Source organism: Anabrus simplex, chromosome 2, assembly GCF_040414725.1.
Source record: "Anabrus simplex isolate iqAnaSimp1 chromosome 2, ASM4041472v1, whole genome shotgun sequence".
NCBI lineage: Eukaryota > Metazoa > Arthropoda > Insecta > Orthoptera > Tettigoniidae > Anabrus > Anabrus simplex.
Window position 1 is genome coordinate 776,573,399 of NC_090266.1, and position 72,089 is coordinate 776,645,487.

The following is a 72,089-nucleotide window of genomic DNA, read 5'->3' on the forward strand; positions in this document are numbered from 1 at the left end:
GAAGTAAAGGGTCATGGAGGTTGAATATCCCAGATCTTTCCTCGAATTGAAATTGAAACTCACAGAGTCCACACAGGCTAACTTTCTCTCACGACGGATTAAAGGAGCCAAACACTGTGACGCGTACAGCTTATTTAGGACCTAGACCTGCCAAGATTATCGATGTAGGCCTACATCGGAACGGCCGGAAGATATTGGAATTTCGTGTGGCTAGCGTTACAACTTCCTCAGCCGTATAGCTTGACATTCTTCACTAGATGCAGATCCACTGCCTCTTTAATCAACAGTTCCCCATTTGATTTCACAGGGCTCATAAGGCTCGTTTATAAGGCCATGGGCGAGGCGGGAATCTGATATGAGCCTCCAGTTAATAGGTAGACAGTACTCAGTAACTGCTTAAGCCATTTATTTAATTTTACGTGCTTTGTAGTTTAGGCACTCAGCACCTATCTACGAAGTTCCAGGATCGAATCCTGGCACGGTCAGCTGGCATGTCATAGTATTCAAAAGTGAAAGAATTTTCAAAGTAATTTTATTGGCACGTAAAAGAGAGCCCGTAAGACATATAGCAGATGACGGGACTTTCAGCACAAAACATTATTTCCGTACATCATCTCGTTGGAAAATATATGTTTGAGTTTGAGAGCCCACACCTCATAGACCAAGACACTCGGTCAGAAGTTGAAAGGATAATTACCTTCATCTGAGCATGCCGAAGAAACAAGGCATAATTTTGGAAAAGTACGCTTAATTGCTAAACAAAGAACAGAGACATAAGGAATTTTAAATCAGATGAGAAACCTTCATCCATTAATGTCTTCTGACACACGAGGCCTTTGCAACTTACTTTTGACCGGGCGAGTTGGCCGTGCGGTTAGGGGCGAGTAGTTGTGAGCTTGTATCCGGGAGATATTGACGGTCAGGAAAAGTAGTGCAAGTTCGATTATGAGGCCCTTGATAATATTGCTAAAAGTGAAAACAGAGTCCATATATTTAACGATTTATGTGTGTATAATAGTGACTGATTTCCTCTTACGTAAAAACTTCGAATTCGTAGAGAAAACGGATGTTCGCAACATACCCGAAGCAAGAGGAATACAGAAGTTCTGTATAGTTTAAAAAAAAAAAAACAGGAACAAGTATAACTCGAAAATGTTCGTAGATTCAGACTTGTGGTCTTCTGTGAGCAAATAATTTACACATTTTTTACAATTTGTTTTACGTCGCACCGACACAGATGGGTTTTATGGCAACGATGTGATAGGAAAGGTCTAGGAGTGGGAAGGAAGCGGGCGTGGCCTTAATTATGGTACAGCCCCAGCATTTGCCTGGTGTGAAAATGTGAAACGACGGAAAACCATCTTCAGGGATGCCGATAGTGGGGTTCGAATCCACTATCTCCCGGATGCAAGCTCACAGCCGCGTGCATCTATCCGCACGGCCAACTTGCCCGGTACACATTTTCTATTAGCGTCAAACAAATACTAATGGGACACATTAAACGCATACAGTGCTAGTTTGGTATGATGACACGATGCCATAACAGCCCAGAATTAAACATGCAAGGTGGTTTTATGCTTCTGCAGGTAAATATATTCCTCTAAGAAACACCTGGATTCGCGTCATGCTTTATATTTGGGGAAGGCAGATAGCTAACTGATGCTCGCCAAAGTGCAATTCAGTACAGTAAAAAGGAAGTAGAAAAAATAATTGTGTCTTACACCACGTCACATTAAGAGCTAGGGACACAACAAAGCAATTGGTTTTAGGTGGTCATTCCCAGTGAGTGAAACGAAGGAAGACACATGCCGATAAAACTGGATCTTGTTTACAACTTGTTTACAACTTCGAGTCAAGGGTGGTGTGTTTTCTCTATTGAGAAGGAAAATGGAGCACTTTAGCTAGAGACAACTACTGTGACGTTACTTCATTGTTTGGCTGCCATTAGATCTCGATGTGTTTACTGTCCCATGGGCCTGGCACTCCCACGTGTAGGAGCTAGTGTTTCTAGTTGATGTTCAAATAACAGGTTAACACAACAATACTCGGCATAAAGGGATGGGTTCGAAATGTTAGACGGTAAATTACTTATCTAGAAATATCTTAGCTATGTCATTAGCTTATGCACAACTTACGATTGAAACTGTATATGCTCGTTTATTGGTGAACTGAAAATCAATTACTAACTGACTTATACAGATTTATACAGTGGAGGGAATATCGTCTGCTTTTTTGTAATATGTTTTCAAGTTGATGCTTGATTGACTTACGGACCATAGATGGTCAATGAAGGGAAACAATAGTTAACGTAATTAATGTTGGGAGTATTAGAAGGAGCAAGGGCTCCAACTTGGAAAACTCTATAACAATTAAAAATATCACACATCATATCAAAAAAGTGTACCTAGCGTATTTCTGCTTCTTACATAGTAAATAGCGATCTTCATGAAGAAAGGAAGCAACTTCATTTGCACATAGAAAGAGCAAATAATGGGCTGATTATACTGAAGGACGATCGTTAAGGAAATTATATACACTGACTGACAGAGCAAATGCAACACCAAGAAGGAGTGGTTCGAAAGGGATAAAAGTTGGGGAAAAAACAGAGACGGCACCGACGAATAATTGATGTTTATTTCAAACCGATATGCAGGTTACACAATGCGCACGGCATCGACTCAGTAGGATGTAGGACCACCGCGAGCGGCGATGCACGCAGAAACACGTCGAGGTACAGAGTCAATAAGAGTGCGGATGGTGTCCTGAGGGATGGTTCTCCATTCTCTGTCAACCATTTGCCACAGTTGGTCGTCCGTACGAGGCTGGGGCAGAGTTTGCAAACGGCGTCCAATGAGATCCCACACGTGTTCGATTGGTGAGAGATCCGGAGAGTACGCTGGCCACGGAAGCATCTGTACACCTCGTAGAGCCTGTTGGGAGATGCGAGCAGTGTGTGGGCGGGCATTATCCTGCTGAAACAGAGCATTGGGCAGCCCCTGAAGGTACGGGAGTGCCACCGGCCGCAGCACATGCTGCACGTAGCGGTGGGCATTTAACGTGCCTTGAATACGCACTAGAGGTGACGTGGAATCATACGCAATAGCGCCCCAAACCATGATGCCGCGTTGTCTAGCGGTAGGGCGCTCCACAGTTACTGCCGGATTTGACCTTTCTCCACGCCGACGCCACCCTCGTCTGCGGTGACTATCACTGACAGAACAGAAGCGTGACTCATCGGAGAACACGACGTTCCGCCATTCCTTCATCCAAGTCGCTCTAGCCCGGCACCATGCCAGGCGTGCACGTCTATGCTGTGGAGTCAATGGTAGTCTTCTGAGCGGACGCCGGGAGTGCAGGCCTCCTTCAACCAATCGACGGGAAATTGTTCTGGTCGATATTGGAACAGCCAGGGTGTCTTGCACATGCTGAAGAATGGCGGTTGACGTGGAGTGCGGGGCTGCCACCGCTTGGCGGCGGATGCGCCGATCCTCGCGTGCTGACGTCACTCGAGCTGCGCCTGGACCCCTCGCACGTGCCACATGTCCCTGCGCCAACCATCTTCGCCACAGGCTGCGATTTGACGAAGCGACCAACCTGCCCTTCTCAGCCCGATCACCATACCCCACGTAAAGCCGTCTGTCTGCTGGAAATGCCTCCGTTGACGGCGGCCTGGCATTCTTAGCTATACACGTGTTCTGTGGCACACGAAAACACGTTCTACAATGACTGTCGGCTGAGAAATCACGGTACGAAGTGGGCCATTCGCCAACGCCGTGTCCCATTTATAGTTCGCTACGTGCGCAGCACAGCGGCGCATTTCACATCATGAGCATACCTCAGTGACGTCAGTCTACCCTGCAATTGGCATAAAGTTCTGACCACTCCTTCTTGGTGTTGCATTTGCTCTGTCAGTCAGTGTATTAAATAAATAAATAAATAAATAAATAAATAAATAAATGAATGAATAAATAAATAAGTAAATAAATAAATAAATAAAATAAAAATACTCGTATGAACGCAGCTATCGTGTGCCTGCACTTTGATATTACGCTATTTAGGCTGTCCAAGTGTCAGTTTTGGCGTTCCATTTTACTCCAACAGATGGCAGAGAAACGGACCTCATTTGGGTGATGTAGGGTTAATGTTGTTTGGTAAACATCCAGTGTGTTACCAGAGATCCTTTACATGCAGATAGGCTATGTATGAAGCCTTAACAGTGATCGTCCGTAAACGGAAGCAACCTACCCTTACTAGGTCTAAACGAAATAGTTTTTCAATTTACACAAGCCCTTTATATCTAATATACAATAATTTATTTATTAGCGTTAGATTCTCTCAGCCACAATAAAGTTTTACTATTAAAGTAATACAATGTAAAGAATCGAATCACCATACCGTGCGGATAAATTCGTACAGTACGTTGCCTGATGTAATTTTCCGATATTCGTAAATATAATTCTAAACTGATTTCTCTTTCCCTACTTACTTTGCTTCATATCGCACTAACACAGACAGTTCTTATTCCGACGATGAGATATTAAAGGGCTAGGAGTGGAAAGAAGTGACCGTGGCCTTAATTAAGGTACAGCCCTGGCATTTGCCTGGTGTGAAAATAGGACACTTCCAGATGAATTGTGGGATAATAACTAATTATACTAATTAATTACAGACTGGGACAAACAAAATAGCCACACATGATTTCGAAGTCTTCATAGACTGATAATTCAATTTTCCCAGCCCCTAAACCGAAGCCACAGCTGAAACAACTGTATGTTCCAGTTAATACGAATAAGGTTTTCAAATTCGTTATTGAAGCTGTACGCATAAACCGGCTTCAGTGGCGGGGTCATGTAAGACGAATGGAGGAGGATAGGTTACTTAGGAGAATAATGGAATAATAAGATTAATAATTTTTTCCCGCTATTTGTTTAACGCCGAACCGACACAGAAAGGTCTTATGGCGACGATGGGACAGAAAAGGCCTAGGAATGGGAAGGAAGCGGCCAAGGCCTTAATTAAGGTAGAGCCCCAGCATTTGCCTGGTGTGAAAATGGGAAACCACGGAAAACCATTTTCAGGGCTGCCGACAGTGGAGTTCGAACCCAGTATCTCCCGCATGCGAGCTCACAACTGCCCGCTCCTAAGAGCACGGCCAACTCGCCCGGTAAAGAATAATAAGAGAAGTAGAGGGAGACCAAGACAACGATGGTTAGACTCAGTTTCTAACGATTTAACGATTTAAAGATTTAAAGATAAGAGGTATAGAACTAAATGAGGCCACAGCGCTAGTTGAAAATAGAGAATTGTGGAGACATTTAGTAAATTCACAGATGCTTGCAGACTGAACGCTGAAAGCATAACGGTCTATAATGATAACGTATGCTTGTATTGTTTTCCTAGCAATTTTAGTAGCGTACTGAAACCGATATGCCTTAGGTGAAGCTTGCATAAAGAAACGGATAGGACTGGTGAGAAAATGGGAAACCACAGTCTCTCGACGGTGAGTTTCAAAGCCTTTCAAAGCCGTCATCTCTCGAATATAATCATGCAAGTACCCGGTTCATGCCGTTTTCCCAACCAGCTCGGTTTTCATATTACTGAGATCCTCTATAATTATCCCAGAGCGAGTGAATCGAACTACATGTCCATTATTCTCTCTTGAGCTTATTTACTGTTGCCCAGTGTACTTAGCCAGTGTGGTGGTATGGTGTTTCCATATCGGCATCCTCGAGTTCCATTAATTTACACAGGTTCTCCACACTATATAGCCATAGTTTACGTAAGGTAGTGCGGAAAGTTGTTTTCCCCTCCTCCTACAATAATCCCTGGCGTAATCTGGAATCAAGTCTGTAACCGATAGCGTTAAATGCTAATAACACATCACAAATTCAAAGACAGTGACCGTCTCCCATAATTAAGAAATTTATTTTGGAAGTGAACTGGTTACTGATTAGGAAGTGGACTTCTAAGCACTTATAGGCCAGTTCCCAACTTTATTGTTCGATCTCTTCAATCAACACATTGCACCCCCCATCAAACGGAACCCATTTTAAGAGGAGGTATCACCGGGCGAGTTGGCCGTGCGCGTAGAGGCGCGCGGCTGTGAGCTTGCATCCGGGAGATAGTAGGTTCGAATCCCACTTTCGGCAGCCCTGAAAATGGTTTTCCGTGGTTTCCCATTTTCACACCAGGCAAATGCTGGGGCTGTACCTTCATTAAGGCCACGGCCGCTTCCTTCCAACTCCTAGGCCTTTCCCATCCCATCGTCGCCATAAGACCTATCTGTGTCGGTGCGACGTAAAGCCCCTAGCAAAAAAAAAAAAAAAAAAAAAAGAGGAGGTATCGACATTTTATTCTGCGGAAATTATTTAACGTACCAGAAGATGACGACACGGAATTGTCGCATTTAAACACTATCATATACCACCGACAAGGCTTCGCCGGTATGCGCAGAAAAGGACTTGCACTTAACCCTCATGACGGAGACAAGGAGAAAAGCCGAAAACGCGCTGGATATTTTGTACGTGAAGATATGGAGCAAGTGGACATACGACCTGCTGATGCCATCGACCAGATGAAATGGACGGCCCGATGTAGAGTTATGGCGGACCCGGCATTGTGACGGAGAAACGCCAAGAAAGAAGAAGAAGGCATACCGCCGAGTTAGTCCGGAATCGAACCCACGATTTTGGGAACAAAAGGAAAGCGCCTATCCGAATGTTCCACTGAAGTGGTTGGGAACTGATTAAGAACAGTAGGAGATGGAGAATATGTGTTCTATTTACTACCTCCCCACCCCCACCCCTTTCTGAAACTAAGGCATTTAAGGTATTTTCCTGTCAATTAATTTTCAATTGCTGTAATCTGTGTTGTAAGTGAAATATCAAACAGGCAAAATTTATTGACCCCTCGTACAGTGGTCGCAGAGTCCCATATTTTGGTGGTAGAGAGCTTGTGTGAAATGTGACTCGATGAGGCTGTTATACGAGGGCCCATCCGATAGGTCGCGAAATTAAAACCACACTGAGAATCCGACGAAGCGTTGTGCAGATGTGTTGCGCAGTATCTCCGGTATGCCTGTCGACTAGGGACATTCGATTCATTTTACTGAATCGATTCATTTGATTCCGTTCACGTTACTGAATCGATACAGTGATACGATTCACGGCACATTAGTCGCCGCTCCCACTGCACCTGTGTAGTACGTACTCATAAGACAGCTGCAACAGCATTCAGTGTTCGCTGCTGCCATGTGGTCTTCATACTATGAACTCCTTTCTTAGAAGAAATGCTAGTCACTCTAATACATCGAAGGTTTCCGGCGACGCAGGATGGGAAAGGTCTGGGATTAGGAAGGTAGCAGCCATGGCCTTAATTAAGGTACAGTCCCAGGATTTCCTGGTGTAAAAATGGAGAAACTACGGAAAACCATCTTAACGGCTGCCGACGGTGGGATTCGAACCCATCATCCCCCGAATGCAAGCGCATAGCTACGCGATACTAACCGCACGTCCAACTCGCTCAGTCATGTTTGAAAATATGTAATTTTCTATCAGCAGAGGATGTTTTTAAATCGTCATATTTTGTATAGGCTACCCGAGATGTACAGTAGCCCACTGTTTTTCTGATTCAACATACTATTGGTTAAGTTATTGCGTCAGTCGGCTCACTTACTGTCCACATACAAATTATTGAAGTCTTGTGCAACGATGTGGCATACGAACTGAGAGAATACTGAGTCGTTCTTCCCAATATAAAACCGGTACTTCAGAGTGGTCATGAGCATGACGCATAGTCATACGGCAGGCTAGAGTCGAGTTTAATTAATTGTCAAACGTCGACTAAGTTATTATACTAAGATTCATTAAACTAATAAAGAGTACAACCTAATAGCCTACCTACTTACTAGCTACTTTAGAATTATGTTTTGACTACCTTTTTAACACTGCAGATAATGTCCGACTCGTTGGCTGAATGGTCAGCGTACTGGCCTTCGGTTCAGAGGATCCCGTGTTCGATTCCCGGCCGAGTCTGGAATTTTAACCTTCATTGGTTAATTCCAATGGCCCGGGGCTGGGTGTTTGTGTTGTCCCCAACATCCCTGCAACTCACACACCACATATAACACTACTCTCCACCACAATAACACGCAGTTACCTACACATGGCAGATGCCGCCCACCCTCATTGGAGGGTCTGCCTTACAAGGGCTGCACTCGGCTAGAAATAGCCACACGAAATTATTATTATATACTGCAGATAAACCCATCTATTATTTAAACCGCCCTGTAAGAAGAGGACAGTGAATGCAATGAACCGTGTGGTGTTGTGTCTCACTGATCCGTGATAGCATACGATTCTTTCGGTGTGCCATGATTCACTGTCTCGCTGCAGCGGAAGCTCGGCTCCCCGCCAACGTCCGGTGTTCCGCTAGTGAGCCGTGGGTGCGCCACTCAGCATTGTCCGCTGGGAGTAAGCTGAATCGTGTGCCGTGAGCTCGCCGTTCCTGTGAATCGATTCTCTCGGACACTTGAATGAATCGATACACTGCTTCGAATCATGCATTCAGTAGCCAACACTACTGTCGACCGCATCACGACACACTTAGTCAGTTCTGAGCGCATTGTGACCACGTAAACATGCCTGGGATAATAGAGTCTCCCTCCAAGTGCGAAGTGCGTGCTGACATTCGTTTTCTTCAAGCTGAGGGATGCAATGCGATGTTCTCGAATCGTCTGATCCACTCGCTGAACGAGATCATCGTCTGACAGTCGCTTCCCTCCCTGACCGCCTGCATCATTAACGTCTGTACAACCTGCTTCAAAGTTCCTGCACCATTGCCGCACTTTGCTGTCACTCATGAAAGTTTCACCGTACACACTGCACATTCGTAGATAAATTACGGCTGCACTGTACCCAAGGTACGTATTGCACCCCTCAGCATGAAGAAATCGAATGTCAGCATGCACTTCACACTTGGAGGGAGACTCCATTATCCCAGGCATGTTTACGTGGTCACAACGGGCTCAGAACTGGCAAGTGTGTCGTGATGCGGTCGACAGGCATACTAGAGGCACTGCGTAACACATCTGCACAACGCTTCGTCGGATTCTCCGTGTGGTTTTAATTTCGCGACCGATCAGAGGTTGAAAAAAATAGCCCTCGTATTTTAATATTCTGATAAATTGCGTACTAATACTCACCTATTTCCAGTCATCATCTGAAACAGTTTGGATGGTGCGTCATACAATGATGAAATCAGTCTAATGCTTTAAATTCATTGTACTTTTCATAATTGATTAGAAAAAATAGTAGAGAGTAAAGAATTACTATTATTTGAAAGAATGGAATCCATCGCGTTTGGTGGGGGAGTACCTGCCCGAAAATTATTAATATTGCAACATTTTAAAAAGTCGAATTAAAATTAATTAAATGTATTTTCTTTCTGTCCTCTTAGGTTAATCAGTAGGCTCAATCTTTGTGCTTTCCCTGGTATTAAGCAGGCATCCTAAGGGGATTTTCTCTCCCTCGTCAACTGTGCAAATCATTTTTCACTTTATTACATTAGAACCATCTCTGAGAATAGATTGTTATTTCGCGTTTATGTACCGCAAGCTGTAGTACTGACCGGTTATGGAATAATTCCACGTCGACTCGTCATTAATGGACTTGACAGTAACGATATAAGTTCTTTAATATCTCCAATATCATAGCTAATAGAGTAAAATATGTGGGACATAGGATATTGGAAATAACATTTCCTACAACTTTTGTTATGTACAAGTATTATATAGAACTGATGTTTACGGATACAAGCGGCGGTTAATGTTTAATAAATGTCATAACCGGAATTATTGCCGTTATTACTCCTCATACGGTAAAAAGCATAGGAAACAAAAGGTATCAAATACTATAATTGTCCAACTCGTATTATGTACAGTACTTGGAGACAGGTACTATTAATAGAGAAACTTAACCTTTCCTATTTTGTCCCCTGAATATTGCTACGCCACAGTATACTAGCTAAATATTATACAGGCCTACCGCAGTTCAGGCGTGTCAAACATACGGGCTGCTATAACATTCCAAATGGTCCGCGGCAAAGTATACATTTCCTATAAAATTTGGACCTGATCTATTAAGTTTATGGTAAATAGTTTAAAAGAACTATAAAAACGGTTACAAACAGAATAGACCTATCTCTTCTTTTGCACATATGTAATTAATTAGTTTAATAGGCAATCAAATTGCCACGCAGGTCATTTATCATACTCGAGCCTTCCAAACGAAGCTTCGAGCTGTGGGAAAATCATATCTCTAATAATAACGTTTTAGTTTGTTTTACAATTAACTTCGCACCGATACAGACAGGTCTTAAGGCAACGATCAGATAGGAAATGGATAGGATAGGGAAGGAAGCAGCCGTGACCTTAATTAAGATACATCTCCAGCATTTGCCTGGCATGAAAATGGGAAACCACGGTGAACCATCTTTAGGGCTACTGACAGTGGGGTTCGAACACACTATCTCCCATGTGCAAGATGACAGCTGCGTGAACCTAACCGCACGGCCAGTTCGCTCGTTAATAATAACTTTGTTCACTTCCCAGCATTAAATACCATTGAAAGCTATGAGAATATGTTCAGTGCCAGTTTTTATATAACACTGACATCACGTCTCCGAAGTGAATTTTATGACTGAATAGCTGTGTTACTCGGCGCTGCCCGGGCATTTTAATGGTTGTTTAATTTTAGATGTGTGAAGAGAATTTTTGTAGATTTCGTCATTGTGACGTTGACTGATTAAGAACTATTTTGTAGTTTAGAAGTTACTGTTATGTGATTAATTTCAAGTCTTTTAGATTGTTTTGTTTCTCGTTATTTAAACTAATCTCGGTAAGTGTGGACATTTTCCTCATCACCACTTTTCGCCATGCCTATACAGCTGAACTGGTACTTAAACGGCATCCAGAGTGCCACAGTACAACTCAGCGACCGCGGAAACTATGGATTCGACGCTAATATTGGTCGTTTTAGATTATTCTTGTACGTCATTCTCTCCCTACGTTTGCTAGAAGGTGTTTTACTCCTCCGGTATCTTTTCGAGGTAGTAATTCGTATTTGACGAAGTTTGGTTGAGAGTTATTCTAGAAGATACTTTATGCACGTACATCTACAATGTTGGTAGTTTTCTCTTTCACACCTTTTCTTGTAGGATTTTTATTAGGACTACCTGTTTCAAGTGGGGTTTCTTTTAGTTTTTTTTAACTGTAACGTTGACGGATTGTTTTGTAAATTTATAAATTTAGAAATATTGTTGTATGTATAATTTCACGTTTTAGCTTGCGGTTATTTTGTTTCGCCTTAAAGTATTTCCTTGTGGCAGCCCAGATTGTCTGGGAAGTAGTTGATCCTTTGAAACAAGTAATAAACATAAGTTGTAGGGTAATGTATTTACGCGTCGCATTGTAGATATGAGGTTCACGATTCCAGCTGCCACCAATCATCCAAGCGACACCGAAAACTGTGTAAACAACATTAATCTCGGTGAATATGGACATTTTATTTATCACCCTTTCTGTATCACCATGCCGATGGGTGCTGGACTTTGACTTAAACGACATCCGGAGTGTCAGTATTCATCTAAGCAACCATGAAAACTATGGATTCGACAGTAATATTCGACGTTTTCGGTTAGTATTTAGTATCATCCCCACTGCCAGGGGTATCTTACCTCATGTAAATTTTTCTGGATAGTATAGTAAGTCATGTGTGCACCAATTTTAGTTGAGAGCTATGCCGGAATATAATCTCGGTCATTTTGGACATCCTTTTTTCACTCTCTTCTGAACCTCCATTCCGACTGGGCCTGAACTATGACTTAAACGGCAGCCAAAGTGTCACGGTGTTAAGAGAGTCCTGCCCCCACAGTCATTTTTTGTTTGTTTGTTTGTTTGTTTGTTTGTAAGCTATGCCGGAACATTCATCCATTATCTCGGTTATTTGGGATATTTTCTTTTTCAGCCCTTCTCACCCCCGTGCCGATTCGGGTGAACTTGACTTAAACGACATCTGGAGTGTCATTAGTCATCTCAGCGACGCCGAACACTATGGATTCTACTTTAATATTGGTAGTTTTCTATGACTTTTATACTCCATCCCCTTACCACTCCACTCCACTCCACTCCACTCCACTCCACCTATAGTTTCGACACTGTTTACGATTACTTTGATATTTGCCACCCCATCCCAACCACAGCCTCTAGGGGTGGCTTACCCCCACAGTGCTTTTTTCGAGACAGTCATATGTATAGCAGAATCTCTCCTTGGCCTAACTTACATTTTACGCACGTGCCCACTTCGCACACCAGGCCTGTATTCTACTGCAGAATCCTTGAGCTAACTTTGCCATGGTTACTGTTGGCCATTTCTTCATCCAATTCTTAGAGCGGGGTAGTGTGATGCCAATATCACCAAAACGGTTGGTTTTAGGCCCTGAAAATATGGCTTTTGGGCCCATAGGGCCTCAGCGAGTTTTGTTCTACGCGTTGTGGGGTCTTAAAATGAGCTTTGTCTCGTCCTTCTACGGCAAATTGAATATTTGGCCTATATTAGCCTATGTTAATGTTCCAGAGGGCCTAAATCTAGAGAATGGAGAGGGTTGATCAAATTTTTTGTAGATGAAGTTACCCGCATGGTCCTTAAAGGTAAGTATACAAAATTTGATTGATATTGGTGGAATGGTATGGATCTGTGTATGGGAGAGACGGACATACAGACATATACATATAGATTTAAGGATTTTCAATATCTGGCATCTTCGTTTACTTTCTACTCTGTTCCTTATTCAGTTAATGTTGAAAGAGCCAAAGAAGACAACCAACTTGAAGTTATTGATTTCCAGTGTGATTCAGTCTACAGGAAGCATTTTAAAACGTGGTTTTGACATAATTTTATTCTTAAAAAACATAGGTTCCAATATAAAAATGAATGCTGCTAGAATACTTTCAATGTTCAGTAGCACACTTGCGAACAGTTTACCTCTCTCTTAATGCTCCAAAATTAACAAGTCAGCTTACAGATTAACATTTGAAAAGCATGATGAGATTTGTATGCAGCCAAAATATTTCACTAGATTCTCAACACTTGGTAGGCGAGAAGCGACGCCAGTCTTCTGGTCGAAGATAATTCTTTTATCCTATATGCCAATGTAAACTTCTTAAACCGTATTCTCATATAGTGTATGTCTGTTCTTCCAGTTTATTCATTTAATGTATAATGTTTTACCACAATCAGTTATACCAGGCAGCCCGCGAGTGCCGTACTTTCTACTTACAGTATAAATGTCCCACTTGCAATAATGATGAATGAGATGTCTGCTAACTGGTTTTGCGTTAGCAAGCGCTGGTGTATGGTACAGCAGCACTGCATTTGCTGTCTGCATATCGCCAATGGCTGGTGTGTTCAGCGACGATGAATAAACGGACATTATTTTAATTTATGGAGAATCTGGTCGGAATGCTACCGAAGCTCGCAGAAGGTATGCACAGGAGTTTCCAAACAGACGTTTGCCTTCTATACACGTATTTCGCCGAACAGAGCTGCAATTAAGAGCTAATGGAACGTTCAAGGCTCATATGAGCAGGAAGAGACCCGTCTGCAAAAATACTGACGTTGTGCAGAATGTACTGTAATATATTGGAAACAATCCTTCACGCAGTAAGTTGAACTTCATCTTATTGTGATGATAAAATAATAATAATAATAATAATAATAATACCATCATTGTTACAACGTGCACATGTTTAATGTTACATAGGGCAAAGACGAGCTGCGGATGAGTTAGGAGTATCCCGAACGTCAACACTGAGGGTCTTGAAGGAGAAAATACGTCCCCCATATATGGCGCACGTACATCAGCAACTATATGGAGATAATCTTTTGAATTCAGGGTAGCGAGGCTGAGTGGCTCAGACGGTTGAGGCGCTAGTCTTCTGACACCAACATGGCAGGTTCAGTCTTGGCTCAGTCCGGTGGTATTTGAAGGTGCTCAAATACGCAGCCTCGTGTCGGTACATTTATTGCCAAGTAAACGAACTACTGCAGGACTAAATTCCGGCACCTCAGCGTCTCCGAAAACCGTAAAAGTAGTTAGCCCAAAAATGTTTTATTATTAACATCGCAGGATAACATATTGTCGAAGAATGGCCGCGGCATTGCAGAAAGATCCACATTTTATCCGGAATATCCTGTGGAATGATTCCACCGTCAACACTCACAATCTCCATTATTGGGCTCCAGCAAACCCCCACTGGGTTCGAGCACAGCATACGCCACTCCAATGTGTAGTGCGGTATTCTGGGAGACTACAACATTGGGTCTATTCTTATAGCACCTAAGCTCAGAGGTAGGCGTTATCTGGAATTTTTTGAGACCGACTAGTCTCCAGAAAACGTTCTAGATGATATTCCACTGCAGCTAGTAGAGCAACATTGGTTCCAGCATGATGGTGCACCACCCGACTACTTCCAAGCCGTTAGGGAACATCTTGATGTACAATAGCCTGAACGGTGGATAGGTCTAGGTGGACCCTGATAGTGGTCACCGCAATCGCCTAATCTCAACCGTATGTACTGTTTTCTGTGGGGATATATCAAATCGGAAGTGTACGAAACAGAGCCAGAAATTTCTTAACAATTACAACGACTTCGTGAGGCCTGTGCTGCAGTGACACCTGAAATGTTGAGAAGTGTCCATGCAGATACTGCGAGGCGTGTTCAGCACTGCCTGCACCATCAGGGACGTATTTTACAGCATAAATATCATGAGTATTTGTCGAAGGAAACGTTCTGGTAGATCCAAGTGTGACATTATAATCTTCTGAGCTTTGAAACTATAATAAGATGTATTGATGATGATGATGATATTTGTTTTACGTCCCACTAACTACTCTTTTACGGTTTCGGAGACGCCGAGGTGCCGGAATTTAGTCCCGCAGGAGTTCTTTTACGTGCCAGTAAATCTACCGACACGAGGCTGACGTACTTAAGCACCTTCAAATACCACCGGACTGAGCCAGGATCGAACCTGCCAAGTTGGGGTCAGAAGGCCAGCGCCTCAACCGTCTGAGCCACTCAGCCCGGCAGAAGATGTATTAGAATTTGTTTCATACGAATAATTCTGCTATACATTGGAATGTAAGCACACGTATAAATCAATAAGTTATTCAATTTTATTTTCCGTATGTACAAATGCGCCCTGTTACAGAAAGAGCGCAGTAAAATGACTGCTATTTGTTTCACAACATGCGAAGTATAGCACGTTTTAGCGCTCCTTCGAAAACAAGTGATTAGGCATCCCATGCATCACTATTGCACGCGGGACATTTGTAAGTAGAAAGTACGGCGCTCGCGGGGCGTCTGGTATAAGATTGTAATACGGTAAAATATACGTTATATCAGTTGCAATACAATGTACTGTACTTGTCCGGATCGTCAGTCCACTGTGTTCTTTCAATTACGTTATATAGCCCGCACCCTAGTTTATGGTTGACACCCTTAGCCTACTACATGACTTTGATACTCCTGAACTGTATTACTGAGTTTCCAAGAAAATCTGTTGAGCCGTTTTCATTTGATGTCGCAACAAATGAACAAACGATCTGACAAACATTGAACAGAACATTCCCTCGACTTTTGCATACATATTCCGAGATAAATACAAAAGATGAGGAACAAATTAAGAGTACAGACAAAATTATAATTTTATTCATATAGATGTAGCATAAAGCGTAGTTTTCCACACAGAAATATGGGAAGAAAAGTATATAAACGTTCAAGACGAGGAACCAGTCAACATCATTATCAATATCCGACAGAGCGAGACGAAGGTTACCAAACCTATTCTGGAGACATCCACACGATCAAACTGTAATGTTATTGGCGCTGTTTGTATTGCTAGGTCTAGTACTTACAAGATAAGTTTCTACAGTCGATTATACTGATAGAGTCACGTTTCGCTACAACTACCTCCAGGATAATACTCAACTCGACTAGCCTATTGTTATTACTTGACTTCCTCGCTCTATTATTATTGAACGTGCCCCCTGCGCTCGTGACGTCCACTATAAACGACGATGTGATGTCCCTGAAATTTTATACTGGAATTTCTTATCAGTGTGTAATTCAAAGTGCATGAGATTAAGTGTACTTGTTTCAACCACCAATCGATCAATAAATATACTACTACATCGTGGAAATATAATTTTAATTACCAACGAAGAGTTTCGTTTCTCCACTCGTGTTTCCTCAGTTCTCAGTTGTATAAGGTAAATAAAAATTAATTCGTCGATAAACTGCTAAAAATCCATACATCATTGTCAGTGACAATCAGTACGTATACCTAGGACAGTTTCTTCGGGGTACATGAATAATAATAATAATAATAATAATAATAATAATAATAATAATAATAATAATAATAATAATAATAATAATAATAATAATATTTCTTCCTTAATCTGTTTACCTTCCAGGGTTGGCTTTTCCCTCGTACTAAGTGAAGGATCCCAACTCTATCGCCTCAAGGGTAGTCGGAAAACACTATCTTGATAATGTTAATTTGACCGAAAAGTTGCCCCGTTATCTCAGGAAGTATTAAGTTTAGATCTTTGATATTGTTACTACTTGTATTTCCACCCTCTCCATAAGTACTGAACCAGGATGGAACGGTTGGAGCAAACGATTGTAAAGTCACGAATTCGTTTAATTAGTTCCAAATTTTTAACAAAAACTGTCATTATAAATGTATGTAAATCAGAAACTATACATGTGAAGTGCATTTGTCTGGTTCAGCAGATGTATCATGGCACAAGGTGACTTTATGCAAACAATGAACTTCCTATCCAGTGTAGTTTCTGAGATAATGGGTCAAACGTGTCAAAAATAAGGTATTTTTCAGAATATGATTTCAAAGTAAAACAGAATGTTCACTCACACATTTACCCACAACGATGCCTAAAATCCAAATCTGTTTAATCGAAATTATTGAAATGTTTGCTATGACATTGCCGGAAACCTCTGCGCATAACATTCAGGAATAGAACAGTGAAAACCACAGCCGTCTAGATTAAAGGGTTCCACATATTTATATCTGCAAAAAGAAACATGTCTAAGTTGCCCAATTTGACATTTGTGCATTGATTTTTTAAATATTTCTTTAAAACGCTTCCATGTGTCGTATTAAAATAATTATACACCATTTTAATCAGCAGAGTCCAAATAATTGAATGAGGCAACATTTGGAAAAAGGGCAGTGTCCTGGAGCATGAGACCTTGAGTCAGGTGATACAACTGTGAAGGAGGACCAGAAACTCGCCCAGGCGTCCTCACTTGCTATGCTGAACAGGGGCCTTGTGAGCGAGGAGAATGGGAAGATTGAAAGGGATAGGCAAGGAAGAGGGAAGGAAGCGACCGTGGCCGTAACTTAGGTACCATCCCGGCATTTGCCTGAAGGAGAAGTGGGAAACCACGGAAAACCACTTCGAGGATGACGGGGATGGGAATCGAACCCATCTCTTCTAAGGTGACCTCCCGAGACTGAGTGAACCCCGTTCCAACCCTAATACCACTTCTCAAATTTCGTGGCAGAGTGGGGAATCGAACCCGAGCCTATAGGGGTGGCTAATCAATACACCACAGAGGCGGAAATAATAATAATAATAATAATAATAATAATAATAATAATAATAATAATAATAATAATAATAATAATAATAACGGTGTGAGACCACCGGAGTGTCCTTGGTGCTGGTCATCTTGGCCAGTGGACGACCTGAGTGTCTGTGAGAACGGGGTCTTACCCAGCATGAAATCTAATGTTAACAGCGGCACAAACACCCAGTCCCCTAACCACAGGAAATGACAAATGATGACTAAAATTCCAGACCCGTTCACGACCCCTTGGACCAAAGGCCAGCATGCTAATCAGTTAAGTCATGATAATTCTTAAATAATAGCAATTTCTTCCTCGTGTTAGAAAACGAGCTCATTTTCCATTCCATATTGATCAGAAGCATAACAATCTTAGTATATTCACTTCAAATTTCAGTGATTAATTTGAGATACCGACCAATATTTGCCCGTCTACGAAGTTTCGTTTTCTTCTGGTTTTCCACACTCTCTATAAGTAACTGCTAGGATCGGACCTATTTTAAGTATCAGGCAACATATCTCAGGCCTAACCTCTGTATTACAAAGGCCGAAGTGTCATAAAATGTGGACATCCGCAGTAACACAGTTTACCACCAGGGCTTAACATTTACAGCAGTGTGAAGTAGTTGTCGCTAGATCCTAAGCAAGCCAACAATAACATCTGAAATAAAGTACTTAGAATTGAGGGATTTCACTGGTGATCAATTAGAGGAAACAGAGCAAAAGAGGATAAAATATGAAATTAGAAGTTTTCTCCCGAAATTTCGTGAATGAGGAAGTGGAAAATGAAAAGTACAAGGAATATATGAAATTCTCAGGTGCCGTAGATACTTTCCAGTGTAGTGCATGCATTGAAACTACACAGCGTGTCCGGCTCCATGGCTAAATCGTTAGCGTGCTGGCCTTTGGTCCCATTTCCGGCCGTGTCGGGGATTTTCACCTTAATTGGTTATTGCCACTGGATCGGGGAATTTGTGTGTGTCTCGTAGTTAAACAGAAAACGAGGAAAGAATGCAACAAATAAGAAAAACGTCAGTGATTAAAGAAAGTAGTGAGAAAGTCTTACATTTCTAACAAACTTACACCTGACCGTTGAGTGTTTAAAAATGAGTTGTTGTTACTTGTGATATCATCGCTATAAGCCCCATATATTTGCTATGTGTGTGAAATCTACCTGATAAACTATGACGATCTGCTGTTCAGTACATACATCTAAGTGAGCTTTAACGGGACAAGAATTAGACAACAAAATTATTGATAAGTTGAAGACCTCCTTTCGGAGCAAATGCATTCCAGCATCTCACAAAATCATTCTGAGTTTTAACGCAATAATAATAATAATAATAATAATAATAATAATAATAATAATAATAATAATGGCCTTTTTCTAATTACTTGGGGTCGACACTTCGCATGGATTTGGCTTTTTTACGGCCGGCCGGATGTCTTCCTTGAAGCCAACGCTATGTGGTGGTGTAGGTGAGGTGATGCGAGACGAACAAACTTACCCAGCCCCCAAGTTGGAGAAATTAACCAAACAAAGTTTAAACCCCGAACCGGCCAGGAATCTAACGTGGAGCCCTCTGCACCAAAGGTCACTAAATGGGACATAATAATGACAATAAATGACAATTGTAATTGATTGAAAGTTATTATAACATGAACTTTCACTGCATTTAGAAAGTCAAGATACGCCTCCATTTACTGCACCAAAGTGATTGATTACGGAAGGGGTTTTCACAGAAAGCAATTGAAAAATCTCCTGGCTGAAAAATGCACTGTCATGTCCTTTGCCTGAAGTGGAAACCTCTTGATTCCGTATGTTTGAGTAATACACATTTCGCATTGCCCCGTACGTTTTGCACTTGTAGCACGAGAGAGGAGAGGAGTGCCATGAATATGCCCAGCCACGTTACAGTTCGGTGTGTCTCATTACGCCCAGGAAACGTGCTCAATGGCTTCTACCCCGCTCTCTAGTTAGCAGTAGTCTCTCAAACCACTGAGACGAGTTCAAGCCCACAACGATCGTACTGACATCTAAGTCTCTGAACGGTTAATTTCTGTAAAATATACCACCACTCATTTACAACTGAGTGTAGTCCATGGTCGAAGAAGAGGAGAAAGAAAAAAAAGCATTTTCTGAGGGTCCCTTACCTGATACTTATATATACCGGGCGAGTTGGCCGTGCGCGTAGAGGCGCGCGGCTGTGAGCTTGCATCCGGGAGATAGTAGGTTCGAATCCCACTATCGGCAGCCCTGAAGATGGTTTTCCGTGGTTTTCCATTTTCACACCAGGCAAATGCTGGGGCTGTACCTTAATTAAGGCCACGGCCGCTTCCTTCCAACTCCTAGGCCTTTCCTATCCCATCGTCGCCATAAAATCTATCTGTGTCGGTGCAACGTAAAGCCCCTAGCAAAAAAAAGATACTTATATATAGACTATATATTATGTTATTTGCTTAACGTCCCACTAACTACTGTTTACGGAGACGCCGAGGTGCCGGAATTTTATCCGGCAGGATTCTTTTACGTGCCAGTAAATCTACCGACACGAGGGTGACATATTTGAGCACCTTCAAATACCACCGGTCTGAGCCACGATCGAACCTGCCAAGGTGGGGTCAGAAGGCCAGCGCCGCAACTGTCTGAGCTGATACTTGAACAAAAGGTCTAGTCAAATGTTTAACCTCTACAATACTAAAATATATTTTATTTAATTAACAATTAACAAACATTGGCACATGTTTCGTCTATCTTGTAGACATCATCAGCTGAATTATTGTAAGAATAAGTACAACAGACAAGGACAAAGACACATTAAAATGATCGGATTACCGAATGCGTCGGTTAAAATTCATGTTAAGTTTCTGTTTGGAGAAAAAATTAACATAGAAAAAATTGAATAAAAATATTTTAGTATTTTAAAGTTTGACTATACCTTCTGAATAATTATATGAACGACAATACGGGCTTTATAATGAAATGTATTCTATGCAATCCCTTAGCTGTGTCTGGCTCTGCATCCACTTATGCCCGGTTCCTCGCTGATTTCTCTCGTTCAACTCTCGTTCGTTTCCGACCCCAACGGTATTAGGATTGCGAGGTCCAGGGAGTCTTTGATTTGCACGCCTTTTCTTTCTTGTGTCTCACCAGGTGTGCCACTGAGGTCGCCAAATGTGAGATATAATCTTCTTCTTCTTCTATGGATTCAAATCTACTGACCACAAGCATCGAGGCCAATAGAAACTGACAAGAAGAAAGCGAAGGCACGTGATACTTCCTTAAAACCTTGATGAGGATTATGCGCAAAATGTTTGGTTTTCAAGGGTTATTTTGATGTCAAAATTTGCAGTAGTACTTCTCAAATCATATAGATTGCCTTCCATTTCGTATGCTTAGACCATTAATTAGGGTACTCAGTTTCAATGATTGAGATAATAATAATAATAATAATAATAATAATAATAATAATAATAATAATAATAATAATAATAATAATAATAATAATAATAATAATAATAATATGTTTTAATTTTCCTTCAAATTCTACAGATTTTGAGAGACGTATACTCCGTACGAAGTATTTAACGTGCCGGAAGCCAGCGACATGAAATTGTCACATTTTATCATCCTTGAATACCACCGACCTGAGTCGGTCTAAACCACGCCATCTAAAGAACATAAGGATGCTGAATAACCCGGTGTGTCACGAAGGCCACCAATGGGGAAATGTATTCTTCTTTTTCTTCTATTACCTGTTTCCTACATCCTGCTTGAATCCTGGGTGTGAGTTCTGTTACAAATATGGAGTTAGACCAGTTTTACGGCCGGATGCCCTTCTTAACGCCATCCTATGAGGGAGGTATTCACTATTGCATGCCCCTGCAGTTGTCAGAAGTATTATGTGTAGTATGTAAACGAGGATGTTTATTATAGAACAAAAGCACCTATCCCCCGAGATCAAGAATTAACCACACGCGACTAAATTCCCCGGCGCAGCCTGGAATAAAACCCAGGTCCTCTGAACTGAAGGCCTTTTTTTCTGATCATTCAGCCAAAGAATCTGGAATTATTATTATTATTATTATTATTATTATTATTATTATTATTATTATTATTATTATTATTATTATTATTATTATGTCCGCCTCTGTAGCGTAACGGTTAGTGTTATTAGCTGCCGTCCTCGGGGGCCCGGGTTCGATTCCCGGTACTGCCAGAAATTTAAGAATGGCAGGAGGGCTGGTATATGGTTGAAATGGTACACGCAGCTCACCTCCAATGGGGGTGTGCCTGAAAAGAGCTGCACCACCTCGGGATGAGGACACGAGTTTACCTTTATTATTATTATTATTATTATTATTATTATTATATAGTTATCCAGCAACCTATACATTTTAAACACCCGACGCTGAACTTAAGGAACATAGTAAACGATCTAGTAACTACGTACTATAAACAACGTGCTCGACAAGTTTTGGTTCTCTCTGAAGTGTGAAAGACGTCCTGCTAACAAATAAGAATCACAGCTTTCAAGATGTCAGTGACGGCCTCGAAAGACGTGATCTCTTTCGTTCTTGAGAATATAAGGTCATGTAAAGCTGCAGATCAAAGATGGAAATACTTTTCTGTTCTTATTTTGGATGGGTTCTCTAGTCTGGCATCTACTAATTCACCAGACTTTCATAAAATACCTACAAAACATAGCACAAAGTTACATAGTAATTCCAATGATATACTAATAGGAGGAAGGAAATTACCTAGACACGTTAACCTACTTAAACTATGAGGAGAACATGCCGTTCAGAAATGGCGTCTGAAGGCAGCCTGAAAAGGTGTTACCATAATCTGAAAATGCACAGAATACAATAAAGTTACATTGAGCTCTATGATGTTAAAGGAGGCGACATTAAAACAATAGCAACACCGCAACGCAGAAGCCAATAACAAATTTATTTACAGATCCAAATACAATAAACTGTACAACCTTTTTATTTCTTTTTTTTCTTACAAGCGAATGGATCCCTTAGAATTACGCTACAACTTCATTTGTTTCTCTTCGTGCGGAGTTTCCTCTGTGTCCGGTACTCTTTCGTGCGTTCGCTGGCCTGCTTCCGTTGTTTACCTGTCCAGGCCATTCCAGTCTTCTTAGTTCTTCCTGCGGCTTGAACCCCTTCCGAATTGTATTCATTCCTAACAGTTGGACCTACGAGTTGTTTAACATTTCTATGTACTTCGTCGTTTCCTTCATCCATGCTGTAATGAAGTTTCTTCTCCAGACGTAGGCCTAATGAAATATCTGTTTGGTTAGCCCGTTTGCGTACAGATGCCCGAGAAACGTTAGTCTCCTTATCTTCGTGGTCTCCGAGATTCTTTCCACCTTCCGGTAAACTTGCTTGTTGGTCCGAAGTTTTCATCCGCTTTCAGTTTGGACAGCTCCCATAATTTTGCTAAGGATTCTTTTTTCTAAAAAGACCTGTAGCTTCTCAAGCTTGTAGTTCATGGTCAGGCATTCTATTTTGACCATGGTGCTGTAATGTTTTATTTTGGAATTCTACGATAAGCACTTCTTATTGCAGATCTTTTTTGTCAAGCCATATGTATGCTCACTCATTTTTGAGATCCGATCTTCCACTGCAATGTTTTCGAGCCCATTCTCCCTGATGGTCTCGCCAAGGTGCTTCAACTTCTTGACCCATTCTATCTGCCCTATCTCTGTTTCAAGGAATTTTGGCCCATATTTTATGTTCGTCAAGAATTTGGTATTTTCTGCTGAGATCGTTAGTCTTCTTTGGCTGGCTATTATTTCCAATAGATTAATCCAAAGGGTTGCGACCTATGGACTTTCCGGTAGTAGGCCCTATAGTAAAGTCGTCAGCGAAAGCCACGCAGTTGACTCTAGTCCCTTCTAATTGTCTCCCTAGACAGATGGGAATTGTTCCTTGACGTTCCAGTTCCGAGTTCCATATTCTCACTTATCTTTTCTAGGACGCAGTTGAATAGGAGCGGGGATAGTCCATCGCCTTGCCTCACGCCTGTCCTGGTTTCAAATGATTGCGACATACGCACGAAGTATTTTACCTTGGAGGTTGTAGCTGTTAGGGTCTATTTAATTGTATAAGCCAATTTAGTTTTGACTCCAAATTCTCTAATGATCTATAATAATAATAATAATAATAATAATAATAATAATAATAATAATAATAATAATAATAATAATTTTCCATGAAAAGGGTTCATTCTTCATTCATTGTGTTCCTAAGGAATTCCATTATTCGTTTCGATGTTGAAAAGCATCTTTCTGCCACGGAAGACGACATTTTCATAGTAAAACTGCATTTTGGAACTTTTGAAGTTTCTTGAAAAATATCAGGCAACTTTTCACTTTGAACGAACAGTAATATTTTTTTGTTTCATTACAAGGGCAGTGACATGGCGTGAGGGCACTACCTTGAAAGTATTTAGTATCACAGTAGAAAGTTAGCAGTCAGTTGTTCACTGCCTATCTTATTCACCTCCTTGTGAGAAATTTAATGCGTTTTCTTTTTCCGACTTCTTACGAGCTGTTTAACGTCGCACTACACTGACCGTGCGAAGGGAAAAGGCTAGAACAGGGAAGAAAGCGGCCGTGGCCTCACTTGCCTTGGGTGAACATGAGAAGTCGCTGGAAACCATCCTCTGGGCTGCCGGCTGTGGGGTTCGAGCTCACGATCTCTCGAATGAAATCTTATACAGGGTCTTTCACTCAAAGTGGGGCCGGCCGGCGCAACGCAGCGGGTAGATGGGCGAGCTGGTCAGACAGCACATGGCAACTCGCTGAGCTTGGGGCCGGGAGAGCGCCCGTATGAATCGCATGTAAACAACAAGCACGCACAATAACACATAATCAAAGTAAAATATTTCCTCAGCTTGTCACAGAAGATGTTGAAAATATTCTCCACCTGCATCTACACATTTCTGGCTTCATCTAAGGTAATTTTCATTCATACGCATTAGTTCATCTACCGAGATAGCTTCAATTTCTGTCGTGATATTTTGTTTGAGTTCATCTACAGTGTGAGGGTTTGTTGCATAAAACTTATTTTTTAATTTTTCCCATAAATAAAAATCGCAAACCGTAAGGTTTGGGGATCTTGCGGTCCACAATGGTTTACTAATTACCCTGTCGTCAAAAATTTCCTCAATTCAATTTAATGACTCCTTAACCGTATGCGAGGTTGCCGAGTCTTGCTGGAAATATCCAGACTGGCATTCATTGCCCGTCAATTGTTAAAAAAATGGTACGAGAATGTCATTCCTATATCTCTACCCAGTGATTGTGGTTTCAAAAACTATAGGCCCTATTAACCTGTCTGCAGTTATTCCCGCCAACACTCCAATTAACACACTGTGGATGAACTCAAACAAAATATCACGAGAGAAATTGAGGCTATATCGGTAGATGAATCAATGCATATGAATGAAAATTTCCTTAGATGAAGCCAGAAATGTGTAGATGCAAGTGGAAGACAGTTTCAACATATTCTGTGACAAGGCGAGAAATTATTTTAATTTGATTATGCGTGATTATGTGTGCTTGTTATTTACATGCTATTCATACGGGCGCTCTCCCGGTCCCAAACTCAGCGAGTTGCCGTGTGCTCGCCCATGTACCTGCTGCACTGCTAATAGAGAGCATGAGGAGAGATTTATTCTAATATACTCTCAATCCATAATAAGTCGGATAGTTTCTCGAGAAATCAGATTCAGGAATTTCCCTAGTAAATCTCTTCCTGAAAAGGATGAAATAGTTCAATGACATCGTTACTAACTTTTCATCATGTCGGCTGCAGTTCGAAGCTTGGTCGATCCGCATGGAATTCCTGAAATTAAAGTCACGTCGTCCCGGTTCTATCCAGGACGATAGAACCTATCTCCCACAACATGAACATAAGTTCGAACCCCACTGTCCGCAGCCCTGAAGATGTTTTTCCGTTTTTATCCATTTTCACACCAGACAAATGCTGGAGCTGTACCTTAATATTAAGGCCATGGCCGCTTCCTTCCCACTCCTAGCCCTTTCCTATCCCATGATTGCCATAAGACCTATCTGTGTCGGTGCGACGCAAAGCAACTTGTAAAATAAAAAATCCCAAAGAAATTCAAAGGCCCTTCTTGTTCTATTCACAGTAAATCTATAATAATAATAATAATAATAATAATAATAATAATAATAATAATAATAATAATAATAATAACAATAATAATAATAACTACAATCCGATGTCCTTGGAACTTCGCCGGTGTTAAGAGATGATGGAATACCCTTCTTTCCTTCTGCAGAGAGGATTTCAACGTGCCAATAAATCGACTGAAACGGGCCTCATTTAAGGGTGTGCAAACTCAAAACCTTGAACTTTGGCTAAGATTTAAGTAGAAGCTACCGGACCGGACTGCATTCAGAAGGAATCTTTTTCAAAGTCAGTATGCAATTATATTAGCAAATATATTGCTTATTATCTGCTTCCTGTATCTTGTGTAACTGATAGTCTTATTAAAAATGGATCCCAAAAAGTTCACAATTCAATTTTCTACAGAAATCTCTGTAAGCAGATTTTTCTTTTGATGTACGTCCACCGACACAGATAGGTCATATGGTGGCGATGGGACAGGAAATGGCTAAGAGTGGGAAGGAACCGGTCGTGGCCTTAACAAAGGTGCAGCCCCAGCATTTGCCTGGTGTGAAAATGGAAAACCATTAAAAACCGAATTTAGGGCTGACGACAGTGGGGTTCGAACCCGCTATCTCCTAACTCGATCTTACAGGTGAGCGACCCTAACCACACGGCCAACTCACTTGGTAGTATTTTCTTCGTAACTCCAGCAGATATATAGAAAAATACTCTTCTGTGTTCATAATTTATCCAATACCAAACTTACGAGTGAACTGTTTATTGTATCGGTTTATTGTATCGAATATGATCTTGCAAAAGGAATTACAACGAAATTTCCTGCAGAAACATCATAATGCATTTTCCTGTAATTCCAGCATTTTTCAGGAAAATGCTTTTATCTCTTTTTGACTCATTCTTTATTCATGGAAACATCAATAACGATTAGTCGTATCAAAAACATGCCATTTAGGCAGGATTTAGAATTAAACTTCCTACAAAAATTCCCATATATATATTAACTTCAATCGTTTTCCACATAACCAGGTTAAAGAACCGATTCGCTGGTTTTTTTGCTAGAGGCTTTACGTCGCACCGACACAGATAGGCCTTATGGCGACGATGGGATAGGAAAGGCCTAGGAGTTGGAAGGAAGCGGCCGTGGCCTTAATTAAGGTACAGCCCCAGCATTTGCCTGGTGTGAAAATGGGAAACCACGGAAAACCAACTTCAGGGCTGCCGATAGTGGGATTCTAACCTACTATCTCCCGGATGCAAGCTCACAGCCGCGCGCCTCTACGCGCACGGCCAACTCGCCTGGTGAACCGATTCGGGCATACGGCTTGGAGAGCTTGAAAGTCGAGCGTGGTCCGGCTGGAAATCGTTGTTGGTATCTATTAGTAGTATAAAAGAAACCATAGCAACGTTTCGTCATTCTGTGAGATAAAAAAACTTTGGAATGAAGCTGTTCATGAAAAAATGTGCAGTAAATCGAAGTAAATCTTCATTTGGGATCCTTCTAGGAGAATACACTGCCTAGTATGTCAGAAGTACAAGTAATTTTCCCTGCCGGCCACGCTGTCTTGGGCTCGGTTCCCAGCCAGGTCAGGGATTATTCCCTGGATCTGAGGGCTGGTTTGAGGTTTATACAGGCTACGTGAAAACCATTGGGGAGATGTCTGACGGTGAGATATCATCAGCCACGGTCTGGAAGCTAAGAATATTGGCCAAGAGTATTAAACGCACTGACCACGCGTCACCTTGCAATCTGCAGGCCTTCAGTCGTTGCTAGGCCAAGAACCATGAGGGCTGTAGCGGACTAAGGGGTTACAGTATGTAGTTTTCCCTGGCTACGAGAAACCACACGCTATCTGATGTAAGGGCTGAGGAGAGAGATGGAACATGCCAGGGAGGCTGAGCAGAGGTAAGTTGTTATTGTTACCAGCAGCGTTCAAATCCGATTTCTAATTCTGCTGATTTCAGTGAGGGAAGAGCTGCGGGCACAACTACTTCGGGTTAAAAGCGAAGTATGAGGCAACAATTTGGAAGGTAGAGACAACATTTCATATACATATTTTGCCAGTGGTTTAACGTCGCCCTGGGACATTGAACGTTTTCGGAGACGCAAGGATGGGGAAGGGCTAGGATTGGGGAGGGAACGACCATGGCCTTAATTAAGGTACAACTCCAGCATTTTTCTAGTATGAAAATGGGAAACCACTGGAAAACAATCTTCAGGGCTGCCGACGGTGGGATTTTGATTTAAGTACATGAGGCATGTTCTAAGATCAGTAGTGGCAGTTAAAAATCTCTTAGTGGTCTTATGCTTTTTGCAATGAATGTTTAAGGTGGAAGAAAATAATGATGGTACAAGAGCTAAGAACAGTCGTGACAGTGAAAGAAATTATTACTCCTCTTATGCTTCTTGTTATGAATGTTTTATGAGGATGACTTTTGAGATGATGGGATAAGCGCTATGAACACTGGTGAGAATTAAACAAACTATTACTGGTCTCATACTTCTTCGTATGAATGTTTAATGAGGAAGAAGACTTCACTGATGATGGGACAAGAACTAAGAACAGTAGTGACAAAAGAAACTTTTACTGGCCTCATGTTTTTCTTATGAATGGTTAATGAGAAAGAAAACGGAAAACGTCAATGAGAAGCGCTAAGAACAGTGGTGGCAATTAAAAAATTCTTACTAGCCTCATGGTTTTTGTTATAAATTGTTTAAAAAGGAAGAACAACTTTGGTGTTGACAGGACAAGAGTTAAGAACAGTAATGACAAAGAAACTCTTACTGGTCTCATGCTTCTTATGAATGCCCAATGCACGTGGGCATCTGAGTGAGTGAGCCTGGTGGGCTCGTTCTTCCCGCCCATAAAGTGCACGCCGAGCTTTATGGACCACTAAAGTATTCCTCAAGTAAACATGTTTGCGCCCCTGCCAGGTATCTTTAATCTCGTTCACCCCTTCTTCTCCCTTCCTGATACGATTTTTCTAAACCTTCTATCGTTTAAATATATACATGTTTCCTCCACTCCCTACTCTGGGAATGCTAATAACGGAATTTACGTAGAAATGGAGATTTTTATTCCCAGGCACGATACTGCAGTGAAGGAGATAGACTTGCTTCGAGCAGTGAACAGCTTAACTTCCAGTAAAACCGTATTATTTGGTCCTTCGCCTTATATCTAAGTAACAAAGAACTGCAAGACGCTTTAACAACCATAGTATTCGAAGATTCGAGGACCAAATCTCAGCGTTGATACTGCTTGTCTGGGTATTTACTGCAGATGCAAAAATTAGGACAAGTTTGGAAATGTTGTCACCGTAACCTTTAGAATTGTATTATCACTGCGTTTATCAAAACACGAAGTAGGAAATCACAAATAAGAGTTTCTACAATAAACAATGATGGGATTCCATTATATCTGTCTTCTTAGTCCACGGCTGATTACCAATGTCCACAGCCTTCAAATCTTGAGTTAATTATGTCGGAACGAGGCGTAGTTAAATTATATTCCTACCGGACGAGTTGGCCATGTGGTTAGGGGCGCGCAGCTGTGAGCTTGCATCCGAGAGATAGTGGGTTCGAACCCCATTGTCAGCAGCCCAGAAGATGGTTTTCCGTGGTTTCCCATTTTCACACCAGGCAAATGCTGGGGCTGTACCTTAATTTAGGCCGCTTCCTTCTCATTCCTAGCCCTTCCCTATCCCATCGTCGCCATAAGAACTATCTGTATCGGTGCAACGTAAAGAAAGTATCAAAATACATTATATTCCATGTACGAACAACTGCGAATGAATTATACAGCATTTATAATTTTTTCGACAGTATTCAATTAGAAAGCTAAATAATAATAATAATAATAATAATAATAATAATAATAATAATAATAATAATAATAATAATAATAATAATAATACCGGGAGGTACACGCCAACGACGCTCATTCAAATTCAGCGCCTAAAGAACTCCTCTATTGGCAAAACAGTGAAAATGAAACTATACCTGCTTAGAACGTTACTCTGAGGATGTCACCACTAAAATCTGATATAATTTTGTTATTGTGGAGTTTCCTGAACTGTGTTAATTTATACTTGTTTTGTTTTCTATTCATCAAGAAGTCTGGACATTCTCTCATAGATGACACTACCAAAAAACTATGATAATGCACCCTGGTGGGTGGTATAAGAACTCATGATTCAAAGAAGTTTTGTATTCATAAGTTTTTCTTACTGACTGATGATCATTTATTTTTGGGTTGGCAATATTTCCCTTTTATTTCCGCCAGATTTGAATCTAGCCAATCCCTAATTTCTGTAATTAATTTTCTACCAATCACTGTCCTTCTTCTTCTTCTTCTTCTTCTTCTTCTTCTTCTTCGATTTTGAGTGTAACTTTTAAAGTGGCCAATAAAAGTCAGAGGGTGTGGCTAGTTTAATCTTGAATGGTCTCAAACTTTCCCCGAGGGTTTAAAAACTGCGGATTTTCACGTCTCTTGGCCAACTGATCGTCATCTTACCGCGTATGTGTGTCAAGCAGGAGGCGGGCGGCCTCTTCTTCAACTACTAGAACTTCTACAAGGTAATGGCCACATAACATCTTTATTTCTTGCTAGCTCCACAGTTTAACCCGAGGGAAAGGTCCGAATCATTAACTATGTAACCTACTTTTCTAAAAATGTAACTCTCCGCCGGTTAATGTAAAAACATAAAACCTTTAACTGTAAATCGGGGATAGAGAGTGAAGTACCCTCTCGAGCTCCCCTTCATTTTGGGTCTGACGTGCCTCGTTTTTGTAATCTTTCGTTTCTGCAATGCATTAAAGTTATTTCCATCCCAGCAACCTCAGTAGTTTGGGAATAGCCCCTGTTTCGTCGGCCAAGCCCCCTATAGGTTTAAATGTTTCTTTTTTGGAGCTCAGTCTTCGACTCCATTCAAATTGTACTCGGGCCGTTTATTTAACCTGTTCTTTTTTCTCTAAGGCCCTGTAGGTTGGCTACTAGATACCTCTGTGTAATGAGATTTCCATTTCTAAACAGTGCCTTGTAAGGCCAGGAATTATTATATTTTCATGCAATGTTGCCTTGAGTAGGCTTGGAAAACTGAGAGCCTGTTAGCTCTTTTTTAAAGTAAGATTACTCTACGCCTCTTGAAGGCTAGATGTTGTAATTTTAAGAGTAAGTGCTCTTTGAATTAGGGGATTTCTGCCCTTGTATAAATTTGTGCTCTTTTGTAAATTTGAGCTAGGAGCTCAGGAAAAGTAAAGCGAGGGTTTCAAGCCCACGATCTGTTAAAACCACTAATCTTGTCTTTCCTAGACTTGTTTAATGATTACTACTTATACCTGTAAAAATTTTTGAAAATATAACCTTCAGTTTAAGGTTTAAATTCAATTTTTGACATTGTAGTTAGACCCATTCATCCCGGCACCTTCTTTCACCTCTGCGACCCAAAAAAAACAGAACAAGTGGTAGCAGAGCGTGGTTGAATGGGTCTCAATTACGCCAATTTTGACAGCTAAACATAGTATCACCGGGCGAGTTGGCCGTGCGCGTAGAGGCGCGCGGCTGTGAGCTTGCATCCGGGAGATAGTAGGTTCAAGTCCCAATATCGGCAGCCCTGAAAATGGTTTTCCGTGGTTTCCCATTTTCACACCAGGCAAATGCTGGGGCTGTACCTTAATTAAGGCCACGGCCGCTTCCTTACAACTCCTAGGCCTTTCCTATCCCATCGTCGCCATAAGACCTATCTGTGTCGGTGCGACGTAAAGCCCCTAGCAAAAAAACATAGTATCCGTTCGAATTCTAAGAATTTTCTCAGTCGCTGGAATTTTTTTCTAAATTTATAAATTTTTCTTTCATCATGTCCAGCCCTCGCGAAGTCCAACATCCCGGCTACTTGCGCAAGGAGGAATTAATTTACGAATTACTTATTAGGAATGTTCAATCTGGAGGCACGGTTGTGGAAGATACCACCAAGCTCAAAGAGTCATTAGAGTTACCTATTAGTATCCCCACTTTGGGGAAAAAGAAATTGATGAGGCTCTATTCACTATCACGGACAACACCACCGAGCTAGCTTCTGTAGTTAGTTTTTGTGAAGTGAGTGATCCTTCGGCTAACCAACTTAAAAGAGTACAGGCTAGATTGTTCCATTTTTATAATACGGTTGGGGACCTATTGTCTTTCAAACTAAAATAAGATCATGCCAGGGAGGCTAGCAACCTTGTTGAACACCTGCCTGAAATGTCTAATAAAGTTCTTCAATTGTTAACTGGGACTGCTGCTCCCAAAACCGACCAACCCACGGTGGTAAACATCGTAAGAGAGGAGGATTCTTCCAAGGGCGAAGAAAGCAAGAAATCTGTAGCAGTTCAACAAACATCAGCCCCATTAGGAAATGAGCCTGATCGTCGTACATCCATTCCACCATTCTTTTTAAATAATGCTGTGTCTGAAGCTCTTCACCCCCTATGCCGTTACCTATTATGTCACCTGGGTTCAGTAGTTTGCCTCATCCTTTGGCTATGTTGCTTAGGGGAATTTCTAAGTTTCCTATAAATTATACTAACGAAGTCATTTCATTTTTAAGGTTCTTAGTTGAATTTCAAGATCAAGGTCTAGTGTTTTCTCTCTATTCTTCTCAAATCCTTCAAATTATTTACCCTTACTCTATAAGTGTCCTCTCGGACAAAATAGTCAGAGCAATAGCGGAACAATCTTCTATAGAAGACTTCCACGCCCATCTGCTGGCTAATTTCATTCCGGCTCGAGCCATGTCTTCCCTAATTCAAACGTACTATTACAGAGTACAGCGACTGGATGAAAATCTTGCAGACTTCATCAAGGACATTAAGTTCTACACCAGAGTATTCGCTCTTCATTTCCCTGAAGATCAAATAGTGCAGACGATTGTTGAAGGGATTTTTCCGCCCTACAGGTATTATTTGTGCTTCGCGTCGCGTCTTCAAACTTTTGCAGAATTGGAGGCTATGGCGGTATCAGCCGAAAGACTGCGGTATGCCGATAACTTAAGAGTCGCTAAGGAGCCCCCTCCATCCTATAATAGTTTTAGGCCTTACCTCGCCGAACTTTCACCACCCGCAAATGCTATGCTTGTGGGTCTACGCATCATCTGCGTAACAAGTGCCTAGTAATACAACCGAGTGGGACAAAGAATGGAGCAGGGTCACCAGAAGGATATTTTAAATGTGGCTCGTTTTCTCATATCGCCAAGAATTGCCCTAACGCCAATAGCACCCACTCCTTCTCCACTTCCGGTGTAACCTCCACGAACTCTAATAATAGGAAATGACTAGTGTCATCGGCTGAGTCGGCGTGTTCATCTTTTCCAGGCTCAGCCCCTGTTAAACCCAGCGAAAGCTCAGTAACGGATCAAGCTGCTTCTAATTTATCATTTGAAGGTCCTAAAGAATGCCTCAGGATTGCGGCGGAGACCCCCGCACTTGTACGTTTTCTCAAAATTGAGTTGAATAGTGAACCAGTCACTGCTCTATTAGACTCTGGGGGTGTTTGTTGTATAATTTCGGCTGAATTGTATTCGAAATTAAAGTCTGTCTGTAAATTTTCTGATTATTGTTCATCTTCGGTTCAATGCATTTCGGCTAATTCCTCTCCATTAGAAATTTTAGGGTTTTTCCTTGCCAAAATTTGGATTTCTAAATTCACCTGGAAAGTTAAATTGTTTGTGGCTAAGCATTTGTCTTGCCCCATAATATTAGGAGCAGACTTTATGTCTCATACCGGTCTAGTGCTCGACATTCAGAGAAAGTCGTGCACTTTCAAATTTGCTAGTAACTGTAAAATTCCCTTGCTTAAGTGTAATTCTGTGTCATGTTCATCTGTTTCGCCTACCCAGGATGAGATGTTGTTAGACCTTAGACATCTACCTGAGGAGCAGGCTGATAGTATTATAAGTTGTGTGTCAGTCGTTCCCGGATGTATTTTTCGATACTCTTCGTGTTACTGACCTTATTGAATACAAGATTGAGGTTATGGATTCTATCCCGGTTAGATTTCCACCTTATAGGCTATCTCCTCCTAAAATTAAGGCTCTCAAGGAGATCATCGATCAGATGTTAAAGGATGGTATTATTCGACCATCTTAATCGGCGTATTCATCGCCCATTTTCCGGTTCCGAAACACCAAGGTGGCTTCAGGCCTGTGATTGACTATAGGGCTTTAAATCGGAAGGTGGTGTTACAATCTCTGCCTCTTCAGGACCTTAACTCTTGTTTTTCATGGTTTCGGAGAGCTAAGTTCTTCACCATCTCAGACCTTAACCAGGCGTACAATCCCTCTGGCCGAAGAATCAAAACATCTAACAGCTTTTGCCACGGATTGGAACTTGTACGAGTACAACCGTGTGCCTTTCGTGCTCCCCACGGGGGCAGCCGTGCTCAGGAGACTGCTAGATAGGGTCTTATCCGACATCAAATTTGAATACTTGTATTGTTGATGATGTCGTCGTATTTTCTGAGACCTTTGAAGAACACCTTGATCATCTAAAAGAGGTCCTTAATCACTTTCGTAAGGCCGGGTTGACTGTGAAGTTATCTAAGATAGCTTTTGCTAAACCTTCCATGTAATTCCTAGGGCATATTTTTCGCCCGATGGTGCTTCGATCGATCATTCTAGGACACATGCCATACGTGATTTCAAACCACCTAAGGACATCAAAGGTACTGCCAAATTCATAGGAATGGTGAATTTATTCAGGAAATTTATTCCTAACTTCGCTAACAGAGCGGCGCCCTTGAACTTACTGCGTAGGAAAGGCGTCAAATTTGAGTGGGGGCCGTCTCAACAAGCCGCTTTTGAAGACCTGACATTAGCTCTTTGCAACGCCCCTGTCCTTGCTATGCCTGATTTCTTGAAGAAATTCATCGTTCAAACCGACGCCTCGTCGTCGGCGGTGGCTGCTGTGCTTCTTCAAGAAACTGAACTCGGAAGGCGACCCATCGCCTATGCATCTAGGACACTATCGGCTCAAGAAGCCAAGCATTTCATCTATGAACTTGAAGGTTTGGCAGTCTTATTTGCATTAGAGAAGTTCCGCCTCTATCTGGAACATGTCAAGTTCGACCTGGAAACAGATAACCAAGCCTTAAGTTAGGTCCTAGCTAGGCCGCATGGTACTGGTCGTATAGCCCGTTGGGCCATCAGGATTTCTGCCTTCCAATTTGATGTTAGGCCTATCAGAGGATCCAAAAATGTTTTTTTTGTTATTTGCTTTACGTCGCACCGACACGGATAGGTCTTATGGCGACGATGAGGGAGGAAGGGGCTAGGAGTGGGATGGAAGCGGCCGTGGCCTTAATTAAGGTACAGCCCCAGCATTTGCCTGGTGTGAAAATGGGAAACCACGGAAAACCATCTTCAGGGCTGCCGACAGTGGGGTTCGAACCCACGATCTCCCGAATAATGGATACTGGAGGCACTTAAGCGACTGCAGCTATCGAGCTCGGTCGAAAATGATGTTGCGGATGGACTAAGCCAAATGTTTGCTCATGATGTGGAGACCTTCGAACAGGAAGATAGTTCTTCTCTTCCCACGCCCATACCTCCGGTTGTAAATACCATTCTAACTGATGCCCCCATGTTGTTTAGGGATATTGAAAAATATCAACGTGAAGATCCTGTGCTGGCCCCTATTATGGAAACCCTTTCTTTTGGGGAACATGTCGTCCCATATGTAATGAGGAACGGGGTTTTGTGTTGCCCGTCAAGGCATGACCGAAAGATGAAAGTTGTAGTTCCAGCTGTTCTTGTACCTAAGATCTTCAAGTACTATCATGAGACCCCATTAGGGGGGCATTTAGGCATCTCCAAAACTCGGGGAAAGATCCGAGAAATGTTCATTTGGAAAGGTATGGCGGTGAAATTTGTGAACTGGTAAAAGCTTGTAAATCTTGTTTGCTTAGTAAACCCACCTTGTCCACCAAGCTAGGACTATTATCATCTCACCAAGCGTCACGCCCCATGGAACGCCTCTATATAGACTACGTCGGACCCTTTCCCCAATCAAAGGGGAACGCCAACAAATTCATTCTTGTGTGTGTAGATGGTTTCACTAGGTTTTCCTGGTTATTTCCGACTAAGCTGGCTACCGCTCAGTCTACCATTTCTTGTTTAAATACCATCTTTGCTTCTTTTGGTCCTTGTCAATATATAGTTTCTGATAATGCTAAAGCTTTTACCTCAACCTCTTCCGTATATTCTGTTTTGATCTGTCTATATCACATGTAACTACTTCGGCGTATTATCCTCAACCATCTCTAGCTGAGCGGATCAATCGTAATCTTAGATCAGCTCTCATCGCTTTTCATCACGAAGATCGTTCTAGGTGGGATACGTCCCTGCATTGGTTGGCTTTTGCTTTGAATTCGGCAGTTCATGAGACCCATAAGTTCACTCCAGCTTCTCTGATGCTTAAATTTGTGCCTAACTCGCCGATCTTTAACCTTTGGTCACTTAATGATATCCTTGCAGAGACAATAGATCCCGATAATGTTAGAGATCGATGGAAAAAATAAGCAAAACCTGAAAGCTTCTCATGAAAGGTTAGGGAAAGATATGATCGTGGACGGAGGCCTACCAATTTACAAGTCGGAGATCAAGTCATGGTTAGGAATTTTGTTCCCGCGGGCAAGCTTGCCCCCAGATTTCATGGGCCGTGCATTATATTTGGATTTCCTGACTACAGTCACATTATTGGTGAGCAATCCAGCCACGGAGAGGATCTTTAGAGTTCACCTATCTCAGGTGAAACCTGTGTAATTTCATTGTTAACTTAACCATCAACGTTTAGCAGCAGTTTGAAGGTTATATTTTTGGGGAGGCCTTCTGCCCTAAATTATTTTATTTTGTTATATATATAAACTGTATGTACGATGTACCACTGATCCACATTACATTCATTCATTCATTCCTCTCTCTCTCTCTCTCTCTCTCTCTCTCTCTCTCTCTCTCTCTCTCTGTGTGTGTGTGTGTGTGTCTACAGTTTACGAGTCACCGACTTCCTTGCAGACAGTCAACGCAGATCTTATCATGGCTGGAGCACTGGCTTTAAAAATAACGGAAAGAGTGAAGATTTGTCAAGCCACGAGTGGTAAGACAGGTCGGTAGTAAACGAATTTTTGATAGAGCTTACTAAACCTACGCATGCCTTAGTCCGCACGGACAAGAACATAAACAAGATAGAAGGAGAGAAAAGAGATGGTGGTGCTCCTCGAACCCAAGACACCAACATAGAAGGCAGGAACGCTGGACCACTTGACCTGCGTCTACGTACGAAACTTGCCACCACTTACCTGTTAAATTTAAAGGGGCTGGGCTGAGTGGTCCAGACTGTTGTGACGCTGGACTTCTGACCCTAACTTGGCAGGTTAGATCCTGATTCAGTCCGGTGACATTTGAAGGTGCTCGAATATGTCAGCCTCGTGTCAGTAGATTTACTGGCACGTAAAAGAACTCCTTCGGGACAAAATTCCAGCGTAGTTGGACGTAAAATGAATAACATTATCATAATTATTTTAAATTTAAAGGGCCATTTCCTTTTCAAATAAGGGTCAATGTCACAAACTCTCGGATACGTACCTGTTTATTTATGACGTATATCAACCTTTCTAACTATGAACCAAGTCGGTGACGCGTAACTGTGGCTTCTCCTTGTTAGTTGAGGCAGAAAATGTCCAGCCAGAAGGACAATGGAATTTCTCTTGTTGAGAAATGGAGACATTCAGAAACAACATCTGGACAGGAGCGTGACTAATTCTACAGTGGAATTGGATACCAGGATAGTTCCCAGAAACGGCCGTGGTAAACACTCTATCCAGCTTAGGAGTTGAGTTCGCTGATAGTGTACTCCCTTACTGTCTGCAATATCAGGGTGCCTGCTTGGCTTTAAATGAGATGATGATTACCTGAATCAGAGACGAATTACAACATCATTCGTCCCTAGACTTAAGTGGTGTAATTGATTAGTATTTGTCTTTCAGTTCATACTGGGTTCAGCTCCAACTGAAGTTGGTTGACATTCGATTCCCAGTATAAGAGGTTCGGTTCCAGCTGAGGTTGGTGACAAATAAGCGATATTTAAATGTGGCAACTTGGTTTATATCACGTTTGAGAATTTAGAAAGATTCGGACTTTTCCGGCTCTAATTATTTGATGATGATGATGCTTGTTGTTTAAAGGGGCCTAACATCGAAGGTCATCTGCCCACTAATTATTTGAGAATTTGGGAATTCTGCTGAATTACCGCTATTTTGCAAACTCAAGACACGGCTTTAGCACTTTATAACGTATGGAACAACTCGTATGCTCATCTGACTGAGGACTTCTGCACACCTAGAGTTCAGCACCATGAGGCGGGAAGACGTAAGGCTTTTTGTCTAACATGGCAGTACATTTCTTCTGTAGTCATTTCTCGAATTGCGGCGCACTCTAACTTATTTCATTCTCCTCTTCTGTTTCCATCTTTCTTTCAGCAATAACCTTTCCCTCCGCATGACTCGTTTTTCCCATAATATTGATTACTTCTGCAACATACCTACCTCTAGTTTGTTTACGAACAGAAAGTTACCAACATTATCAGTTAATGAGAATGGATTTTGATCTGCGATTATTCGTATCAGTCCAAGGCATTTAAGTCTTAAGTAGGTCTGAATTTTAATATCGATAAAGCTGATATTCCTATAAAAATGTGCTGCAAAATGTGTAGATAAAGATTGTATCAGATATTCTAACCTTCTAAGGCAGTGGTCCACAAAGTGGAGACATCAAAAGTTCATATGGCAATACAATCTTCATCACAGCCTTGATCATTTATTGCTATTCTGAGATTCGCACAGGCTAGAAGCTCTTCCACTCCTATTCAAATCTACGTAATATTCTTTCATGGAAACACACTATCTTACTTAGAATTTCGTATGTGCTGATCAGAAAGGCCGGAAATTGGACCCTGCCAGCACGAGATCGGAGACTTTGACTTCAGTAATTACTCCGGCGTCATTTCAGATTCGGACCAATTTCCACTCACTGTACCTTAATGGCACAAATTACTTCAAAATGTTACCGCTGCTACCTCACAATTCTACGAACATAGATTATTCCTTCCCAGCCTGAAACTCGTAAGTCAGTGCGACTGAACAGTACACTCTGCTGTACAGATGGATTTCTGCGTGTTCTGAGTAGGGGTAGTTAAACTGTTTAGTGGTAAATGTATCGTCATAATCACGGACAAGTTGCTGATTTACAGCGGTAATAAGCGATCCCTTGAAAGTGTTTTGTCGAGTGCCTGTTCTCCCACAAAAAATCAGAGTAAAGAACAGGATGCAGTTGTATGTTCACCTTCCACATCTGCTTCAGCTCTCGCAGGTAAGGTTAATTATTCTACAAAGGCAAACGTGCGCAAATATCAGTACGATTACCTAAAACTACCTTTTACTAACATCCTTGTGAATAACCAGGAACGGCCACAGTGTGATCTTTGTTTGGATAGTTTAGCCGTCGTTAGCTTGAAACCTGTAAAAGTTGCAGTACAAGATATTTCCGGACAAAATATCCAGAGCATGCGAGTAACTCTATCGATATTCTTAAATAGCACAAATAAATTTCAAATTCCTAAAAGTATATATATATGTATATGCTAAAGTTACCAAGAAGGCACAAATAGCATCCTTTGAGCCTTGAGGCATCTTACTTAATTGCAAAATCTATGACGCTGCGCATTATAGGTGAGAAATTTCTTCCTGCGATCATAAAGACGTTCGCAGTCATGCATGGCAAGATTCTGAAGACGATACCGACGTCAGGGGACAACAATAATATTTCCGAGATACAATAGTTGTAATATTAAATATTTGTTTCCATCTTTAAGCAATAATAAATCTGGATCATTTTTCACAAAGGTATTTACATTTCATATGCATTGAGTATAGAGAGGGATAGGGTGGTCCTATCCCAAATGTTGTTGGCAAGTGTTAGTAGATAGAGGCCAAGAAAGGAAATGCTTGGTGATGATGCTTGTTGTTTTAGGTGGAATTAGTTAGTAGTAGTAGTAGTAGTAGTAGTACCGAGCTCGATAGCTGCAGTCGCTTAAGTGCGGCCAGTATCCAATAATCGGGAGATAGTGGGTTCGAGCCCCACTGTCGGCAGCCCTGGAGATAGTTTTCCGTGGTTTCCCATTTTCACACCAGGCAAATGCCGGAGCTGTACAATTAAGGCCACGGCCGCTTCCTTCCACTTCTTAGACCTTTCCTATCCCATCGTCGCCATAAGACATATCTGTGTCGATGCGACGTTAAGCAAAATAGCAAAAAAGTAGTAGTAGTAGCAGTTCAACATAATTATTTACGGGAGCTTTTCTTAAACGGGTCAGTTACAGTCATAATTTTACCTATGAGCACTTTCAAATAATAAGCCTTCTATTACAAAAACCCAGCGGCACTTCCATAGTAGCTTCGAGCAATGTTCAAGCATGGATGCCATTACGGTGTTTGACATTTGACTCATTAATAACAATTTCACTGAATACTTATAGCCTTTTTTCAGTGTCCACCGTTCTTTCTTTGACCTGAAAATGTTATAAATATTACATACAAAACTCGCATAGTCTATTGTCAGAAATTCAACGTAGACTCTCACAATACGAGAACAGAAATGTTGCACACACTTTACAATAACTGATTAACTATTTCCCTTCATTTTTGTCAGCTTGGATTACCGAGTAATAGCACTGACGTACGTTATAAACCTATAACCTACTGCACAACACTTCATTCGCATGTATGTGCTGGTACGGATATTCGACGTCACATACTGTCCGCAAACGAGTACAAAATAACACTCCGCGGAAACAAGAGAATGTACAAAAGTGGATACCTCGGTGTGGATTATGTGCACTTTTCACACAAGAGTACCCTAGACCGGTTTTGGAGTACACCAAGTGGTCTGCTACGTGAGTCAGCCTCCCCCACTTGCCAAGCGGTTAGGGGAAGAGCATACCAACATGAGCTAGTCTGCGATAACAAACAGGTTCAACAACCCCAATACTTTGCTACTGTAGCTCCACAACAGGAGGACATTACGACATAACAGGCGTTTCCTACTACGGCCATTCAAACACATTAGGTCCCGAAATATTTGGCTCAATTATCGGAAAATTAATAGGAGAAGGTAAAAAGTACATAGCATATATTCTGAGATATATTTTTCTTTACCGATTAGCAAAATATATGCACGTATACCTCTGTATATGGCAGCATTGCTACTTGTCAGCATTTGATCTATACATTATGGCACACGTTCAGAAGCGTGTTGCGCTAATTCCTTTGAATAATGTATTTACAGTATGTACTTTATAGAACTATATTCACCGGGCAGGTTGGCCGTGCGGTTAGGGGCGCGCAGCTGTGATATCGCATGCGGGAGATAGTGGGTTCAAACCCCCGTGTCGGCAACCCTGAAGATGGTTTTCCGTGGTGTCCCATTTTCACACCAGGCAAATGCTGGGGCTGTACCTTAATTAAGGTCACGGCCGCTTCGTTCCCATTCCTAGGCCTCTCCTGTCCTATCGTCGCCATAAGACCTATCTGTGTCGGTGTGACGTAAAGGAAATAGCAAAAAACAAAGAACTATATTCCTTTTCTTCTTCTTCTTCTTATTGTTCTTATTGTTTCATCCTAATTGCAGTAGCATTGACGTTGTTGGTGATAAAATTTAATATCAAATCGAATTGAATCATGTTTGTCCTTCTTGCAACAGAAGCATAAATAAACTGCAGGCTGGAAAATATAAGCCGTATCCTGAAATGGAGAACTGCACATTCAATGATACAGATTTGAGAACACGGAAATCTGAGTCTGTTCCAATCATGGCCTTGTGACACGTACACAACGGGAATATTTAGAATGTATCTCGTTTCAAGCCCAGTGTAACTTTCGCATGCGGGAATCACACAACATATCAGGCAACATTCTCAGATGTTCCGTTGGGATGATGATAGTTATGTTCTCCTTAGCCCATGATATTAACAAAAGTTCAGACTGCTCCGAAATATGCCATATTAAAGGCATTGTTGGCATTCACTCCATCGATTTTGATTGTTATCACCAACATTAATAACCACAGTTTTTTCATCATTTATACTTCAAATATGCTCTCTTTTTTTCTAACAAAACAAGTTTTCTGCCAATATACAATCACAATTCGTCGGTTACCTTACTACGGAATTCTGAAATTGTAATATTCCTTTCTGTGCCGTAATAGTCTGGACACTGACATTTAATTATTTCCAATATTGCGCGGTACAGCAAACAACTCCTCGTAACATGGGGGTGAAATGCTGTAATCCGCAGACGTTGCAAAGCGTCAGCAGAAATGCCGCACACGGGTCCATGCTACAAATGTAGTTAGTTACGACCACTTCGCTTTGTGTAGTGGGCAATTATAGAACTCCACATGAGCAAGGAATTTCTTGAAATAAGCAAAGCTGTCTCGACTAAGCAATTTGCTCATATCGTGTCAATACATGGGGGTAAGGGAACAGAAATGCATAATACATCAGTATTGGGAAATGGTTTTATTGCATCACTTGGATGAACACGAAGGTCTGGAAATTCATGGAGTGCATGGCTGAGGCGACTCGATACTCGCAACAGCCGCATCACACAAATACTACATCATTCGTTATGTATGTATTCTGGGGGAAGTCCCGCCAGTCCTATAAGGTTATTAAACACCAGAATGGCTTCCATGAAGTTGATAACACCTAAATTATTTTCTCCCTGCATTAATGTGCCTGATTTAATCTGTTCCTGACGAAACATGTCCGAAAATTAACACTTTTATATGAGGGAAGCGGATGACCATGTGACTTAGTATAAAACTTTCATTTCTAGACTTTAGAATATCTTGAACTGTAAATTACTATCGAATATTACTACGTCACTTACGTCTCCTCAGTAAACAAGAGATTTTTTTTTCAGATTTACCACTTTGCAGCATTCTCATACATTTTCATCTTTTTTATTATTTATTTATTTATTTATTTATATATTTATATATTTATTTATTTATTTATTTATTTATTTGTTTATTTATTTATTTATTTATTGAACCGAACTCTTTGAGACTCTGAAGGTGATCCTTATCAAATACCTAGAAAGTGTTATCTATATTTATTTATTTATCGTATGACAATCAGTACAAAAAAATCTGCAGTGATATGAATCGAGAGCTATTAGGAAGTATTCATCCAGAATAATGGGAAGGGCTTCAGTTTGTCCCCCCAACCCTGCTGTTCAATATTTATGCAGAACAAGCAGTAACATACTGTAGCAGTAAAAGAGCCCGACTCTCAGATTAAATTTTAAAGTAGCATGACTATAGTTCTCAGGGCGAAAAACTGGATTAATTGTAGCTAGGGCTCGGTACAGGAGGTAGGGTCCTATCTACAGAAAAACTTTGACTCTGATTGCACAAGAGTTTATTCAAATAAGTCATGAATTTGCACATCACCTCTAAGTAGAAATGGATTGTCTTCCTCGTATTCCAATAGCATGGCTCGGGTTCTCCAGCTCACCAAGCCAAGCTGGTTGAAGCACGTTCCAGAAGACTCCAGGGATTCCAGGGACTCCAGATACTCCAGACAGAGGCAGCTGGACTGTCTGGATTGACGGCAAGTAGAGATGTCTCGAACTCTGAGGCCCGGGTTGAACCCCGATGATCCAGGCGATGTTGTAGATAGTCATGTACTACCTCAGCCCAATGAGACTGAGAGGATTGATGTTCCCAAGGTCACTAGTAGCACTGAGTCCATGAAAACCTTGGATGATCAACTTATAAGCAGAGTTCTTGATAACTGTACATCATTACTTCCAACACTCCTAAAACGATATGAGTGGTATTAATGATTTAGAGTTCATCACTAGGAAAATCCTCGTCCCTGAATAGCTTTGGCAACGAAAAATACAAGTCCCTTCTTGTGAAATTATAGTTAAACTCAAAGTTCATTACTGGCGAAGGTGCAAGTCTTTGCCTAAACTCGAATGAAAACACAAGTCCATTCACTTGGAAGTTTGAATATATTTAAAGTTAATCACTGGTGAAATTCATAAAGTCTTTGAGTGACCACTGACGAAAACACAAGTCCTTCCACATAAATAAATTCACTGACGAAATTTATAAGTCTTTTAAACCAACACTGGCAAATGTACAAGTCTTTAAGTAAATGTAAGTGAAATCCTAACTTCGTTTAAAGCCGTTGGAAAGTTAAAGTTCATCACTAGCAATGTTAATCAATCACTGTCTATTAGAAGGATGAGTTCCTCAACAGTCGCAAATATTCCACGTAAATAATACAAGTCCATTTCACGAACACTTAGAAAAATTCCAATCTCGAATACTCGTAAATAATACTAGTCCATTCAATTATCACGTAGAAAAGTTCTGGTCTCGAACACATGAAAATAATACAAGTCCATTCAGTGAACACTTAGAAAAATTCCAGCTTCGAAGACGCGTAAATAATACAAGTCCATTTAGTGAACACTTAGAAGAATTCTGGTCTCGAACCCATGTAAATAATACAAGTCCATTTCACAAACACTTGTAAATATTCTAAGTTCAATTACGAAGACTTAGAAAATTTTCTACAACACTCGAAGTCTCATGAGTCCACTTTATAGTACTTGGAAGAATCGTCTTCCCACACTTGTATAATGACAGAGTTCCACGATGATAGTAGCAGCAAGAGTGTCCCCGCTGACTACTCGGCTGAGACTGTCTGAATAGGCTACAGTAGGTCCCCCTTTTATTCAATCCGGGATGTCTACGTCATAATACAGTTTGATTGAATATCTCCCGAATCCCTCGATGGATTTGCTTGAAACTCGAGCATTGGGGCGTTCAGGTGATCCCAAACAAGATGACATATCGCTCGATTCGCTAGCATCATTATTATAGAAATTTCAAAATTTTCTCCATCGAACTCTCTAGAACAAGTGACGTGGAATCCAGAAAATACCAGTCAAGGCTGGTAACACGTGTTGAGACGAGCGGGCGGTCTAGCTAGCCCCTGTGGCTACGTCACAGCTCACAGTCATCATACACTCGCTAGCTGGTCCTCGCTGCTGGTAAACAAACCAGGCGCGCTCGGAACATTACGCGTGGTAAATAAACGTAACTTATGCTCAAAAAGTACTTATGTACAGGTCGTAACCGGTACAATACACTGACTGAGCAAATGTCATGGGATAGCGGAGCACTGATGCGCAGGTGTGTTGTCAGCGCACCACACGCCCCCTGTGCCAGCGGTAGTTGTATAAGAGATCTTGTGACCAGTGGCTGTGCATGTGACAGGTGTAACATGGAACGTTGTCGTGAGCTGACACCGTTCGAACGGGGTATGGTGGTCGGTGCCCAACGGATGGGAAGTGTGATTTCGGAAGTGGTACGGGAATTCGACTTCACACGATCAACCGTTTCCAGGGTGTATCGTGAATGGCTGAATGCGGGTATTACCGTCCACAACAGACGAACGACCGGCCGTCCAGCAACCCTCGATGACCGTGACCGGCGACATCTGAGACGGATTGTCAACAGTGACAGACGGGCAACGGCTCAATTCAACACAGGCCGTGCTAGACACGTCTCCCAGTGGACAATCCGTAGGAATATGGGTTTTATGGGGTATGGGAGCCGGCGCAGCACATATGGGTGCCACTGTTAACCCAACGTCATCGGGCACAACGACGCGCATTTGTCGCCAGTCACCAGGGATGGACACTGGAACAATGGCGTAACGTGATATGGTCGGACGAATCACGATTCCAACTGCACCATGCCGATGGGAGGCACCGTGTATGGTGCAGACCACACGAAGCGGTCGATCTTGCCTGCCTCGAAGGTGTGGTCCAGGGCGCTGGTGTCTTTGTTATGGTCTGGGGTGCATTTTCCTGGTATGGAATGGGCCCCATTGTTGTTCTGGAAGAGACTTTGAATGGTACGTGGTATGTTGAGCTGCTCAGAGACCATCTCCACCCATTTTTGGCCTTCCAGCGCCCAGACGGTTCTGCGGTGTTTCAAGATGATAACGCGCCGCCAAATCGCTCCCACGTCGCCCAGGAATGGTTCCAGGAACATGCAGCGGAGGTCCAAAGACTGCCATGGCCACCTAGGAGCCCCGATATGAACCCTATCGAGCTTATTTGGGATGTCCTGGAACTCAGGCTCCGTGCCATGGTTCATGCACCCACAAACAGACCAGCCTTGGCGGCCGCTCTGCAAACGATTTGGTGTCAGCTGCGTCCAGAGGACTACCAGGGACTTGTCGACTCACTTCCACGGCGTCTCACTGCAGTTCGGAGGGCCAGAGGAGGCCCCGCACGCTATTAGGTAACTATCCCATGACATTTGCTAAGTCAGCGTATATCAAAGTGGAATTTGGAACAAGCGTAACTCTTCAAGCAGAGAAAATCAAATCTCTCAGATTTTCCGTGATATTTTATTTATCAGAGTCTGCAGGAGACGTGGAAAACTGCAGAATGGTACGGAAACACTGTTGGAAAAGGACTACAATATGAAAATAAATACATGCAAAATAAAAGGAATGGAAAGCAATCGAAGTCAGGTGGTGTAGGTAATTCTGGATTAGAAAATGACGTCTCGTAGGAAGTAGATGAATATTTCTACTTGGGTAGTGGAATAGCTAATGATGGCAGCAGTAAGACGGTCATAAAATGCAGATTAGCACAAGTGAGGAAGGTCATTTTTAAGAAAAGAAATTTGCTCAATTCAAATAGATTTATTTATTTATTTATTTATTTATTTATTTATTTATTTATTTATTTATTTATTTATTTATTTATTTATTTATTTATTTATTTTCTACATCTACACAGCTAGCTGTAGGCTAAGAAACACGAGCTACCTGAAATTTCTCAATGTTATTCTTGCACCTTTTCTTTATATTCTCGACGAAGGTCCAACTTCTATCCTTGTACGGTGGTTTACCAGGAGGTTTCTCGTGATTATCTCTCAATTCTGCAAATGTATTTCAAAAAAAATTCTGCTCTTTTTATATCTCCTTCACTTAGATATCTGTGCACTTATGATAGCAAGCGGGGATGAGTTTTCCACTTCTCCAGAAGAGTGAGTATTGTATGCGCCAACCTCTCCGCGTCCAATTTTCTTCAGGTGTCCGTAAAAAGCCAGCCTCCTCTTTTTCATTGTGATAGGGCCTAATAATTTTTCGATCATCTCATAGAATTTCTTGTTAGATTCCTTTTGGAGGGTAAATACATTTTCTTGGGCATTAAAGTTTTCTTCAAATGAAGGATCATCTGTTTTGGCCAGTGTCCCCACAGCTTAGAGATATTCTGATCGGACTACTGCGAAACAGCGGCTCAGTTTCATCTGGAGTTGGACGAACCTGAGTTTTTAAGAATCATAATTTCAAGGTCATTATTATTATTATTATTATTATTATTATTATTATTATTATTATTGTTGTTGTTGTTGTTCCATTGGTTTGATCTCTCGCGAAGTTTCTTTTGCTAGGGGCTTTACGTCGCACCAACACAGATAGGTCATATAGCGACGATGGGATAGGAAAGGCCTAGGAGTTGGAAGGAAGCGGCCGTGGCCTTAATTAAGGTACAGCCCCAGCATTTGCCTGGTGTGAAAATGGGAAACCACGGAAAACTATCTTCAGGGCTGCCGACAGTGGGATTCAAACCTACTGTCTCCCGGATGCAAGCTCACAGCTCGCTCAGTTTTAACTGCCACCGTATCTCCGACTGTGGTGTTACCTATTAAGAAGTGTTTGAACTATTTTACATCCAAAATGTTCAACGTGTTCGAGCTAGCGTTCTCTGGTAGCAATTTTCTAGTGCTACCTTGTTTTATGTCCTGTAATTAATTTTATCGAGAATGTTTACGTTTGGGAGGTTAGGAACCTAGACACTCTTCAGTTGTCTATTTATTATTTTGGAGTTATTGCCACTGTTCTAAGGTTTATTAACCTATTAAAATCTGCCTTATCACATTCATTTCCACCAGTAAGGAAAGAAAATACACTACATCGTTGATGTAGAACTGTCAGCCAGGCACTTTATTAATACCAAATATTTTTTGAGCTAAGATCATCACTCGAATACATAGTGGTTATCTGTACAAGAATAACTCGAATATGCAGACTGGTTTGCCTTGTTGCAATTACTACAATGTGCTGAAGAATTATGCATCTCTCTTAAATTGTCGAGAGTTGCAAACATTCGCTCTGCGTGGGGTATGTGCTTATTGCTTAGTTGAATCACTCCAGCGTATTGTTGGCAGTGGTATTCACAATGCGTTTGCCTGCTTTCAGTGCATACATGCCGATATTTATTATAACCTCCTCATAAGGGAATCTGAGACTTGAGAAGTCTTCATAAAGGATGCCTACCAAAGTACGAAACGAAAATTTAAAAAATTATGCTTTTTTGAGCTTCACTGTTCCGAGTATCCAGGTATATCTACCGTGCATAATTCCACGCAGTGATTTCATGAGTGCAAGTTTAAGCATTATAACTCTGTAATCACGTGGAGAGCGAACGTCCACTCTTCGAAATATTACTGATGTGTTACAGCCCTATGACCCGGTTTTAAGCCTCTAATGGTAGTAATCACTTAAATTAATTAAGCTTATTAAAATGGCCTCTTGGACCAATGAGGTACGCAATTGTTTAGTGACAGCTATAGGGGTGGATATGGCATGTACAATCCAGTATCATGTGGTAAAAAATTATTAGAGAATTGGATTCCGCTCTACATAAAAGGGTACAGTGTGTTTGAGATGGGCCTCACTTACCGCCTTTCGTGCGGTTTTTGCATTGTTCGGGGAACCATATATCAGGCTACGTTTACATAAAATTGCTGTAAGATTCTGTGTAAGATACGACTAAGAGACATTCAGTTCATAGCAGGTTGCGAGTGTTCAAGAATATACAGTACATACGCTGTAGGTGCAACTGATCCATCCGGTATATTTATTTTGCACAGTGTTTTATATCGCTATATACAAGTGTAAATGATATTTGATTTTACCGTCAAGATTGTTACGATCCGATGCTGTGAATATTTCTCTGCATTTAGTACTTTATTCATGTATATACGGATAGCACAGATGTGATATAACTCTGAAAGTCATCACCGTCCCCGGGATGTTACCCGGGTTTAAACAATCTATTGTTCCCAACGGGAGATGTCCGGTACAAAGTAATACAACTGTTCTTGTGTGAATCTAGAGCTAAACATGAAATTGATGATTTTTCTGGAAATGCCCATTATATCGTGTTACTGATTGTACAGAGTGGTGTGTAATTAACAAGTAAGGCATTATCATATATCAATGATGTAATGCGAGCATACTGGACGCCAATTTTGTCCCAGTTATGGATTATACACAGGTATTACCGTGTAATGCAATATTTAGGTTGAGCGTGTACTGCACGCACATAATGGTTTCTATTATAGGCTAAACTGGCTATGAACGAACAGGAGAACAATAGTATAGTGTTTACCAACGCGTAAAATGTCAGAGTAGCTGATGAAGACGTCATGAGGAAAACCAAAATTGGGCTTCTACTTGATCAGTAAACTGTATTATATCCTCGCTTGTAATACATTGCTCGCCTAACGAAGAGATTGAATGAAAATGTTTTAAAATATCAAAATACTGTATATGTTCAGTGTTCAACACCGTTTTCCGAGCTTGGTAGCTTATAAGCGAAATATTAGACCCGTCAAATTATCGCAGCTGATATGATGGCCATTTCTTTTCACTTCAATGTTATCGTTATGTTTCGACTACTGAAGGTTGGAAGTGGAGTGGTCTCATTCCCAGTACTTCACTTTAGACTCTAAGTCTTTAATATCTCCAAGAGTTATGTTGATAAGGAATTTATTTATTTATTTATTTATTTATTTATTTATTTATTTATTTATTTATTTATTTATTTATTTATTTATTTATTTATTTATTCACAAAGGGCTCTCGACCTTCTGTTACAGGTGATCAAATACGATTTATAAACTGTTTACAGAAATATTTTAAATGCCATGGAAATTAGCTACAGGTCATTTGAATACACTAAGTTAAACTGGGTGTAAACAATGATACAATATTATCTAAATGAATACCTAAAGAATACCTTAGTTAATACTACACTATATAGTAAGAAGCTTAAAGTAACTAATAAATGCCAGACATAAAGAAAGGAAGCGGGTGTTACTATTTTACTATCTCTATTTTAGGAAAAAACATTCATCAATAAAGATAGTAGAACGTAAAAGGAACAACTTGAGACACATCTTATTTTATAATAGTCGATTTCATTTATACGTCATTCACTCAAATATGTATGTTCTCTGAAAACATTTACTGAAAAAGTTAATATATTAAATTGAAAAATCCATCCAAGACTTAGGGTGGAGACTGCGGTTGAAGGTACTCATATATGATTTACCACCATGATTTTGAATATGCCTGAGGAGATTTATCTTGAGCTATTGCACCCTCTCATGACTACATAACAAATTCAAAGTCACGCAAGAAATGGAATATAGCAGTAGAGATCTATAATTTTAGTATTTCCTTGACTAGCGCTGTTCACCCTATCTGGTTAACACGGTTTTATTGTATTCCATTGCACATTCTCTTGAAGGTCGGAGAGTAGCTTGGATGGTCTCACTGGAATGCATTGGAAATATTCAGAATAATTAAATTAGTGAGAAAAAGATTTAGGGACAATGTGCAAAGGAATTTGTTTTCCTTTTGGTAGGTGTTATTGGATTGTGAGTACTTTGGAGCCTTAGTAATAACGAGATTATGTAAATTCCATTTTGATATACTAACCCTCTGTGAAAATAAAGTGTGTGCATAAGACGACGGTGATATTTGTAATTTAACTGTGAACATTAAGAAATCTAAATTTATTTATTGATTATTTATTTAATCCAGCAAAGTTAATATCAGATGGCCGTCTCTTAAATCGCGGAAGATTAATGCAATATACTGGGTGGTCCACCAGACCCTTGCGATCTAGTTTTATGCAACCTGCCGCTTTCACCACAATTCTGAAATACATCGGTCCCTCTCCCTAAACCGAGGTAATACCGGGTGGTACAGCTTCCGTTATTCACTCAGTTTTATGCAAGCCGAAGGTTATAGCCTAACCTAATAATATTGAACTTGGCTACTCACAACAATGTCTGGCCTTACTACGCTTTCTATAATTAATTTATTCCTGTCAACCAAATCAGCATTAATGATAAAATATCGAATTATGGTAAAGAATCGTGCAAATTCTGTATCATAGAAACGTCATGTAAAGAGAAAAAGTTGGCTCACTGACTAGAAGTACTATTGACATACAAGCGGTAAATGACAACTCGTGATAGCCGACCGTGTTAAAAATTAGAGGAGGAAGCCGGTTCTCGTTAGTCGGAGGTTTGAGTCCTATGAAGGATGAGTATTTTTATTTCGTTCTTAATGTTCGTATAAGTCACGTTGTTGAAGACAAATGTAAATCATGATCAGTTCTCATATTGCAGGTACTCAGCTTTTTAAAAAATAGCTCTTAAAAGAGCTATTCGTAGTAAAATAAGCTATTACCGACAGAGGTACAATGGGCTTCTGTATGGTCATTCGATTAATTAAGTAAAGGTTCAAAATGATCACCTACTTCGTTAATGCAAACCTGAGTACGGTGTAGGAGGGACATTCTTTCTTGCTGTAACATATGTGGTGAAACCTGCCTGCAGGCTTCAGTGATGAGCCGCCGTAAATGATTCGGGCTCTCTGGCTCCTGTTCATGGACTCTTTCCTTTAAATAACTCCAGAGGAAAAAAAATGTAGTGGAGTAAGGTGAAGTGATCTAGCCGGCCATGTGACAGGACCCCCTCGCGCAATCCACCGTCCAAGAGGGTCCGTTCTGGAAACGACCAGTGGGAAGGAGCTCATCCTGCTGGAACCACATCCTTAACGCTATCATAAGGGGCATATCCTCTAAAAAAGAGGGGGAGGTATTCACGAAGAAACTATAGATAGCGTCGTCCCGTGCGGTTTCCTTCGAAGAAGTATGGTCCAATTAACTTGACACGCACCACACGTTGATGCCCCATTGTACCTGAAATCGAGCTTCCCTTATATAGTGAATATTTTCAACGCACCAGTAATGGAAGTTGTGACAATTAACAGTATCGTTGTTGTGAAATGTTGATTCAGCACTAAAGAGAATGCCCGTTAAGTAATCCGCATCAGATTCAACTCTTTGCAATATCCATTGCGAAAAATATATCCGTTTTTGAAAGTCACTTCCGTGAATTTCCTGGTGTAGCTGTTGATTGTAGGGGTGGAATTCGTGGCGGTTCAATATGCGCAGTACAGATACATGACTGATGTTCAGTTCATTTACAATGGCCCGTGGTGAGCTTTTATGCGGTTGCAGTTTGAACAGCTCCTTCGTTATTTCCAGACGTCAGTGGAGCATCCCGAACGGGGAGTAATGTATGAAATGACCCCGTGGCACGCAACAATCTTTCAACTCTTCGAAGTGTATCTGAAGTTGGCAGCCTTCATCCAGGAAATCGTTCTTGATAGAAGCGTCTGGTTTCCCCTGAATTCTGCCTTGTTTTCCCATAAAGTATAACCATATTCACATCATCATTTCGTGAATATAATTATAATGTTTGACCAGAGACCAGAGCATATACATAATGTTTGCTTTTGCGCTAACTGTACAGTCCGTGTTCGCACTTTACAGCAAAGGTTTCGATGTGCTGTTTTGTGTGTCCTACGTATGCAGTCCAGACCGCTGTTAATCGTTCTCTGAGTCGAACGTGCGCAGTTGCTTGGATGAATGGGCGTGTCATACTGTTGACAATAAGTGCAGTGTGCTTCATTCGTTGCAGCCGTTTGCCATTTGAAAGTCGCATGTTATTATTCCTTCCTTACGAATGCTTCATTTTAAAAAGTGAAAAATTACTTTTGAAACCTAGTGTTGTAAGGTACACATGCTTCGTGTCTGTGCTAGTTTTACGTGTTCATTCGGTTTACTCAGAATGAATTAATAGTATTGCTCACGATTCCTACTGTTTTCAAGCCCACAATCACACATCTCGTTATATTATCCAGGTTTGGGTGGCGAAGGGTTAATTAATAGCACATAGCTAATTTGCAAATAGGCACAAAAACTAACACAGATATTATACACGGTCAGTTTAAATGTTCACTAAAATTACAAACGACAACCATAAAAATGTAACTGATTATGTTTACATAATTTAGTAATAATTAAGAAAGAAACAATTAAGATACAAGTATGAAATATTATGTAGTTTTACATTATGAATTTATGTGTGTGAAGTTTTTTTGTTTTGTTTTTCTTTTTGCAAGTTGCTTTTTGTCGCACCGACACAGATAGGCCTTATGGCGACGATAGAGCAGGAAATGGCTAGGAGTCGTTATGAAGCGGCCGTGGGCTTAGTTGAGGCACAGCCCCAGCATTTGCCTGGTGTGAAAATGGGAAACCACCGAAAACCATCTTCAGGGCTGCCGACAGTGGGGTTCGAGCCCACTATCTCCCGAATACTGGTGTGTGAAGTTAACATGAGCTATTAACTGTGTGAGTTTTTATAAACTGAATGCTTTAACGTCCAAAACCATTTCGTAAATTCTACCATGTTTAGCCACACAGCTGCCTTCCATGTACTTGTGTTCTGGATAGCCCTGATATTATCAGGAATTGGATTCCGCTAACTGGATATAAAAACACATTTACTTTTTTCAGGTAGCATTTGGACTGCTTGCGTTACAGCTCACCATAAGAAATTCAATCAAGTGAAATACTCAACTAGCATTAGTGCACGTACAAAATGACTGATTATCATACCTTTCCTTATAACGAAATGTATGCAATACCAAAAATGAAATTACCAAACAACTCGGTGTAAAATTGTAAAGGATAAATTGTAAAAATTAATACGATATATTTTTAGTGGGCGCAGGGGTTCAGCTGCTAACATTCCGCTCGAACGGCGGAGGTTCAAATAATGGTTGTTTCCGGGTTGGAATTTTCACCTGAAAAGAATCACGTGGCGTCAAGGAGACCATGAAACACTGATCACTATTACGGAAATGCCAGGCGAGTGGGTCAGACAGTAGAGAGGTGGCTTTCTGAGCCCAAGGTGGTGCGTTCGATCCCATCTCCATCCGATGGTATTTGAAGCTGCTCTAATACATCAGCCTTGCGTTCGTAGATTTATTGGCGTTGAAAAGAACTCCTGAGGGAAAATAATCCAGCACCATGGCGTCTCCGAAAACCGTTATTACAATTAGTGGATATAAAAATAATAACATTATTATTGAAAACCTACAACCTGTTTTCCAGTCAATGAGCGGGTCAGGGATGGGATGAATGAAGCCCCCCAACTTGCGGCGAGGATAGGAATTGTGCCAGCTGTCGAGGCCTGTCGCACTCCTCTGGAGCAATGATTAATGGCTTACAGATGAGGAGAGTGTTGCTGGATTGAAAGATGACGGGGACTGTGCCGCCTCCTCTTTGTCCAGCACAAATCTCACATGCAGTTACCGGGATTTGAACCACGGTATCCAGCCGTGAGAGGCCGGCGCGCTGCCGTCTGAGCCACGGAGGCTCTCTACGTTATTATTAACATCTAAAATATGCCTGGGTGGCTGCAAAGACGATACAAGATCTGAGATAAGCTGAAAACTACAAGATCTGTTATTGCAGCACATTTGACAGCTACATCCTTATTCTGTAGGACTGACATTTCAACACCACCATGCAATTTCTTACTTCAAGTTAAATAAATAAACCTGAGAGTAGTATGTTGTCATTCGGTGACACTTCGAGCAATTTTGGAACCAAGTCACAACATCTAGTGTTAGTCTGAGCCACATTTACATTCAGAGCCTATGCCAAAAGCTTATTAAAAACTCGTATATTGGAAATAAGCTATGGGCAGAACCAGGATCACACCGTAGACCATCCGTTCAGTAGTCAGCTACGCTGTCCGCTGTACTGGAGTAAAGCCTCACACACTCGCATTGTAAATTTACAGTTCTTTACCAGTTCACATCTAGCATCATCAGCCTACTTAATATTCATTATAAACTTAGAGAGAATCTTAAAAAGACAGGGCGCTTCTCAAATACTGTAGCTGTGATTATGTTATCCCTCAAAATTACAACGTTAAGAAAAAAAATTACGTGTTTTTATAACAGAACACTCGGCAACTTCTCAATTTTCCCCAACTCCAACCCTTTGAGCACCATCCACCCTGCGGAGAGAAGGCTTTCTAACTACGTGGACAGAAGAGTTGTAATACGTTACTAATCCTCACGAGCTTAGGGAGAGTACACTCCGCAGCCAAGATCGCAGCTTCAGCTTCTGCACAGGTAACGAATGTTAACAGTACTCTGGTAATGGGTCGCGGAGCAAGGGAAGGAGATAAGCCTTTGTATCTCACTCACTGGCTCCATTATCATTAGAGAATGGACAACGAGGGAGAGATGGCTGTTGATAATTGACTACGTATCATCAAATGTTAAAAGATTACTTTCTCAAAAATCGCATCACAAACATCGGTTCTTTCATTTCCAGGGATGTGTGTTTTAGCGTATTTTAACCGTTTGAATCTCATTTTGTTTTATATGAGGTCAATTGTATTTAAGCTGAATGTATAGGTACGCGTGAACGGAGTAAAATTGCTACATGTAAACATAAGGGCCTAATAAGGCTAACACTGTCATTTTAAATATTATTGTATTCCTATTGTAAATGTTCTTAAATATTTATTGTATTTATAGTGAAGATCACACGCGTTGACAAAGATTCTGTGTCTTTGATGTCTCTTAAAAATCTATAGCGATTTAAAAGGACGTTAAACAAACAACATGTTACGATTTATGCGTCATTCTTTTGCGGGTACAAACTTTGACGAAAAAATTACTGGGATTTTCATGACGATGTGCGTATATACTTGCTTTTTTATATTTATCTGTCTGGCCGCCTGGTTCCTTCCTCAATGCGGTAGTATTTCTAAAAGTAATATTAGTGATGATAATAATAATAACAACTTTTTGTCAGTGAGATGTATTCTCATTGCACATTGCCAGAAAGATTTTTCCAATTTGTTATTGACAGTATGGAAGAAGACGGTTCAGGCATACCTGCTAGTGCGTTCAGCAATAGTGACTCTTATAGCCTACGTTTGTACAGGATGTTTGAGAGATAAGTGCAAATAACCTTACGGAAGGTAGGAATGAATGTCCGTTGTTCGTAAAATTCGATTTTCTATTTAAAAATTTAGCGAATCGTTTGTCTAAGGGAAGAGCTGGAAGTAGGGTGCGATGTTTGTGAGATAGGTAGCTAGCAGTTTCGTTCGCCCCACGGCCGGTTACCTTTCCTTATGCAAACTTGTGTGGATTGATGTACTCACTACTAGGTGTTTATTTGGTGGTTGATAGTATGTTGTGCCGTGAACGAGGATGTTAGACGATCATATACACTTAGCCTCCAAGCTAAAGGAATCAATCAAACGCAGTTAAAATGCCCGGTCCGGCTGGGAATCTAACCCAGGTCCCTCTGAACTGAAGACCACTATGCTGACCATTCGGGCAAGGAGCTAAACCTTCCAAGGTCTGTAGTATCATTGAGCACAATTGCAGGTATTCCGTTCAATAGTCTAACTTGAAGATATGGCACTGGACGTGAAATGACCATCCCATGATCTTTCTAAAGAGAGTGAGAAACAATTGAGAAAACCACAGAGATAGCCAATCTCAGCGTAACTATTCTAACCTCAGAAAACCAACCTGTGCAAATTCAGAGTCTTCTCGTGAGACGGACGGTAGGAAAGGGTTTAAGGTTTTCGTAACGAATGATTTAATGTGCACTCATTTACATAAATACCATATCAACCATAAGCCAGCTGAACCAACACTAAGCAAGTAACTTTTATTACTGAAAAAATCTTAACATGTGGCAGATACTTGCAATTAATATTTGAATTCCATTCAAGAAACGGCTATTCTCATTTGACTGCAATGCTCGTTCTGTACTTGTTAATACCGGAACGTTCATTTCAAAACCGCTTGATACTCAGTTTGGTAATATGTCCCCCTCGAATGTAGCCTATGTTTCATCACCCTGTTACACGGGTTAAGGACGGAAACTTTATAGCCATAATATACACAAATTCCGCCCTGTATGAGCAGTCAAAACACAACCACCCTGGGGCAGGCCAGCCGGGACACCCCCTCAACTCCCACCCCACCTCACAAATCCTGGCGTCATTACGAGGTGGTCGCAGCCATCGGCATTTACATTCCACTTCGTACAGGGTGAGCTAACAGAACTGCAACATTCATTCCGTACATTTTGATCACGGATACAAGCAAAGATTATACGTGACCCGTTTTATCAGTTCTGGATATCAGCCAGCATTCCCATTCCTCCACAGCCATGAGTGGCACTTGTTTGTCACTAAGTAAAACTCTTGAACTTATATTCTAACACCCGAACTAATCGCATGGTGGTAGGTATAACCTCAGGAACAATTACAGTACCTTACTAGACGAGTATCATCGGCACTATGAGGAAAATCAATTCAGCAAGGAAACATCCCGGGCAACTCACTGAATCCTCTTGTCGATCAATGTAGCAAAAAGGGAGCAATGGATGAAGCTGATGACTGAATGCTATATGGGCAGGAGCAGTTAGGAGGCTTGGAGACAATACGACAACACAACAGTGACCCTTATAAAGTAAATACACATGCAAATTTAAAGGCAGGCCAAATAGCTTTCGGTTAATTGTAAACCAACGTAGACTATCAGCACTGCGAAAAAGTCAATAGAACAACACACTGACCAAGAAAATGGCATCATACTTCAATCCTCTACTCAGGCTGTATTAGAATCAGCATTATGTAGATACAAGAAAGGGAAAGCAGTTGGCGTGGACGATATATGAGTAGAGCAGTTAAAATATACTGGGTGAAAATCTGACTGAGTTGATGAACAATTGTATTCAGAGTTTGGAAGGCATCAAAAATCTGGAGGAAGGCTAGAGTTACAGCTGCCCGTAAGCCGAGCAAAGATCAAAATGGCCCCCAAAACTATCGCCCAATTTTCATTCTATATCACCTTCATGAAGTACTCTAGAGACTTATCCTCAACTTACTGATAACCAGATTATAACAGCTTCTAATACCACAACAGGCTGGATTCAGATCAGAGAAATGCTGCACATCTGAAGTGTCTAAACAGATTCAACGCATCATGTCACATCATCACGGGATGCCTGCACCCTACACTTTTGGAGAAGCTGCACTGCCTTGCTGGGATTGCACCTCCCGATATTTGACGAGAGACAGCGACGAAAAGCGAGATGAAGATGGCATTGACATCTGAAGCCTACCCTCCATATGCCTGCAAGCCGGCACGACCGAGACAAAAATTGAGGAAATGTTTCCTCAAGTCAACAGAAGCAACAACAGGGACCTCATTGATGCCGAATTGATAAGTGGAGTGCAATGTACAGGAGTAGAATACCAACATCCCAATCACAGTTATTATGGATAAGAAACGAAATTAATTTCGCACATATAAAGGAACAAGAAATCAACAAATCAAATTTCCGCATCCATTTAAACCTAAGCAACATTTTGGCACCCGACTCAATAGAGATCCTCAATGCATGCCCAACGGGAAATAGTGGGTTAGAACTCCGCTGTCGGCAGCCCTGAATATGCTTTCCGTGGTCTCCCATCTTCACACCAAGCAAATGCTGGAGCTGTACCTCAGTTCAGGCCACGGTCGCTTCATTTCCACGCCTTGCCCTTTCCTATACCATCGTCGCCAATAGACTTATCTGTGACGGTGCGACATAAAGCAGATTCTAATAATGAAATGAAATTACATGGCGAATGACTTTTAGTTCAGGGAGTGTCCGCGGACATGTTCGGTTCGCTAGGTGTAGGTCTTTTGATTTGACTCCCGTAGGCGACCTACGCGTACTGATGAGGATGAAATGATGATGAAGACGACACATAAACCCAACCCCCGTGCCAGCGAAATTAACCAACGGTGGTTAAAATTCCCGACCCTGCCGGGAATCAAACCCGGGACCCCTGTGACCAAAGGCCATCATGCTAACCATTTAGCCATGGAGCCGGACATTGTACAAATGAAAAAGTATAGCACATCAGTCGTAATGGAGAAAGACAAGCACACTGAGTACATACAAAAATAAAATAATTCATCAACAACAACGCAATTCTGGAGTTACAACAAGACCCAACGAATACATTTCTAAACGATCTAAAGCAAGCGATCAAGAAAACAGATCTTATTCTCACAAAACAAGTAAAAGAACTCCCCACACTAAGACCCCTGCCCAAAATGCACAATAACACCGACACAGGCGAAGATTGGATAGAAAAGTCCTAGGAGTATGTAGGACGTGCTCGTGGTCTTTATTAAGGCACAGCCCCAGTATTTGCCTGGTGTTAAAATGGGAAACCGCATAAAAAATCGTCAAGGCTGTAAACACTGGGTTCCAAGTTACAGTGTATGTAAGAAAGCTACTCAACCAAATAATGTCATATAAAATATCATTCAAGGAAGGCAGGTCGATAAAAAACAATCTAGAAATAATAAAGGAAATAAATAAATTACAAATAACTGATAGCATAAGAATTGCATCTTTTTGCTTTTTGCTGACAGCGCTGGTACTATATCTCTAGAGACACGATAGCCGAGTGGCATCGTTTCTGGCTTCTTACCAAGGCGGATGACGTCCAAATTCCGTGGCTATAACCACCATTCAATAATAACAAAAATACATTTCTAGGCATGAATATAAGATTCGGGGATTTTTCCGTGTCAAGAAAAGAAAGTGAAATTCTTTACGTTTCGCAGGAAACGGTGCTTCGCGTATTATCGTGTCTACAATTGTCCGACTCGTTGGCCGAACGGTCAGCGTACTGGCCTTCGGTTCAGAGGGTCCCAAATTCGATTCCCGGCCAGGTCGGGGATTTTAACCTTAATTGGTTAATTCCAGTGGCACGGGGGCTGGGTGTATGTGTTATCTTCATCATCATTTCATCCTCATCACGACGCTCAGATCGCCTACTGGCGTCAAATAGAAAGACCTGCACCTGGCGACCCGAACCCGCCCTGGGACATCCCGGCACTAAAAGCCATACGACATTTCATTTCATTTCATTTCATTTCTTTTCATTTCAGTCTCGCTAACTACTTTTTCGGTTTTAGGAAACGCGGAGTTGCCAGAAATTTTGTCGGGTAGGAATTACAATTTGCTTTACGAAGCACCGACACAGATAGCTCTTATGGCGACGATGAGACAGGAAAGGCCTAGGAATGGAAAGGAAGCGGCCGTGGTCTTAATTAAGGTACAGCCCCAGCATTTGCCTGGTGTGAAAATTGGAAACAACAGAAAACCATCTTTAGGGCTGCCGGCAGTGGGATTCGAACCCACTATCTCCCGGATGCGAGCTCACAGCTGCGCGCTCCTAGCCGCACGGCCAACTCTCCCGGTAATTGCGTCTTTTGTCATCACCAAGATGTCAGTATAAGAGTCAACTAAAGTGAGAGAAAACCATATATAAAACAATTCACTACAAGAAACAAACGAAACAATTAACCTTCTTAGAACAACCTGAAATAAGAAGAGTTTTGCATTGAACGACGTAATCTATTTTCAAAGGGGACATTTTCCTATATAACTTTGAAAACAATTTCTAAACCAACTAGCATCTGAAACAATCTTACCTAGGAACAGATATGTAGATCACATTATGATTATATGATAATTACGTCACCAATGGGCAGAACTTATTAAATATACTGAATTTTTCACAAAAGTCAATCAAGTTCATAATAAAACTAGAAACTAACAATAAAATCAACTTCTTAGACGTCACACTCAGTAGGAATAATGACAACCTGTCATAAAAACATACAGAACAGCTACTAAATTCATATACAATAGACAACCACCCGTACGGATACATAAATTATCAAGACTAAGTACAATGATACACAGAGCAATTTGCATACCAATGAGCATAACAGATTTCAATGAAGAAATACAAATAATAAAAACAATCGCGAAAAAATCACTCTTCTGATACAGCAGATAAAGTATCAAATAAACAAAGGAGAAACACTAGATAAACCACACAGGAAAGATAAAAATACATTGTCCTCAACTATGCAAACAGGAACACATACAAGATAGCTAATATTTTCAAAAAAAAAAAAAAGCAAGGTTCAAGTGTAACCTTCAGGTAGAACAACACACTGCAAAGACACATCAGCAAATGCAACGTAAACAACAAAGACATATAAAACGTAATTTCAATACTACATACGAAGAATACACAAATATAATTAAACACAATCGGCATTCAGCACGTATAGGACAATTCACACAATTTCACAGACATCAACACAGATCGAAATATTTTACACTTCGAAAATAAGAGTCATTCTTCTAACATGCTATCGAAATTTACCGCGCAAAATAGCTAACCAATCTCAATGATAACACACATTCAAAAAATTCCTACTTGATTATTTTCCTGTACAACATTTCACACTTATTGAATTATCGCTTAATTAATCCCACCGTAAGCTAGTCTGTCGTAAAATGTCTGGAATGTGCGTTAGGATATTCATACCTCTAGTAAATTCTCTGAATTTACGCAGCGTCCTTGCCAATCCAGACGTTTACGTAGGTATTATTTAACACTGAAGGTAATGTCTTAAAATAAACTCTTTAATTCAATTCCATATTTAATTTCATAAAAATTATTAACTTACATTTACTTCCCAATATACAAGTATACATTATAAGATGAAGAAACAGCACTTCCCCACCCATCTCCAATGAAGGGAGTCAATGCCACCGGAATTTACCTCACCCCTTCCTTTTTCCCTTCCATTTGCAAGGAACAAGAATTGTTGCCTGCAGAAATTCCCCTCACCCCCTATTCTTAGCTTCCAGGACCGGAGCAGGGAGACTGCCTTCAGTCCAATTGCGGTTGCTGAGTGTGATGGATTATTAGCGTGGATAAGTACAGAAGTATTTCTAAAACTTATTATAGTGGCGCTGAAGGACTATTACAATCATTACTTGCTCTTACTTGTTCATAACATCGCCAAGTCGCAACCATTAACAAGTTCACGCAACGTAAACGATGTCGTAAATATGTGAAAATGATTCAAGGTGATTTGATAGAATCTGAGGATGTTCTTGTGAGAACGAAACATGTTATTCATTATTTAATGGTGTTCATTTTTTAAAGGTATGTGTTGTAATTGGAGTTTTCCATAGACTGAACAGCTTTTAAGTAACATTTAAAGAAGGAAAATACAATGGTTCTTACCAAACGGGATGCTTTTTCCTCGACATACAGGGAAATGGTCAGTATGGAAGTAGCTCAACAGGCTACGCTCGGGTGTTACAAGATGCAAGAGCAACCTTGAGAAGTGGGGGTTACGACGTCGAGACTGTGACGTACGGATTCGAAGCCGAGCAGAGAACACTTCACGTGCTCTAGTGCAGACTGTGTGCCTATACATGCTCTATGAAGGACCTTCTAGGTGCAGCACCAGATGCACTGAAGGTTGCGAACTTTTCGGCGGTGACAATTTGAAAAGAATTACTAAATGTATATATTGTACGTATTTATAGATAATTTTTAAAGTAGTGCTTCTGACACGATTGTATGCTTGTACCCAAATCAATAGCTTAAAAGAACGTACACGTTTTCAGAGAAAGCAGTATTTTTCTTTTATAATTCCTAACGTAGTGTTTAGAAGGGACACTATTATTTTATAAACAAACCTAAAACAGTATTCTGGTCACTGAACCACAAACCAATGTTCAAGTATACAGTACAAGGTATTGTTCATTAGTTCCAAAGAGTAACATTTTTTCCCGTCGCTTTTCCACACCCTGGTGTTTTAGCGAATGTGAACTGTGCCCCATATATGGACTCGATCCTTTTTTACGGGCAACCCTATGTGCAGGAACATAATCACTGTTGTGTATCGCTGTGGGGTAGTGTGCTGTGTTGTGGAATGTTTTAGGACTCAGAACAAACTCAAACATCCAGCCCCACGCCAGAGTTAAATCCCCAACCCGGCCGGGATTCGTACCCGAGACCCTCTAAAGCGTACATCGCGAAAATGACCAGTCAGCCAAGGAGCCGTCGGACCAAAAGATTAAAAGAACATCACTTTGCAAATTCCGCCAGTACTTTTCGGCAAACATTAACGCATTTAGGTGTAGCCTATTTCCCTGTACAGGATAGTGGAGGTAATAGAATTTCAGATGATGTCATGACAAAAGAAACAAATAACCATACATTAAATTCATGACCATTTGTTAAAAACCCTGTGTGTTTAGTAGAAAATACGACGTGTTATTAGTGACATTCAGACATTTTGGAATAATTAATTGTCCTGATGTATACGATGGTCCATGGTCAAGAGTGTGAAACATTTAATTACGGTTTATATACCGTATAGCATAAACTACTAAGTATTCTGATATATTTGTTTTTCCCGGTGTATTTTAAAGATTTCACTACCAAATATTATTACTTCTTTATAATTGGTTGTAGGATTTGTACCCCGTCGGTGAAATTTCTAAATCTTTATATATGGTAAGAGCTATGTCCTGTATTCTCAAATTAGTTGTTGTAGCTTCTATTGCTTCGTGAAATGGGCAGACGACATCTTGATTAAGAGACCCGTGAACATAAGCCAGTGTGTGTGTTGATTTGTGTTGCTAAGGAGGACGTGCTGATACATGTGTGCACATGCAACTACTGGGCCTGGGAAGGAAAGAAAGCGGTCGATGATTTTACACTGCCTGACAAGAAAACAGTTAAACACCCAGAAGGAGTGGTTGAAAGTGAATGAAACTAAATACGCTGAAGGATCATGTGCCTTTATTGAACTGGTTACAATATGGGATGAAAGAGACAAGGCCGTTGTCAGTTACAGGATGTTCATTCATTCAGTTAAAGGTGGAATGCTGGCACCAGGTCACACCCCTCACCCCCCGGCCGTAATGCATGCCCTTATGCGGTTCGGAATGGTGTCAAACACCCTTTGGATTCTCTCCTGAGGCGAGGTCGTCCAAAGTTGTTGCAGCTGTCCCTCCAGATCCCGCGGGTTGGTCCTCGGACGGAGTCCCCTTCCAGTGTCATCCCACACGCGTTAAATGATGGAGAGTTCCGGGGATCTTGCTGGTCACAGGAGGGCCTCAACATGCTCTAGGCATTCCATATACACACGCGCTGTGTGTGAATGTGCATTATCTTGTTGGAACACTGTCCCAGGGTGCTGTGCCGTAAGGCGTAGGACGTGCGGACGCAGAATGTCGGTCACGTATCGCTGTGCCATCAAAGTCTGCCGAAGCAGGTGACCAGAACTCATATCCTATGGCTCCCATCCTATGGTTCCCCACACCCTGATGCCAGGGATTACGCCTGAGTTTCTTTCCACAATATGGGCAGTATATATGAGCTCTATTCTCTGCCCTCGATGCCGCCAAATCCGCACGCAATGGTCATCGGAGGTTATGGAGAAGCGGGACTCATCGCTGAACACTATTAGAGGTGACCAGAACTCATATCCTATGGCTCCCATCCTATGGTTCCCCACACCCTGATGCCAGGGATTACGCCTGAGTTTCTTTCCACAATATGGGCAGTATATATGAGCTCTATTCTCTGCCCTCGATGCCGCCAAATCCGCACGCAATGGTCATCGGAGGTTATGGAGAAGCGGGACTCATCGCTGAACACTATGCGATGCCAGTCGTCCTCTGTCCATACCTCCCGGGCAAAGCACCACTCCAAACGCAGGCGTTGGTGTTCTGGTGTCAATAGCAACCAATCCGGTGGATGCGAGTCGTCGAGACACTGTGCGTGAACTCACTGGATGTTGTCGAGTCTCCAGAGCATGTTCGTGGATGGCGGGTACCGAAGTTATGCCATCCCGCAATGCATGGCGCACCATACGACGGTCCTCTCTCGGGGTGGTGTTTCTTTGTCGACCCGAACCTGCATTACGTTATTTTGTGCCCTCGTGTAACCACTGAGTCCAAAATCAGGCCACTGTGACATCTGAATGGCTCACGTGCCTGGCAATTGTACGATACGACCAACCAGCCTCATGCAGTCCCAAAATGCGGCCTCTCTCAAATGCTGTCAGTTGGTGGATAGGGCGGATAGGCATCGCGGGTGCTTCGCACTGTACGTTGCGTCTGCATGTCGTCTGCTAGGGTTGTTCCTGCGCGTCCTGACTCACAGCAGTTGACTGGTAACAACTTGTCAACAACAGGACGGTACCATCATGAATGCACTCTGCTTGGCGTTCTACACATTACCGATCCTTGTAAATCTAACCATTTACTCACACATCCATGGTATACACGTATAAAGAAATGTGATAGTATTGGACCACTTCTTCTGGGTGCTTACATTTTTTTCTGGCAGTGTATGTACACATGTCTATGTAAAATCCCAGTACTCGCCTGGAGATGAAGTGAGACACCAGCCAACACCACATGGGCAGTTGGGTGAGGCGCTGGCTTTCTTTGTTCAAGACCATGGGTTGTGATCAAAGCAAGCTTGTAGTTGTACGTGACTATAGATATCATAACTTCCTGGCTCAGTCCGCTGGAAATTGGAAGTGCTGAAATACGCCAGCCTCGTATCAGTAGAATTACTGGCACGTCAATTAATTGGTTAATTCCAGTAGCACGGGGGCTGGGTGTATGTGCTGTCTTCATCATCATTTCATCCTCATCACGACGCGCAGGTCGCTAACTGGTGTCAAATAGAAAAGCCATACGACATTTAATTTAATTTAATTTAATTTAATTTAATTTCATGTCTACAATTAAGAGCCGCGAAAGCATCAATCTAACATAATAATAATAATAATAATAATAATAATAGTTTGAAGTCTCACTAACTACTTTTTACGGTTTTAGGAGACGCGGAGTTGCCAGAAATTTTGTCGGGTAGGAATTACAATTTGCTTTACGAAGCACCGACACAGATAGTTCTAACGGTGACGATGGGATAGGAAAGTTCTAGGAATGGGAAGTAAGTGCGGCCAGTATCCAGTATTCGGGAGATAGTAGGTTCGAACCCCACTGTCGGCATCCCCCAAAATGGTTTTCCGTGGATTCCTATTTTCACACCAGGCAAATGCTGGGGCTGTACCTTAATTAAGGCGACGGCCGCTTCCTTCCCACTCCTAGCCCTTCCCTGTCCCGTCGTCACCATAAGACCTATCTGTGACGGTGCGACGTAAAGCAACTAGCAGAAAAAAAAAAGGAATGGAAAGGAAGCGGCCGTGGCCCTAATTAAGTAACAAACCTAGCATTTGCCTGGTGTGGAAATGGGAAAACACGGAAAATCATCTTCAGGGCTTCAGACTATGTGGTCCCAACCCACCATCTACCGAATGCATACTGGCAGCTATGTGACCCAAACCCCCACCTGGCTGGGAATCGAACGCGGGACCCTCTGAACCGAAGGCCAGTACGCTGACCGTTCAGCCAACCAGTCGGACAATTTTAGACATGATAATACGCGAAGCACCGTTTCCTGCGAAACGTAAAGAATTTCACTTTATTTTCTTGACACGGAAAAAGCCCCGAAACTTATATTCATGCCTAGAAATTTATTTTTGTTATTATTGTATGGTGGTTATAGCTACGGAATTTGGACCTCATCCGCCTTGGTAAGAAGCCAGGAACGATGCCACTCGGCTATCGTGTCTCTAGGGATAGCCTATAGTACCAGCGCTGTCAGCTGATATTTCACTGTAGGGCAACTGAAAGGTACTACTTTACAACAGCAATAATAATAATAATAATAATAATAATAATAATAATAATAATAATAATAATAATAATCATAATAATAATAGCCCTATTATCATCATCATCATTATATCTTCTATAATGACGGAAATGATGTTTTATCGTATTTTCAACCTGCGACTGTGTAAAGCCCGTTCAAGCCCCTGAGAAAACTGGGCTGAATGGCTCAGGTAGCTTTCTGAGTTGAAGGTGGCTGGTTCAGTCCCGACCAATCCACTACCATCTGAAGGTGCTCAAATACGCCCGCCTCGTGTTGGTTGATTTATTTTTACGCAACAGAACTCCTGTAGAACAAAATTTGCAGCGTCCAAGAAAACTATAAAAATTCTGTTTCCGTCTCTGAAACAAGTCTGAAGTTCATGGTAGAGGTAGTAATCTACATGTCCACCGACGGACACACTGTTTTCACCAGACGTGCAATATTCAGACCTCAGCAGCGCTCTCGACTGTGGTCTCGGTTCTAGACCATGCTATGTGAATTCCATTGAATTGAAATAGTAGTTCTAAGATACGCTCGTAAAAAGCTGCACGTCCATTATTTTATTGTCTGTGAACATAAATCAGTATGTAACTGTAAAAAATCAGAAAATGTTACTTTGCTTTCTGCTAGTCGTATTAATGTTGCACTAACACATCGAAGGTTTTCGGTGACGCAAGGATTGGGGAAAGTAGAGGCCGTAGCCTTCATTAAGGCACAGCCTGGTGTAAAAATTGTAAACCACGGAAAAAAGAATTTTCAGGGCTGCCGACGGTGGGATTCGACCCACCATCTTTCGAACGCAAGTTCACAGCTACGCGTCCTTAATCGCATGGCCAACTCACTCGGTAAATTTTGTGTTAAGTAATCAAAGAAACGCCGGACCCGTGGTGTAGGGGTAGCGTGCCTGCCTCTTAGCCGGAAGCCCCGGGTTCGATTCCCGGTCAGGTCAGGGATTTTTACCTGGACCTGAGGGCTGGTTCGAGGTCCACTCAGCCTACGTGATTAGAATTGAGGAGCTATCTGACGGTGAGATAGCGGCCCCGGTCTAGAAGGCCAAGAATAACGGCCGAGAGGATTCGTCGTGCTGACCACACGACACCTCGTAATCTGCAGGCCTTCGGGCTGAGCAGCGGTCGTTTGGTAGGCCAAGGCCCTTCAAGGGCTGTAGTGCCCTGGGGTTTTGAATCAAAGAAACACTAGGAGGCACAACGTTTTCCAGCATTCTGTAAGCACATACCTCTCCGCCGACTTCAGATGCAGAGACATCAGTTATTGTTTGCGTCGCCAAGATAGTGAGTTCGATGTTACCCGATGTTGGGTGGGGGGGAATTTGATTTAAAAATGCGACAACTCTGTATCGCTGGCTTACAGTAATAGAAGGAACCCCTGCGGGATAAAATTCTGAACTCGGCAGTTTTTTAAAATCTATAACAATTACACCTTGTGCAAGTATTTTTGGAAAAGTGTAAGCAATTCAAGAATGAACACCAACAACTGCACGATTTTAATAGTGTTCGTATATGCTCTCAGCCGGCGGGCTACACACACTGGTATCAGCTACTTCTCCCTGTACCAATTTACAATTTTCTTTTACGTCTCACCGACAAAGATAGGTCTATGGCGACAATGGGATAGGAAATTAAACTATTGGCCCAGCATTTTCCGGGTGTGAAAATTAGGAACTATGGATAACCTTCTTCAGGGCTGTGTCGACATTGGGGTTCTAACTCATTATCTCCCGAATATAAGCTCACAACTGCGCTCCTTACACCATTAACGCTTTCACCTAGTATAAAAAGGCGCTAACGAATATTTTATTTGCTACTGATTTAACGTCGCACTAACACATTGCAGCTTTTCAATGGCGCAAGGATGAGAAAGGGTTAGGATTTGGAAGGTAGCTGCCTTGACCTTAGTTTAAACTATAGGACCAGCATTTTCCGGGTGTAAAAATGAGGAAATATGGATAACCTTCTTCAGGGCTGTCGACGGTGAGATTCGATCCCATTATCTCCTGAATGCAAGCTCGCAGCAGCACTACCCGAATCACGTGAAAAACTCGCTCAGTAACATTATTATTATTATTATTATTATTATTATTATTATTATTATTATTATTATTATTATTATTATTATTATTCCAGCCCCGTGGTATGGGATAATGTGCATATCTCTTACCCAGAGGTCCCAGGTTCGACTCTCCACCAGTCCAGTGATTTTAACTTTGTTGTGAGGGCCAGAATGGGGTTCACCCAGCCTTGGGAGACCGATGGAGGAGCTGTCTGATCCGTGCAATACAGCTGGGGATGTAGTTACGCCAACCATGTGGCACTAAGGTGTTTGCAGGCCGTCCCGCTGGGCAGCAGTGGTCTTGGCCAAGGCCCTGATCGGCTGTTGCACAACGGGCTTGTTTATTATTATTATTATTATTATTATTATTATTATTATTATTATTATTATTATTATTATTATTATTATTATTAGGGTGATTCGAGATGAAATTCACCGGGCGAGTTGGCCGTGCGCGTAGAGGCGCGCGGCTGTGAGCTTGCATCCGGGAGATAGTAGGTTCGAATCCCACTATCGGCAGCCCTGAAGATGGTTTTCCGTGGTTTCCCATTTTCACACCAGGCAAATGCTGGGGCTGTACCTTAATTAAGGCCACGGCCGCTTCCTTCCAACTCCTAGGCCTTTCCTCTCCCATCGTCGCCATAAGACCTATCTGTGTCGGTGCGACGTAAAGCCCCTGGCAAAAAAAAAAAAAAGATGAAATTCATCACGAAAAAAATGTCTTCTTACTTGATATGATAACTTAGCCCATCTCTGTGAACGGTGAGTTGCGCCACTAGTCTCATAAAAATTATATATATATTTCATAGCCGATTTCCCTCCTCCGCGTTCCACACTGCAACCGCTCAGCCCCTTACTAGTCAGAATCTCACTTTTTGCTCTGTAAATATATCTTTCACAGATTTGATACCCTGTGATGGAGATGTTCTCTACGTACCTAGGGTACATACATGAATACACATAGACATGATAATCTTTTGGGATTTTGTCGTGTCAATGAAATCAAAGATATTTCTTTACGTTTCGCGGAGACTTTGATCTTTGTCTTCAGAAAAGAAAACTCGTCTGCCCAAGTATGAAAGCATCAGTCTGAATGTATACACATAACAATGACCGGTTTTCATTGATTACTCTGATTTCTATGAAATCGAGATTATGAACACTCAGTCTTGATATGCAGTGGAATAGGTACTTTTTTTTTTTGCTAGTTGCTTTACGTCGCACGGACACAGGTTGGTCTTATGGCGACGATGCGACAGGAAAGGCCTAGGAATAGGAAGGAAGCGGTCGTGGCCTTAATTAATGTACAGCCCCAGCATTTGCCTGGTGTGAAAATTGGAAACCACGGAAAACCATCTTCAGGGCTGCCGACAGTGGGGTTCGAACCCACTATCTCCCGGATGCGAGCTCACAGCTGCACGCTCCTAACCGCACGGCCAACTCGCCCAGTATTATTATTATTATTATTATTATTATTATTATTATTAATATTATTATTATTATTATTATTATTATTAAAACATACAAAAGCGGACAAACCAGAGGCACAACAGCCGAATAGGGTCTTGGTCAAGACCGCTGCTGCTCAGCCAAATTGCCTGCAGGTACTGGAAGTGTCACGTGATCATCATGGTGACATCTTGAGCCTTATTGTCTGGTGCCCGAGTTTGCTGCCTCTTTTATCAAACAGCACCTCAATTGGTCTGACGAGACTGACTGAACCCGTTTCAGCCCTCAATCTAGAATTAAAATACCTGGACTGGCTGGTGGGAATTGAACCCGGGGCCTCCGCTCATTGATCAACCGATTGATTGATTGATTGATTGATTGATTGATTGATTGATTGATTGATTGATTGATTGATTGATTGATTGATTGATTGATTGATTGATTGATTGATTGATTGATTGATTGATTGACACTGGAATTCCAGCTTCTGACCCTGGAAAGGTACAACTTCCAGTCAGGTATTCATGCATTTGAAGTACAAGGTAGGTTTCTTCTTTATTATTTTATTTAAATGCTTTATTAATATATTTATTCGTACTGGATGTTGGAATTAGAGTTATACAATATTTTCATAGAATGAAGATAATGTGCTTTATAAAATTGACATTTAATCGGGAGATAGTGGGTTCGAGCCCCACTGTCGGCAGCCCTGAAGATAGTTTTCCGTGGTTTCCCATTTTCACACCAGGCAAATGCTGGGGCTGTACCTTAATTAAGGCCACGGCCGCTTCCTTCCCATTCCTAAGCCTTTCCTATCCCATCGTCGCCATAAGACATATCTGTGTCGATGCGACGTAAAGCAAATAGCAAAAAGAAATTGACATTTAGGCCTACATTGCCTGTTAGTTAGGCAGCGAATTTGATCCCGGCTTATGGTCGGTGACATTTGCGTGTATATAAATGGGATTACTCCGTGTTACTGACTTCAGGCATGGTAAGGAAATCTTGCGGGAGTTCAGCGTATAGTAAAATATGCAGTATATGAATTGAAGGCACGTTGGACAGATTTATTTATTTATTTATTTATTTATTTATTTATTTATTTATTTATTTATTTATTTATTTATTTATTTATTTATTTATGGTTGTGGTTTAGTCACACGCACGCAGAGAGATTTTCGTTAACGCTGGGATGAGAAAATGAAGATAAGCGACCGTGGCCTTAAATAAGGGTTAGACTCGGCATTTGCCTGGCTTGGAAATGGGAAACCATGGAAAACCATCTTCAAGACTATTGACGGTGGTATTCGAACCTGCTATCTTGCAAATGCAAGTTTACGGCTACATGATCCATGCCGTGTAGCCAACTTGGAAATTCAAATATTACCATTCGCGTGGAGTATATGTGGTTCAGCAAAATGGCACACACTAGACAGCCGTCATCAGCGCCGGAATTCCAACATTGGATCTCGTATCAGTCCTATCTAGGAGCGTGAGTTACCGCCCTCAACTATTGGAGTGAATCGTCAGGAAGAAGCCGCCAGTCAGTAAGCATTGGTTCCTGGCGACTTGTACACCAGTAGACGGTATTCCTTGAACAAGGCAGAATGATGAGTTCTGTAGTGACGTGTGGATCTGTTTTAGCGGCCAGCAATCATCACAAGTCATTAGGTTTTACGATCAC